The sequence below is a fragment of the Haliotis cracherodii genome, unplaced genomic scaffold (genome assembly GCF_022045235.1).
Source record: "Haliotis cracherodii isolate W230 unplaced genomic scaffold, xgHalCrac1.p SCAF_9, whole genome shotgun sequence".
In the NCBI taxonomy this organism is placed as follows: domain Eukaryota; kingdom Metazoa; phylum Mollusca; class Gastropoda; order Lepetellida; family Haliotidae; genus Haliotis; species Haliotis cracherodii.
The window spans coordinates 27,628,066-27,700,154 of record NW_027266343.1 but is presented as its reverse complement, the minus strand read 5'-3'; the positions used below and the strand labels follow the sequence as shown (position 1 = coordinate 27,700,154).

The window sequence follows — 72,089 nt, the reverse complement described above, 5'->3', positions numbered from 1 at the left end:
GTTGTAGATGAGGTTGTAGTTGTGTTTGTAGATATGGTTGTGTGTATACTTGTGGTTGTGGTTGTAGATGGGGCTGCAGTTGTATTTGTATTTCTGTTTGTGTTTTAATTGTAGTTGTGTTTGTGTTGTTTGTGTTTGTGCTTGTGCTTGTGTTCGTATTCGTGTTTGTGTTTGTGCTTGTAGTTGTGTTTGTAGTGGTGCTTGTATTTATGGTTGTAGTTGTGTTTGTATTTGTGTTTGTAGTTGTGTTTGTGTTTATATTTATGGTTGTAGATGAGGTTGTAGTTGTGTTTGTAGATGTGGTTGTGTGTATACTTGTGGTTGTGGTTGTAGATATGGCTGGAGTTGTATTTGTATTTCTGTTTGTGTTTTAATTGTGGTTGTGTTTGTAGTTGTGTTTGCAGGTGTGGTTGTGGTTGTGGTTGTGTTTGTATTTGTATTTGTGGTTGTATTTGTATTCGTGGTTGTATTTGTGTTTGTGTTTGTATTTGTTTTTTTTTGTGGTTTTGTTTGTATTTGTATTTGTATTTGTGTTTGTGTTTGTATTTGTATTTGTATTTGTATCTGTATCTGTATCTGTATCTGTATCTGTTTTTGTTTTTGTTTTTGTTTTTGTGTTTGTGTTTGTGTTTGTGGTTCTGTTTGTATTTGTGGTTGTAGTTGTGCTTGTTTTTGTGTTTGTAGTTTGTAGATGTGGCTGCAGTTGTATTTGTATTTCTGTTTGTATTTTAATTGTGTTTGTGTTTGTAGTTGTGTTTGCAGGTGTGGTTGTGCTTGTGTTTGTATATGTGTTTGTGTCTGTAGTTGTGGTTGTGCTTGTATTTGTGCTTGTATTTGTATTCGTGGTTGTATTTGTGGTTGTGGTTGTGGTTGTGGTTGTATTTGTGCTTGTGTGTGTTTGTGTTTGTGTTCGTGTTTATGTTTGTATTTGTGGTTGTGCTTGTATTTGTGGTTGTTTTTGTGGTTTTGTTTGTATTTGTGTTTGTGTTTGTGTTTGTAGTTGTGGTTGTGGTTGTGGTTGTAGTTGTAGTTGTAGTTGTATTTGTATTTGTGGCTGTATTTGTGTTTGTGTTTGTAGTTGTGGTTATGGTTGTATTTGTGGTTGTGGTTGTGGTTGTAGTTGTGTTTGTGTTTGTATTAGTGGTTGTGGTTGTGGTTGTGTTTGTATTTGTATTTGTGGTTGTAGTTGTCTTTGAATTGGTAGTTGTGGTTTTAGTTGTGTTTGTATTTGTGGTTGTCTTTGTAGATATGTTTGTAATTGTGGTTGTATTTGTGTTCGTGAGTATGGTTTTAGTTACAGCTGTGGTTGTGGTTGTAGTTGAAGCTGTGGTTGTGGTTGTAGTTGTAGTTGTGGTTGTGGTTGTGGTTGTGGTTGTAGATATGGTAATGGTTGTGGTTGTGGTTGTAGTTGTAGCACCAGACACACTTGATATTCTGAGAGGGCCTGGCTTTTGTCTATATGTGTGGAATACATTAAAGTGTCCTGTTTACAAAAATAGTTACTGGGCATGCTGGGCGTCGGAGGTGTTGTGTCGCCTGATTCCTGCTTTCAAAGAACAAATGTATGTCTTTAAGCGCGGACTAACTACATATTATGTCGCAACCACAAACCCCCCGAGTCCTGGTTGAGTCCCAGAGACGACAAGAGTATTAAAGGTGGTTTATCACCTCGCTTGTCCAACTCGTGAGTTTCACCAAAAGGGTAAAGAAATAAAACCTGCTTCACTTCCGGCATTCATCTCACGCAGTGTGATAAGTGTGGCTCACTCACTCAACCTAACACACTCACTCACACTGCACCAAGCAGACGTAACTGCATGATAGTGTCAGAACAAAACAAACATCACACATTGTGGCCTCCGATCCTCAATTAGGTCTACAATGTGTTCAATCAATCATTCAGTCCAAATAAGCAATGGCCCCTAACAAGAGGCATTGTAAGAGGTGACTTGCTTGATTCCACGTCACCGTATCCAAATGGCATGGGACGTTGCTGATAATATCAATCACCGGATTATCTGGACAGACTGGTTGTTTACCGGTCGCCACGTGCATGAAGCTGGAATATTGCCGGGTGCAGCGTTAGACAACATACACATATCAATCCATAACCCAACCAACCAACCAATCCGTCGATCTGCCAAACGCAGTCAGCAGTCTTTTGTTTTAGAACCTTCGAGGCCACAAACCATGTGTACAAAATAGTACCGGGGGACTATTGTTTACACGGGGCACACACGTTGTTTAAACTGGGATCGTTGAAGAAGGAGGTGGGGCTCAGCTGAAGTTATAAGCACTGCGTTGGCTTTGCGTTAATGTTCATCTCTTAATTGCCCGGAGCGTCTGTTGACGACACAACCACTCTCCAAGATGTAGTTACTATTAATAGCAAACACGAACTACTAATCAAACACTTCAGCTTAAGTTGTTAACTTGTTATTAACTGTGAATAAGACTTTCGTATGGCAATATCTGTATGCCACCCAATACTAAACGGACAGACCTCCCGCACAAATGGCAACACGCCGTGAAGATCACGTTACAAGCATCATCCGAGGGTAGTCGGACATCAACATTTCTCCTTCATCAACGGTGATTAATATAATTTCCAGAGTATCCCACAAAAAGCGTGCTTTGATTCAGCACCGTTCAATTAAACCTATTATTTTTATAAAATAGATTTCCCTAGGAGAGCAATGTTTTTTGTAGAACGTGTCAATGAAGGGCTCTGTTCCAAGGGTGAGAATAACAGGGCTATCCGGTCTAAGTACCGACACATTAATTAATTCAAAATTTGATGATAATCGCGCAGCAATCTTGAGCCCGTTCGCATTCTAAGGATTTCAATTTCCTTAAGGATCGCGGCCATCCAGCTGTTATTGTTCGAGGCAATTGATGACGTTCCTTATCGCTAGTTTCTAAGACATTACATACAGCGAGCCTGTGGACCTCATGTCCCCAAACCCCCTCTTTATAATGCCAAGCCTTGTCAGCTGGGCGATAACCTCGAAAGACACCTCCCAATATTTAATTTCCGCGCGCCACTGATAGATACTCCTCCGCCCCAGGTTAAGTCATTCCGTTCCTCCAAATTGCAACAAAATTCGCTCAATAAGCGCCGCTCGCTCTTTACTAAACTGCTATTGAAATGAACCGAATATCGATAAAGACACCGCGCTATCTGCTATTCTGTGCGTGCGCGTTATCTGATAAAAGTGGCAGTTTGCGCATCGTACTGTTCGCGACTAGCTGCGATTGCCACTCGAGGTTAAAAAATCCCCTTTTAGCTTCTCGTTGAAAATTATCAGTTTCTGAGACAACGGTTATTATTCGACCTAAGTGTTAATCCCGAGAGAGCAAATACCCCACGACAAACAATTCCGAATTTTCAGTGATCATTCTTTGTGGTCAAATAATTGAAAGCCGGTCAGTTGGATAAACCCGCCGTAAAATGCCAATCGCTAGCACGTGCATCACGATCGAACGGGGTCATTTTTCACTGTTTCATTTCGATTTATTTTCTCTTCGATTGTACATAAGCGTTTAACACTCGGCCTTTCTCCTTAATCTCCAAGGAAAGGGTGATTAATGATCCTACTCGGGTAGGTGATGTCAAATATCATGAATATTTATTCATAGAAAGCGCCGCCCCGCGCCGGACGTGAGTGTGTCAATGGCGTTTGCGGAGTAAACTCAAGTCGTTTCTGACATGACTACGAACGCACGGAAGCATAATAAAATTAAATGTTTATTATGTTAAACTAAAAAAAAGACGTCGACGGAGTATATGGTTTCACAAAAACGTTAATTCGTCAAAGCCTTTGGGTCACAGATGGCGGGATATACCAGCGCGTTTTAGAAAATAAATATCAATTTAATTTGATTTGATTACAAGTAATAAAACAGTAGTTTTGTATACAGTCGATTTCTTAATTTGATAGTTGAATTGATATCAATGGCACGAGAGGAATTCAGTAACACGCTGACCATATGCACGATCTGCAGGAAGCAAAGTGACAACAGAAAAAGTGAACTAATTAATGACAAGTGTCAGGATAAATGGCGTTTTGTGTGAGACATAGGAAGTGGGCCTGATTTATATCAGTGACACGTACTGAGTGTCACCAGGTATCGCATGTGATGTTTGGGTTGAGCGACTCGAATGTTGAACCCGTCGACCAACGGCTGCTACTGAGTGAGTATTGTTTTACGCCTATTTTAGCAATATTCCAACAATATCACGGCGGGGGACACCAGAAATGGGCTTCACACATTGTACTCATGTCGGGAATCGAACACGGGTCTTCCAGTCATTGACATCAGGAGCATCGATCCACGCAATTGGAATACGGTGACATTCATTAACCAAGTCAGCGAGCCTGACCACCTTTTCCAGTAGTCTACTGGTTAAAGCGTTCAGTCGTCACGTCGTTGGTCCAGGTTCTTTTCCCCACATGGGCACATTAAGTATACACTGCTGCACAAAACAATGGATTTCTCCATAATAAAAATAATTATTGCGCATTTTTCCACACCACACAGGGGCGTGCTCAAAGAGCTATTTTTACCCCTGTCACTGGATCAGTGTGCACTCAAGAACCATTCTCAGCTCCCTGGGGCGTATATAACCCACGCTGCCCGTGAGGCGCTAGAAGGTTAACAGCCACATTACCATCTTATCCTACCGGGTACCCACTCATTGCTGGGCGAACAGTGGCACATTTCGAACAAAGTCACTTGCCCAAGGAGACGCCACATGTATTGTGTTCCTTATAATAAAGAAGTTGACATCCATATATTCTCTAATTTCTAGTGTTTTTGCTCCAAAGGGCGGTCGGGTAGCCTAGTGATTAAAGCGTTCGCTCGTCACGCCGAAGACCCGGGTTCGATTCCCCACATGGGTCACTGTGTGACGCCTATTTCTGATGTACACCTCGGATTGCATTGCTTGAACAAACTGTAGACTCTCATAGAGTTTTAAAGACGTGTTTTTCTGTGCTTAACAGAAATTAGATATACACTTTGATTTGGGACAGAAGCAAGTGGAAACCAATTCGAGTTGACACGAATTTCAACTTCTTTATTCCATGCGACATTTCGGGACAGATGCATAGTGGTATAATTACAAATATGGCAACTAATTTAAACAAGTATACACGGTTCACGACTGCCGCCAGGTTGTGTTGTCTGGTAATAGTCACGTTCACGAAACTAGTTCCAGTGTGGATTCCTGCTAGTGATGGTGCTTTGAATTTTTGGACTGAGACGAGCCGAGTATCATTTTCAATATCGCCGGAAGTTGTCAAAACCGTTTTGGGGCTCTAAAACGAACTATGATTGATCCTACGATTCAAAGTAAATATCAACACAGTGGTGTAGAGAGGGCCAGGTCGGCGCTCTTTGAGATTGTGCTTTGAAGACGTTTTGGTTGACTTACACTCATCACCATCACAGGGAGATTTACTGGAGGAACAACCCGCGTGCAACCTGTGTTTGGACTCGAACTCAGGACACGTGAACTTATAAATCATTTCTCTCCAAGCAGTAAATATTACTACATATCTGATGCACATCATGAAACATACAGCCTGATCAATGGAAAGGAGTTAGACAATGACATGTGACATATCGACGACACGCAAGGGACCGACCATGTCCTATGCTCGGAGAGAGGGGGGAGCTGGAACTTCGTATTGAGAAGCTGAGGCTGCATAACCAGATAGTTTTGAAATCACAGCTGTAGGCCTGAATACTTTCTTTAAAAAACAACACATTTCAACAATACAACCTTTGTGAAAGTCTTTATTATCTTTTTCAAAAACATTTCTGGCACAAATGTATTTTGTTCGAAATCCCAGAGATGTTTACTTTGTTCTTTACCCGCCTTCATGATTTTGTCAAAATAGAATAAAGAGAGGGAAAAGGTTAACAAAGAGTAGTTTTTCTTACATTTTATTATGGCTGCACTTCTTCATGTACACGTGTGAAGGCCATTTCTGGTGTCCCCCGCCGTGATATTGCTGGAATATTGCTAAAAGCGGCGTAAAATCAAACTCACTCACTCATCATGTAAATAAACTTTTAAGTCAAAGAAGTAAATAAACGGGTAAATGTCAGTCATATGGGTATGTCCGACTAGTTTCATATCAATAGATGCATGTGTAAAATAACCAACCTTTATCGTAACAAAAGTGTTTAAGAGAAATACCTTTACCACTTTAAAAATAATTCTCAAAGATCAATCTACTCAAAAGTGTCGAGAAAGTAATTTATCAAGTTCCAAAGGTTTATGTTGCTAACACCTTAAAGTTCTACCCAAATTTGAAAATGTCCTGTTATTTCAAATATATATTTATATTTAGCGATTTTAAAATTTCGCTAGATGTGAAGCTCTTCTCGAACAACGACTTCTTTATTTCGCAAAATATTTTTAAATATGTCCAAATAGGAGTTAATTACGAAAAATACCACCGTTGGTGAAAACACAGAGAGTGAACTTTTACAATTCACACATTAAAATATATTTGGCCTGCGTGGCCAACTTGTAGCATATATCCCAGTACAATGAAAAGTCCCCCATTAACAGGGGATGAAAGTGTTCTGACGGGATACAACTCATGTAGGTTGCAGAGTGCACCAATAAAAACTCCCGTTAACACAATCAGCAAACAATATATAAAAAGTCCCATGAACAGCTTCCTTGAAGATACGCTGCAGCTGATGGTGGTTGTATTCTGGAACCCCCTGACGTATCCCATAACGAATACAGATTTGAAAACCAATTGCTGTAGCTATGTTGTTTCCTGAAATTTATTTGAATTTCTCGGCAAACCTTTATCAGGCCATCACGTTGATTTACTACAATAATAACATAACTTTCAACGCTATGAAATATCCAAAAGGTTAGAATATCAGCTGGTGATGGGTTTAGAGGAAACGCGGAAGAGACAAAACCATTCTTCTTTATTGTGGCGCCCGTCTCGGAAAGCAACTCGTTTCATTTACATCGTACACTGGAACAAATTAACGATAATGAGGCAGTAAATGTTGTATTCTGCCAATTAGGCATGGATTGCTGACATTATTCTTCTAATACACTGCTAAGAGACATACTTTTCTTACGGTTTGAAAAAACTGGAACCTATATTTAGCCGTGGACAGTTCAACAGCGCTCCGAAGTAATTTTTTACTCAAAACGAGGCAGATTGAAATTCATAAGCAACAACCACGCGTGGCACGTGACAGTAAGCACGTGCAAAGACTGCTTTGCCCGTCATCCCCTCATATGCTATGTTAACAGCCCCCCAAACAACGAAAGGTATAAGGTGAGAAGATTAGTCTTATCTTAGTTCATTTTCTCCTCGTTGAAAAGCAATTATTTGTGAGACCATGGCAGCACACGCTCCCCTATTCTTCGCCCGTGTCAAGATGGTCGGCGGCCGTCACGCAGACTGTGTCGCATATGGCACAAGCGAGTTTGTCAAGCTAATTGTTTGTAATCCTAATGGTTTTTTTTACAAAGTATATGATCTTGAAGATAGTCTCCTGAAGCTCTATGCCCATTCGTCACACGGTTAGTACTCCTGCAAACTCAGAACAAACGTAGAGATGTGAAGTTTTACGCCGATTTTAGCAATATTTCCGCAATATCATGACGGGGGACACCAGAAATGGGCTTCACACACTGTACTCATGTCGGGAATCGAACCCGGGTCTTCGGCGTGACGAGCGAACGCTTGAACCATTAGGCTACCCGACCGCCCCGTGCAGCATAGGGACAGTACATATAATGTGTCGCTCTGCTCTGAAGCTGACGCACTTGCTGCAATGTGTGGATGTCAACTTCTTTATTATGATGAACACAACGTTTTGCAGTATATGTTTACTCCTTCATCAAGTGAATGAATTCTAGGTTGCAGAGAGCATATATATGTACATGTAAGAACAATAAATGGAAAATTATCAAGGAACGCCTACAGTTAACTAGCATTGATTGGTACAAATAGAAGTGTTTTGATAAGAATATATTTTTACAATTGTTTTATTGTAATTTCCAATAAAATTGCACTTAAAACGGTAAATAGAATTGGAAATAATGACAATTATTAATTTCTCCACAAAAATGTATTGTGCAAAGAATAAGGGATGTTCCATTTATAGCCAAATAGAATTAACGAATCTTCCATTTCAACAATTATATGACGAGAAGAACGAGCCAGCGTATGTTGGTAATGGAACCTATCCTTTACTCATGTACAAGTACTCGCAACATCTACAGTCGACATGTTGATGCAGTTAGCAAGTGAGATTAAATTCTCTAATCTCACATTAAACATAGTCCTTTAGAGAAGTATAGGCGCAATTCACGTGAAGGAAGTATCGTTTGCTAACTAAGTCACCGAAATTCAATAACGTAAAGCTGGAAGAAGCATCTCAAGTTTAACAAAACGTTCATGATATTGTCATCTGCATCAGTAGGAAACCATGTAAGCACTGTCCTGGGTCTAGTACGACAGCGTTGGTGTTACATACTCACTGTAGGATGCTACAAAAGAGATTCATAACGTCAGTGAAAGGATTTCTGGGTTTACAAGGATCATTCCTTAGAAACGCAAATCGGATATATTTTTGGCCATAAAAGCAAAATTAACGGACCAAGAGGTGCAAAATTCCCTTGCAGCAGCACTGTGAACGGTATTAAAGTAAAGGGTTCTTGATTGCCTGGCATCTGCGTCAATCGAACAGTGACAGTTCAACAACATGCCACGATTTACAGAGGTGCAAAGAAACAACGCCATAAGCCGCTTGCAGGCAGGGGAATCCCGATCAGCTGTAGCCAGGGGTTTCAATGTAGCGCCCAGCACCATTACAAGGCTATTGGATAGGTTTTAACAGCATGGGTCAACACGTGATTGGTCAAGGTCGGGACCACCCCAGCCCATGATCGCTACATCCGACTGCGCCACCTATGTGAAAGGACTACCATAGCCACCTCAACCGCATCCCAAATAGCCGGACTGCGCAGAATCTCCGACCAAACCGTACGAAACAGTTTAAGAGCAGCAGGTATACGAGCAAGACGTCATGTTCGACGCGTCATATTGAGTCGACAACATGGCCAACAACGACTGCATTGGTATCGTCAACACAGGGTATGGCCTCAACTGAGATGGAGCGACGAATCAAGACTTCGAGGGGATGGAAGAGCACGGGTCTACAGACGTTGGGGAGAATGTTACGCCGGAAACTGCGTACAGGAAGTGGACAGGTTTGGTGGGGGTAGCGTTATGATGTGGGCGGTTATCTCTCATCATGGCAGGTCAGGTTTGGTCCATATCCAGGGCAATCTTACGGCTCAACGATACATCAAAGAAATCCTCCTACAACACGTCCTCCTAATTTCAGCCAACGGCAACGGTGTATTCCAGCAGGACAACGCTCCACCGCATACAGCACGGGTCAGAAGAGCCTGTCTCCACAACAACAACATTGATGTTCTCCCCTGTCCCTCCAGATTCACCGGATTTGAACCCGATAGAGCGCCTGTTGGATGAATTGGATAGACAGCTACGCCGTGGGCAGGAGATGTCAGGCCACTGTCGATTCCAACGGGGCACATACGCATTATTGATGATAGCTGACCTTCACCTTGGACTTCCCTATGTACCGATAACTGAGATGACTACAATCACCAAGTGTTCTCTCCACAAAAAGTTTGGCTCAATACCTTGTACGGTTCCTCCTACAAATGTATTTTCCTACCTCACACACATTTGGCTTTGCGTTTCTCTTTTTGAAGAGTATAAGTCACCTGGACCATAAAATAGACGAGAACGTCTGAATGTCAAATTAGTCTTATAGACAAAAGAAAAGAATAAGCAAGGAGATACTTAAATTCCCAAAAAGCTAGACAATCACCAGAAAAAACAGAGTATTGAAAAAGCTTGTTTAACTCAATACAACCAGAGTAAGTCAGTACTAGATCAAAAGTCCTCTGTAATCACTTACTAACGAAACCTGTAGCACGTCGACCTGTAAACGATTTAATGAGGCATGGGGTAAATACACAAGATCCTGACAAAGGTATATATACTCGCGCGCGGTCATCAGAGAGGAGAATCACTCCTGGTCCTGGGGAATACATTTGTCTCGAGCATTTAGCCAAAATATTTTTCTTAACTTGGGGAAAACATTAATAGGAAACTAACAACTATATCCAAACGGCAGGTGTAAGTTTCAAAATAAAGAGCTGAACATAAGCTATCCAACGGTATCACTAAAGATTTACAACAAGCTATGTACAATTATTGAGGAGGCAAAAAGGATAATAAATACATAAAAGTATCAAAACTAACATATATATATATATACAACGTACATTTGGAGATTACAACAAATTCGAGATCCATATGTACGTTGTATAGATGTAAGCAAACACATTGATGAATGCGGGAGTGATCATTTTACTGTCTTTCCGTTTTATAAATTGTTTAACAATGACAAACATTTACAAATGGAAAAAGAACAGATGTTTATAAGGCTTTTGAAACCTAAACTTAATTCAAAAATATAATTTTCAAAAATTTCCCATGTAGCTCAATGTGTATCTGTGCACTCACACCATAATGTTTTCATGCCCCCCACTATTATCACTAACTATGACGTCATATGCTTTATGACGTCAAAAGAATAACGTTGGCTGTCGCCTGGGACTGCGTTTTACTTCTCCCTCTATTGTCACTATTGGCTTTATGACGCCAGAAATACTACTGTTGTGCGTCGCCGAGGATTACAATGTAAGTTTAAGTTTTCATTACTCCCGAGTCCATGCATTGTCCAATCAATATAGCGTAATGAACTAGACATCCGGTTCGTAGACAACATTGATTTCAACGTGCAGATTTCGGTCGACTGCAGGATTTACAAAGCATGTGTACCGCCAAATGGGCTTTGACAGATATTTTGCAAATCTTTTTACATGTTTTTAATCAAGTAACTCAAGTGATGTGATGTACTTCGCGGTGTAAGATCATTTCGCTTTGACGGGGCCACGCCATGTTTTTTTAAAGAAAATGCAAGTGACATGAGTGATGGAATCTGACTGGTCAATAGAAGAGACTTAGAAGGGACATAACTTGTGATAACCACTGGTGGCGCTATATGGACTTTTATTGTCAGTTAACGCCCTTGCCTCGGGAAGATGGTTCCACCGGTGTCCCACACCCATATTTGACATGGATGTTATCAATTAGGAAGTCTAACATTCCACATATTATTTTTTCAATAAACACCAGAAGACATTTGCTTTCATTTGGGACGAATTGTCCTGAACCCCTGAAGATGGATATGTAACTATATGTATGGTCACTACTTTTAGTAACGAAAGCCCCATGGATCAAGGAAGTTCCTTGGAGTTCCACATGATAGTAATTCTACTTTCTGTGAATATAAGAAATTCCTTCCTTGACATTATTAAGGGTCATTGTTAGTCCTTGAGACAGTCACATTTGCTGGGCACAGCAATATATCCCTCTTTGTATCGATTTTTATGGAGCTTTAGAATCCAGTAAAATAGAGGGTAATGCATTATATGATGTCGTGTTTCACTTTATTATGACATGTTTTACTGTCGCGTATTGTAAGGTATTTTATTGTAATGTGTTATAAGGTATCTTTTTTCACAACATTTTATAATATCTTCTACCATATCGTATCATTAGATAGTTTATTGTATTGTTTTACTATACAGTATCATAAGATTATACCTTATCATATATAGTATTTTGATTTCACGACATGACAGTATGTTTTACTATATATATAGTATTTTGTAATGTGTTGTAAGGTATTTGATTTCCCTACATGTTTTACTATACCTTATTATATATAGCACTTTGTAATGCGCTGTGAGATGTCTAATTTCACTACATGACAGCATGGTTTATATTTCACTACATGATAGCATGGTTTACTATAGTATTATAAGATAGGTTATTGTACTGCCTTATTACATGTCTTATTTCACTCGTTAATAACAAGTTTTACTATGAGGTATTATATGATTGTATATTGTAATGCGTTATAAAATGTCTTTTCGACTACATTATGAGATGTTTTACTGTACAGTATCTTGAGATATTTTATTTATACCGCGTAATAAGGAGTGTATATGTACAGTGTCTCAGTGTATTCACAGTCTGTTTAGCATTCCTCACGGCGAGGAGTTTATGACGTCACAGCATGCGGTGCCGCCTAAATGGAAGCGCCTCATAAAACCATTCCTTTATTACGAACCACCGAATGACATGCCGGGTTCATGTAGATGTAAGACTTAATTAAGCACGGCAGATTTAGATAGGAAACCAAGCGATCTGCTATGCCCAGGGTTACACGATAGTAAAATAACGCCGACGAGTCCCCTCTCTGTATCCACGATACAAGAATCAGAAACCAATATGTTCTTATCCTCAGCTTATCCTAACATGATAGACAGCGCAAATGGAACTTTTTCGTAGTGAGGTAGTTTTTGTCAGCGAACGGAGCTCTCTAGCGCCGCGGAGTCTGAGAGGGCGGGGACCAGGCCAGTAGGAGAACTATATGTTATCTCCATGACCGCTGATAGATGGAAGAGGAAATAATTTGTAATTATTTGTTAATTGTTGCCTCCTTATCCTGCGTATTAACAACGTTATATAGTCCCATATGTTGATTATTTTGTAACTTGTGGCTGTGAAGTTGATGTATTTTTGGAATTGGGAAACGTTTAGACTTTCTAGCGCAGTGGAAGACCTGACCACAGAGCGAACTTAGAAGATGCTATTTATTTGCTCCACAGGGGGGCTGAAGTAAGTGCTCATGAAAATGGTATTAGAGTGATTTGTTGTAATTGCCAAGCAGTTTTAAACTACATCTTGTACCCAAATCGCACACGTGATTTTATCTCGGGTCTATTAAAGTCAGGTTGGTCGGAGGCGCCTGAAATGGGGATGAATTTCAGAGATAAAACCAGTTTTAATATCTTCGTAGACTGTGCAATTTCAACGACCGACCTCTTATACACAAATATGTTTTCATAATGTTGCAACACTTTAATAATCATGGCTGTAATGACGACAAACTGTGCCGCACCCTGGTGCTTTAATCGTTCGTGATTTGTTTTAAGATGTTTGGAAGCCGTGATTTAGGACACACGGGGATCAACGGTGCTCGTAACAAAATCTGGATTTGATGACTCGGACACATTTTAGTAAGAACTCGTCAAAAACATATAAAAGAAAACTCATAATTAAGAAAAAATAAAATGAGCTTACCAAATACATTCCAACGAGATGTGTTAATTAGAATGCCATTTACATATAGCACCAAATATTGTATTATATAGGGAGCGAATGTCAAAACGCAGACACATACTTTTACTGAGGAATGTTTTTTCAGACGCATAATGTGCACGTTTCTTACAATACATTTAAATAAGGCGTCTTCAATTCTACCAAGATTTTGGAAAATACTCGATTGTGAATGATCAGTCAGAGGTGCCAATCATAATTATATCTGTTACCAAAACCGCTGGTTTGACGGCCTCATCACCGCGGAAGCAAATGTTTATAGGAAAGTACTTTTAGCTCAGGCATTGTCGGTACATGGGTAGACATTTTGAAATGATAAACTTAACAAATGTTAGGAATACAAACCACAGATATGAAGTTTATGTAAGATTTAAAACATCTGTTGCAGGACACTACGATAGATATCGACTAAGAGAGTGTGTAACACACAATTGCAGCGACAACAACAATCTTGATATTTTTCTTTTATGTCAAACCATTTGCGTCACAATAAACATTGTGGCGTCAAGGTAGTGGTTTGCGGTGAATAACTAAACCTCGCTTCACTTCATGCTTGTTTGAGAAATAGCTGTGGTACGCACTTTCAGTGACTTTCTAAGAGCGTGAAGTATATTAATAAAAAACAAAATTTAGTATTTTAAACAAAATACTTTGTTAAAAGGCAATTATCGTCGTTTCCTCAATTTAAATGAGCGATCTACTCAACCTGTGCCGCTTTGTTCACATTTAATTTTGTCATGATAGAAAGGAGATAAAAATACACGTGGTGTGTTTTCAATGTGGAGCTATTCAATATTACTTGTTCGGTTTCAAATTAAGTTTAGCTTGCACCAAAACTACAGGTAACATAGCTCTTCATTATCTCCTAAATAAAAGCAAAACAACGCAATTTATTAGAGTCACTAATGACTACAGGTCCGGAATGCTTGATCTGCGTGACGAGTAAAATTTCTGCGTGAGAACCTGTGAGTGACAAGTAAAAGTATTGACAACATGTGTGTGACGTGTACAGGCACTGTTCAATTCTGCGTGGTGAGTAGAGGCACTGTCCAATTCTGCCTGACGAGTAAAAGACACTGTTACAATATTGAAAACAACGATGACCATCTGTGAGTGACTAGTAAAGGTATATGGAGATAATAAATAAATAATATATTCTTACCGAGAGTTAAGTAGAAAACATGTATTCCTTTTTTATGATATGTCAACGTGACCACTGTTTCTATAATGTAATATTTTGTGTTTTATTTTCATATTGCATTCAAAATAAAAAATAAACTTGACAAAACGAACGTGTGTCGCTTATTAAAATCTACTTCAAATATGTGTGTATATATACTTTAGTCCCATGTCTTTTGGGGATTCTTAGACACAAAATCGTTGCTGTGTTCTGAGGCATCACCGTATACAAATCTCAGAGCATATCTGAAAAACCTGGTGTGTGTAAAATATGGACATCCTTTATAATAGGGCAACTCCACAGTAACACGAAGACAGCGAGCAACAAGACAGACGAGTCTCTGTTTTTTATAAAGGGAGCGCTCTTACCCACAGGCAGCTCGCATTGAGACGTTCAAGCACACGTGGGTGATGAAAGTGTGCACGTGCCACATTTCATCTTGTACATTATAGAACCGGAAGTCACCCGAGGACAGGATCCATGCTTAATTTGCCGTCATGTGTTGACCACTGGGTGAGGAGTGTTTTCTGTGCACACTTCCTGCCACAACAATAATCAACACTGTTTTATACATTGAAATATCCTTTACGAAATGGAAAATTAACTTTTCCGTTTTTGATCAACGTATTATCAACTCTACAGTGAACATATTACTGACGAAAATATAATTTAAGAAGAATTTTAAAATGCAAAATAAAAATGTTCGGTAATAATCAACACGAAGATCTATTAAATATCCTAGCCAACGCGCTTCTGGCAGAACACAGCACCATACCACGAGATCTTGTCTACAATTGTATTTTGTTTCATTTTTATATAAACATTTCAGGTGTATATTATGTCTATATACATTACTATTCCGACTAACACGTACCAAATAAATATTATCCGAATATAATACGAGTATTATATATAAGTAACAATATTTGGAAAATACGTTTGCGACAGTGTCAAGAACAGGACGTATATTCTATCAAATAATTCACTGATAAAGTTTGTTTGTAGAAAGCAGTGGTTACATATGGTAGAGTCATTAGTGACGTCACGTTGACCCTTGACCTGACTACGCGTGTAAGGGCCGTGTTCGTAGAGCTGTGTGACACAACATTTCACGGCTGATGAAGAGATCGCGTGCAGATGCTGCCGAAGTGTGTTTTCGCGCAGTAAATAATGACACATATATCCTGACCAATTTTTCGCCTAGTTAACTTTGTGAGGTCTTACCCTCTTCTTCAGTAACACACGCGGCTGCAGAAAATGACGATGTGACTGGTATACAAATCCGGAAATAACCTTTAACCCGGAAATGTAATCGTATCCTCGGCATGTCTTTGCGCATCATACATTGTTACTGGTGTGTATAAACATGCAGTTGTTTTCATGGAGATAGTACGTTTTTTTTGTCACTGCTTTCATGTGTTTCCTCTGCAAAGATGAGCCAAGTATTATCATCATCATTATCATCATCATCATCATCATCATCATCAACAACAACAACAACAACAACACCAACAACAAAATCTCAGCTTCTCGTGAATATATATGGCGGGTTTCTCAGATCTACAAAAGCATTTACAGGCCCTCGAAAGTGAAATATTAATAATTTTATTTTTCCACCGTTCATACACGTTTGAAGTAGACAACATATGTAGGAGGCTAAACGTTTAATGAACCTGACATTAACGATATTTATAGAATTAATCCAGAATTAACATAAAACACATACACAAATGTATATGTGTATATGTTGTTGACAAATGACAGTATGGTGTTCATGTTCAACCGAAAACGTGAATGATTGTCGTAAAGGTAAAGGTAACGATATTTCAGTATGAGTACGATATCATTTTGATAATGTCTCTTGTAGTTCTGAATTTCATCATTATGACACAATGAACAAACCTTTGTACATAACTATGTTTTGAATATTTCATTTAAAAAAAAAAATGTGTACCAAGCTGAATAACGAGAGCTAATTTGACTTTTTGACCTTTCGTGCTTGTCGTCTTTAATAATATATATGCAAAGATGAATTGTCAAACGATACGCAGACTGTTAACACATGTGTCGTCTTTGAAAAATAACTAATTAACGTTCACCGTGGAACCTCATTACATACCATTGAAATGAAATAAGCGTACAATATACTTCATAATGTAAGTTGAAGGAGATCTTGCAGCTCATCTTGTTAACTCATCTCATGACGATCTAAAATGCACTCAGTATTGGGAAGGTCGTTTATGACGTTATAATCCAAGTTAAGTGCAAAAATAATCTCGATCACATTTAGGGTTATCTGACAAATGAGTTTTTTTTTTTATAAATAGCTAAAAAAGAAACTGTGTTCCGTAGAAAGTATTGCCAAATATCTATGAAAGTTAAACAAGCTGCGTATGGTAAGAGGCCATGGTTAGATTTATATGTTCAGTATACAATTCTTTTCATGATAGTCACTTATGTTTTGAAACAATAGTCGTGCCACAAAAATTACATTGTTTCATTGTGTTTTCCTATAAACAAAATTCAGGCTCATATTTTAAAACATAAAACAATACATGCATCAGATTTACAGCTGAAGCTGAAAAAATCTAATCTCGATACAAAATCCCAGGCCCCCACAGAATATTAAGTGGTCGTCCCAAACGACATGCCAAAACACCGCATCTGTAACAAGGTAATATAGGATAATACAACACACGTGTGTATACACTATTACGACCATATACATGTATACATACGTATAAAGATTGTACGGACATGCTCATGTATACAGCTATTACGAACATATATGCGTACAGGTACACGGACATACACGCAAATACACACATGCACACTTGCATTATAATATGTAAAAGGCATGAGAACATGCACGTGAAAGGTAAATTTCCTCTCAGGTATATATCTGTGACAAATTCCGACAACTTTGAAATATACTAATGTCCATGTTAGAAAAACAACTAAAACCACTTTCATGTTCAAGAAAAAGCTAAACCTCCAGCCAACCATACGCCGCCAAGCTATTTATTAGGCTGACACATGACTCGTGTTAACAGAATTATGAAATTAGCAACGTTGTTCAAGAAGCCATTATCTAAGCAAGGGTCAGCCATGTCACCTCCTGGCTGGGCTTTGTTGTATATCATATAATTGTTTCCGTTAAGTGGATGCTTAAACTAATAAGTATAATATGTAACAGATACAGTAGGGAGGGCCATTAGAGCCGGCTGAAATTAGACAAATGATTCTCGACGGGCTAAGAGCAGATCCCTCCTGATCCACCTGATAATGGACTACTAAAGAGGTCATTGGCGGATCTACTGTGGTATGTGAACGAGGTGTTCGGCAGGGAAGACGTTTTGGGCCTGTCCTGTTTATATTGAATGGAACATTTCTTCTTTAAAGAAAAGTAAGCCTTGTATAAATGTGTATACCAGTATCAAGTATGCGAATGAAAAATATATTTAGAATACGACATTTAAGAGGATAGGTCTTTATCGGTTTCTTTTGTCAATAAGTAGAGATTCTTTCATTGGGATACAAGGACGCAGTAAGTTGCTGTTCTTTACAAAATTAGTTCCATTTCGCATGGTTCATTTTATTTCTGGCGACATGTTTGTTCGGTTTGGGAGAATAATCGGGATGAAACCAAAACACGCGAAAAAATCAATCTTCCATTGAATAGAATTCAAGGCGCTTAATATTCTATTGTATACGCGTGTATAGAGATGCCGTGTATACACACCATTTCTCACACTATTTGGGAACAGTCAACCTTTATAAATATCAGACTTTTAGAGATTTTCCCAGCGCATAATTCGGCAATAAACTGCCAGAATTAATGTTCATACAGTTAGTTCTCTCCGCGAATGCTCAGCCTATAAAATCACTCTTAAATATACCTATCAGTGAGTCACCATAATGGAAAATTAACCGCTTGTCAATTTATGAGAGACACGTAAATACTGGATTCATTAAACACAAAGCACGCTACGAGTAGCATCGTGATCAGTGCCTTCCAAATAAATGTAGTCATTAAGTCAGTGATCGGAACGATACTTGAACCCCATCCTCTAAATAGCGGATCCATTCTAACACTTGACTAGTCGCAAACCCTATAGATTAACCTTAACTTCCTTTAAAGACGATCTTTACCTCAGTCAGTCAATGAACCATGGCCGTTTAGCGCTATAGATAAGTGTAAATTGAAAATAATGGACTAAAATATGAAGCAAGGGGGCGCCTTAGATGCTACGGTGTTGAGGTATATCATATCGCGTCTAAAATAATAAATTAGAATGGCTACGACCATTTACCGACAACCCGTGGTCTCCTCGCCAAGGGGTCCTAGCTAAAGGCGACGGTAAGAGGCTGCGACTGTGCGTTTCAAGGCAATTCCAATGCCTCTGTATTACTTATCTAACGACCTTAACCTTCTGTAGCTGGTGTGAAACCTAGGCCAGCTGTCCATATCCAGTAGCACTGCGGGGATACAGTTTATACTTCCATCGCAACAAATACCCTTGTTTTTCTCTTGAATCGGCGCTTTGAAGCCGCCATGGTTCCGTGCTGTGACCATCATCATTTCTTCAATACAGCAATCCAAGTAATCTTGCTTCCCGACTACTCCTGGAGCACTTTAATTCGATGAATCAACCCTTAATACGAATTTATGAGCCCCATAATGCGACCTGCATTTTCGCAGGGGGCTAGCCCACTTGGTTTTGTGTGTGCGTCATATTTGGAGGAACGACTACTGGGTTTAGGACCCAGTGTTCTCATAAACCGGCAATCAGAAATTCAATGACTATTAGCCCTAGAACAGCAAGCCATCATCTTCACCATATGAAAGTCACTTTAAGACCCACATTAGATTTGGAGCTTGTAGCAGACAATGCCAACATTGTCTGTGGCAAGCAGACTTTATAACGTTGCGAGAAACGTTTCTCTCAGAAACATTGGCACTCTGTTAAACATAAATAGATGAGTCGTCACATTAACCCTACATTCTGAGAGTTCAGTCTACATTGCTTCCGCCATGTAGTGTAATCGCGCGTGTGTACCTTCTTCCATGTCGTGTTTACCTGTTTACCTTCTTCCATGTCGTGTTTACCTGTTTACCTTCTTCCATGTCGTGTTTACCTTCTTCCATGTCGTGTTTACCTTCTTCCATGTCGTGTTTACCTTCTTCCATGTCGTGTGTACCTTCTTCAATGTCATGTTTACCTTCTTCCATGTCGTGTTACCTTCTTCCATGTCGGGTTTACCTTCTTCCATGTCGTGTTTACCTGTTTACCTTCTTCCATGTCGTGTCTACCTGTTTACCTTCTTCCATGTCGTGTTTACCTGTTTACCTTCTTCCATGTCGTGTTTACCTTCTTCCATGTCGTGTTTACCTTCTTCCATGTCGTGTTTACCTTCTTCCATGTCGTGTGTACCTTCTTCAATGTCATGTTTACCTTCTTCCATGTCGTGTGTACCTTCTTCAATGTCATGTTTACCTTCTTCCATGTCGTGTTTACCTTCTTCTATGTCGTGTGTACCTTCTTCCATGTCGTGTTTACCTGTTTACCTTCTTCCATGTCGTGTTTACTTTCTTCCATGTCGTGTTTACCTTCTTCCATGTCGTGTTTACCTTCTTACATGTTGTGTTTACCTTCTTCCATGTCGTGTTTACCTTCTTCCATGTCGTGTTACCTTCTTCCATATCGTGTGTACCTTCTTTCCTGTCGTGTTTACCTTCTTCCCTGTCGTGTTTACCTTCTCCCATATCGTATGTACCTTCTTACATATCGTGTGCACCTTTTTCCATGTCGTGTGTAACGTCTTCCATGTCGTTTGTACCTTCTTCCATGCCACGTGTACCTTCTTCCATGCCACGTGTACCTTCTTCCCTGTCGTGTTTTCTCTTCTTCCATGTCGCGTTTACCTTCTAACCCTGTCGTGTTTACCTTCTTCCATGTCGTGTGTACCTTCTTCCATGTCGTGTTTACCTTCTTCCATGTCGTGTTACCTTCTTCCATGCCGTATGTACCTTCTTACATATCGTGTTTACCTTCTTCCATGTCGTGTGTAGCGTCTTCCATGTCGTGTGTACCTTCTTACATGCCGTATTTACCTTCTTCGATGTCGTGTTTACCTTCTTCCCTGTCGTGTTTACCTTCTTCCATGTCGTGTTTACCTTCTTCCATGTCGTGTGTACCTTCTTTCCTGTCGTGTTTACCTTCTTCCATGTCGTGTTTACCTTCTTCCATATTGTATGTACCTTTTTACATGTCGTGTTTACCTTCTTCAATATCTTTTGTACCTTCTTACATGTCGTGTTTACCTTCTTCCATATCGTGTTACCTTCTTCCATGCCGTATGTACCTTCTTCCATGTCGTGCTTACCTTCTTCCATGTCGCATTTACCTTCTAACCCTGTCGTGTTTACCTTCTTCCATGTCGTGTGTACCTTCTTACATATCGTGTTTACCTTCTTCCATGTCGTGTGTACCTTCTTACATATCGTGTTTACCTTCGCACATGTCGTGTTTACCTTCGCACATGTCGTGTTTACCTTCTTCCATGTCGTGTGTACCTTCTTTCCTGTCGTGTTTACCTTCTTCCATGTCGTGTTTACCTTCTTTCATATTGTATGTACCTTCTTACATGTCATGTTTACCTTCTTTCATGTCGTATTTACCTTCTTCAATATCGTGCGTACCTTCTTTCCTGTCGTGTGTACCTTCTTACATGTCGTGTTTACCTTCTTACATGTCGTGTTTACCTTCTTCCATATTGTGTGTTCCTTCTTTCCTGTCGTGTTTACCTTCTTACATGTCGTGTTTACCTTCTTACATGTCGTGTTTGCCTTCTTCCATATCGTATGTACCTTCTTACATGTTATGTTTACCTTCTTCCATGTCGTGTGTAACGTCTTCCATGTCGTTTGTACCTTCTTCAATGTCGTTTGTACCTTCTTCCCTGTCGTGTTTACCTTCTTCTATGCCACGTGTACCTTCTTCCATGCCACGTGTACCTTCTATCATGCCGTGTTTACCTTCTTCCATGTCGTGTCTACCTTCTTCCATGTCGTGTGTAACTTCTTCCCTGTCGTGTTTACCTTCTTCCATGCCACATGTACCTTCTTTCATGCCACGTGTACCTTCTTCCATGCCACGTGTACCTTCTTCCATGCCGTGTTTACCTTCTTCCATGTCGTGTGTACCTTCTTCCATGTCGTGTTTACCTTCTTCCAAGTCTCAACAACCAATTACATCCTCATTGTACCAATTTCCAAGTGCTTTTTATCAAATCAAAATACACATTCTCACTCTATCCCTATTCGATATAAACAAATGTATCATTGTGTATCTTAATGCAAGTTGTTGTGTTGAACAGCAACACAATAATTAGCAGAAGCTTCACAGTATTTTATATAACTGTGACGACACCGCCTCCGTGGTCTAGTGGTAGAGCGTCCGCCCGGAAAGCGGAAGGTCGGAGGTTCGATCCCCATCCGCGTCATACCAAGATACGTTAAAAGATTGTATTTGTGATTATCCTGTATGGCGCTCGGTATTTAGGGGCTAAAACAAGGACTGGTTGGAGTCGGTGTTCTGTGTCTTAGTGGGGTATTCATGTTAACTGTGGCATGGTATTTCAGTGGGCTTGCACTACAAAATCGGCATTAGTCCGGACTAGTGCAAGCAGACACGCACGCACGCACCAATCTTGAACGCGACGTTTAACCCCATTTCACCTCACCTATAACAATAAGGATCAGGGTGTTAGAATTGGTCTTCAGCAGACCATGCTCGTCTTAAGAGGCGAGTAGGGGGATCGAGTGGTCAGTCTCGCTGACTTGGTTAATGCATTTCATCGTATCCAAATTGCGTAAATCGATGCTCATGATGTCAGTCACTGGATTGTCTGGTCCACTATTTACAGACCGCCGTCATGTAGCTGAAATATTGCCGAGTGCGGCTTTAATTCACATTGTTTGGGGGATCTACGGTAGTGGATAGTCATGGGGGTAACTGTGTCCGGAGAGGCCGCTTGCGAGACGATAGCTTGCAAAGGGTGACAAAAAAGTTTTGTTCATGTAACACGTTTTCGTTATCCATTGACAAACATCTCTTTGTTATCCGAATTGTGTTTTAAAATGCAACTTGATGCGATATGTACAACCAACTCTTAGTACTTGCGTTTTGTCATATCAAAATGTTGTTATCTAACACGTTTTGAGATGACAAATACTGACTTAGTTGAGTACAAATAAGCAATGCAAATCTCAAGTCATTACTGTCTACCGTCATCACCATCGTCAATGAAATCAGTTCTCACTGTCGCTATTGACATCACGCCATCTCCATTGTATCATGGCCACTTAATAATCGCAGTAATAAGCATCATATCCTATCATCATATGATCATCATCATCACCATCATCATAAATATCACCCTCGCCTTCACTCTCACCATCGTCGCCTTCTTCTTCAGCAACATTTCTCTCCTACGTACTCGTGATCGTAAACTGTACCTTAAATGACTTAATCGAAATTGCAATAAAACAATCTCCATAGCTATGCTAATCAACTGCCCTCACCTTTGAAGAACGCCTGCATAAATTACTTACATATCTAAATTATCTCACAATATTAACAACAAGCGCCCTGCTTTCCAGCTGTTGCCGTCGTCCATGCACAACCCAACCCAACACACACACATAGAGCAGCTGGAACACCGTGCCTCATTATAATAAAACGAAATATATACATACAGTGTTGATCTCATCTAAATGTCATTGGTTGCAACCTAAACGTCAAAATTAAGGACAATAAAACTCAATAAACGATAACCTTCAATAACTCTCTTTTCCTCTCTACGGCGTACACCCTGCCGAGGTCGCCAGGGGTCAGGCCCACTTAACGACTTATTCTGTCTCAAGTATAATGACCACCGGTCAAGCTTAGCAGGACGCATGCGTAATGGTCGTATATGACGTCACATTCAAGTAATTGCCCAAACAAACATGATCACGAAAAGTGCCGAACAGCTGTCGCGGGTTGGATCATAATGCGTTTAATGACGCTTGACCAATGACCAAATCTTGACAAGTGTTTACTGTGGCGTGGTCGGGTCATTTGTACGGAGTGTGAAATGAATCCTGAAAGAAGCCTTACTATTGTTGATTCTCGGCCACTTGACTTTGAAGTGATTGATGTCTGAGAACTGTTGTTCATTTCAAGACCAGGGATTGTGTTCAAATCATCTCTTACGTAATTTACAATACATGGACAATACCAGCCCTTATAATCGGTCATCTGAGGCGCACATCCTTGTCCCAAACTGTGCTTTCCAATACCTGCATGTCCTTACAGGAATATATTTTGTGTCTACGGGTGCAAACATTCCTTATATTGTCATGATTATGAACCAGATGATATATAATTGTGTATACATTTGCAGAAATCAAATATTTTATCTGAAAAGAACACATTCCTAATAATGTCCATAAGAGAAATAATAATAGAACGATTTAAATTCACTTGCACACCATGTCCTCAATAGACAAACCCGAGACGTCTTTAGATAATATTTGCCGTCAATGCAAAATACAGCTTATGATAAAACGTCAAAGATGGACAATTATGTTTTCCAAGTATGCTTTTACGGAATTTTGGGAAACATTGTTCGATAGGTATCAGCACATTTGTCAAATGTGATATCGCGGTCGGCAGAAAATGAAACAAACTGTCCGTTAAAGGCAGATTTAAAATTCCAAGGCGCAGTTCGGTGTCTCTAAATCTCTCATTTGTCATAACAATTCACCTTGTAACATTCAAACATTAACAAAACATGCCATTTGTCGTGTTCAATATTAAGAATCAACCTGAAAAGCTCTTTCGGATACCCCTTCACAAGATAACGAGCACCAAATTTGACACCAAACCACTCGGCAATTTCTCATCAAGACGTACTATCTTCTTGAAAACTGCCTATCAGTCTGGGAGACATAATTACCCCTAAACATCAGACGATTTAAAATTAATAGGTGTGCTCACAAGCTAATTAAACACCGGCGAACAACTCGGAGGAGGTATCGAAATGCTTGGTCCCCTGAGTTAAGGGAGGTGGATGTGGCTTTGCAGGAAACGCGAGATACTGCAGATAACGTATAGCCTTGATCAAGTTTTAAAGCCGATAATTTTCCTGTGTGGTAAATTTTTGTGATCAGTATTTTGATAAATGCTCTCTACTCATATAAAGACTGAAGCCATAAAACGAGATTATCTCCTGGCGGCTCGAGATTTCACGTGGGTTACAGATATCTTTGATTCGAGGCCTTCCTCTTCATTGAATGAGCCAGATTGAACAACAGATATTTCATTGATGTTAATTAGAAACAATTCAGTACATAGATATCCTTGGCAGCGACTGACCTCCGTTGTACGTGAGGTCTGCAGGTCCTAACAGAGAGTTATAGTCGAGCATTATTGCTGTTAGCCAGTTGTACTCCACATCATCAGCATCAAGGAATTAGTTTCCAGAGGAGAGATGTATTATGTAATAAAAGATTTCATACCACAACACGTTAAATTGGTGAATAGAAACTTATAACATGTACTCAACAATAGCAGTTCTTAGACAAAGCGACTCATCAAGCGTCTATTGTTGTGTGAGTTCGTTGTAGATACATTGTGTGTGCGTATTTTAGATGCAGTGTGTTTGTAAATACAGTATGTGTGTCTGTGGTACATACAGTGTGTGGATGTGGTAGATATAGTGTGATATTATGCTAAATACATTATATTGTGAGTGTTTGTGGTACATACAGTGTGTGGTTGTGGTAGATATAGTGTGATATTATGCTAAATACAGTATATTGTGAGTGTTTGTGGTAAATACATTGTGTGTTTTGTGGTAAATACAGTGATTGTTTGATTATGATATATACAGTGTGCGTTTGTGGAGCATGCAGTGTCTGTGGTATATACAGCGTGAGTTTATGGTAAATATAGTGTGAGTGTCTGTGGTAAATACAGTGTGTGTTTTTGGTAAATACATTGTGTGTGCCTGGGGTACAAACAATGTGTACTTTTGGTATATACATTGTGAGAGTTTGTTGTAGATACAGTGTGAGTGTTTGTGGGAAAAACAGTGAGTGTTTGTGGTAAATACAGTGAGTGTTTGTGGTAAATACAGTGAGTGTTTGTGGTAAATACAGTGTGTGTTTGTGGTAAATACAGTGAGTGTTTGTGGTAAATACAGTGTCACTGAGTGTTTGTGGTAAATACAGTGATTGTTTGTAGTGAATACAGTGTGTGTGCTTAGGGCACAAACAATGTGTGTTTGCGGTAGATGCATTGTGAGTATTTGTTGTAGATACAGTGTGAGTGTTTGTGGTAAATACAGTGTGCGTTTGTTGTACATGCAGTGTGTGTTTGTTGTAGATACAGTGTGTGTTTGTTGTAGATACAGAGTAAATAGTTGTGGTAAATACAGTGTGTGATTGTGGTAACTACAGTGCGTATTTGCTGGATACACAGTGTTTGTTGTAGATACAGTTTGGATATTTGTTGTAAATACAGTGTACGTTTGTGGTACATGCAGTGAGTGTTTGTGGTAAATACAGTGTGTGTTTGTGGTATATACAGTGTGCTTGTTGTAGATACAGAGTGAATATTTGTGGTACATACAGTGAGTGTTAGTGGTAAATACATTATGGGTGTTTGTGATATATACAGTGTGTGTTTGTGGTATATACATTTAGTGTTCGTGGTAATTACACTGTGTGTTTGTTGTAAATACAGCGTGAATATTTGTGATAAATACAGTGATTGTTTGTGGTGAATACAGTGTGTGTTTGTGGCATATGCAGTGATTGTTTGTGATAAATACAGCGTGTGTTTGTGGTAAATACAGTGTGTGTTTGTGGTAAATGCAGTGTGTGTGCTTGTGATACATAGAGTTTGTGTTTGTGGTAAATACAGCGTGTGTTTGTGATAAATACAGTGTGGGTGTTTGTGATAAATACATTGTGTGTGCTTGTGGTACATACAATGTGTGTTTGTGGTAAATACAGTGTGTGTGGGAGATATTTTGTGTGTTTTATCTTCGCATTGTGTGTCTACGACCTGTCCGTGTGGCAAGTACGTGCACTCCACCCACACTGAGATGACACGCCTTGAGATGACTGACATAATGCGCAAACATTCACTGGCTCATTTGGTTGTTTATATACTATGCAAGCAAAGTAGGGGATATTTTGTTTTGAGGTGAAGCTACAGAAAAATGCATCAATGTCTGGCACTGAAAGTAAGTGATTTATGTGGCGAGAACATTTCCGAGGAACTCCAAAACACAACAATGTGACAGGCATGAAGCACGTGACCTCGGACAGCACGTGCAAGGGATGGTATTCCAGATTCACCATTGTCACCCAGATTCGGTTGTGAGCCGACGGTTGTTTTTGTCTTGGAACCAATTTCAAAGACACTTTATTAAACACGTTTAATAATGAAGGAAACAACATCATTGATCGTGCGGCCGTTGCAGCGTGCTGAACGTGTACGTGTCGTACATGTTGCAGGTTGCACACGCCAGAATATCGTTGCTCAAACGCTGCATGTTTCTCATTCTCTCATCAACCGATTGTGGTCTTGAATGCATTAAACACATAACGTCGATTATAAACGTCGCTCGGGACGCACAAGAGCAACAACACCAGCCCAGGACATATTAGTCAGAACAATGGCATTAATAAATCGGTTGCAAACTGCCACTCAGATCAGGGACCGTTTGTAACAAGCAACTGGTGTAAGAGTACATGCCCAGGTTAGAAGTAGTCTGCACAGATAGCATTTGTGTGCATGATGTCCACGTGTCATCCGACAACTTAATGCACATAATTTGAATCAGAGGAGTCAGTGCTGTAGGGAACGTCAGCACTGGGATAATCGACGCTGGCTATAACTCGACTTCCGTGACCGAAGGAATCGAGTTTTGAGACGTCTTGGTCTTATGGACGTTAACGTCGTAGAAGATGATCGTTTTGAGGGTGGGTCTATGTGATATAGGGTGGCATCACAATGGCTGACCGAACTACGCTCCATATTGTCCATGGCAGGGTCACAGGTCAATACTATCGGTCCAACATAATTGCACCACTCGTGGTGCCATTTGTACAACGTGTTGGGCAACATTTCGCTACCCATCACTCTCAATGATCTCGGTGTTGCTCTCACTGATGAGTAGAACAACATGAGTCAAGCTGACAATGGTAGACTCATCAGAGGCACGCCTCGAAGAATCCGTATATGTCTGGCCAACAGGGGTGGTTGTACCCGGCATTAGTGACGCTGGCTGCAAAATGCAAATTTCCCCCTACCTCTTTAACGACCTAGTGCGCCACCATCTCATCTCACCAACCATCAGAACCCATTAGATCTGCGCGCCTACTCCAAAGTAGATATGAATATATCATTTCCATTTGCCAATACCATATAGATCAGAAGATCTGTCTTGATGATTCCCACCATCCCCTACCTTTTTGGCACAGTATATGGTTTAAATATGTATGGTGTATGTATAGTAGTTATTATCAGGATGTTCACAGTTACGGGATGTAGACTGACAGCACATCTGGAGCGATGTAACCCCCTGATGATTAATAATTGCACATTACTTGTTGGTTAGATAGGTACACCTCCCGTTGTTTATGTGTAATTGAATTAACTGGTCGGAGTCGGGAAATCGCGATAGAGGTTGGGATTCCGGGTTCCAATATCACAGCGTGGACAAAAATCATTAAAAGACTATAATATTTTATACCTCTTCCTGAAATATCTGCCCCATCTATATCCGACATTACGACACCAGCAGAGATACATCGACGCGGGGTAAACAGGGGAGCAGGGGAGGGGGTGGGGGGTGGGGTGGGGTGGGGTGGGGTGGGGTGGGGTGTTGGTGGTGGTGCTATGACTGTACCATGTGTGGCAGAACGAAGCCACAGTGGACTACATGAGGCACGGGACAAGGCACTGACACTGTACCCATACATTGGAGATGGTTGCTGGTTGCAGGGGAGGGTACAGGGGTTTTAGGGTGGGGGGTGGGTGGTGTATTGGAGGCGTGGAAATAGATGTGACATACTGGGAAGTGAATGGGATTAGAGTAATGGGGAAGGGTTGACCGGAAGAGATTATGGGGTGTTGATGGGTATAGGTTAAGGGGTGGATGACATGACACGTGATGTGGATAGAGAGGAAATTCGATGAAGGGGATGTTATAGGTAACTGGGTGAGGTTACGAGACAATGAGAGTAGTGGTGATCAGATGCGATTAAACGGATGTTGGAGCAACTGGCATGGGTATATATGCACTTGTGCGTGTTTTATATTCATTGTATTAATCTATATTTACTTTCGTTCATCGGGAGTCATGCACATACTATGTAAGTCAATCTACTTGCGATATGAAAGCCGAGAATCAAAGATATATGTAATGTGTGTAGGGAAAGTGAGAAAGAATGAGATTCACGGATTGAGATCGATATTGAGAATGAAATGAACAGAGTGGTTTTGAGTGAGTGAGTTGTGTTTAACGCCGCTTTTAACAGTATTCCAGTTACATCGCGGCGTGTCAGCTTAATGTGGGAGGAAAGCCCGAAGTGATGCAGGTCTCAGACGTTTACCACTTCGGTGAAACCCACGAGCACGGGTATGGTGCTGACAAACCTAGAAACATAATCGGGGCGAACCGGGATTCGAACCCACAATCATAGGTTTCTGGCGTGCCCAAGGGACGCAACTCTGCACAGCGAATCGCGGCGCCTTAGACGACTGGGCCACCCGTGCTCCCAGAGAGTGGTTTTGAGATCGAGAATGAAATGAACAGAGTGATATTGAGATCGAGAATGATATCAACAGATTGATATCGAGAATTAAATGAACAGAGCGGTATTGAGATCGAGAATGAAATGAACAGAGTGGTATTGAGATCGAGAATGAAATGAACAGATCGAGATCGAGAATGAAATGAACAGAGCGGTATTGAGATCGAGAATGTAATCAATGGAGTGGTATTGAGATCGAGAATGAAATGAACAGAGTGGTTTTGAGATCGAGAATGAAATGAACAGAGTGGTATTGAGATCGAGAATGTAATCAACGGAGTGGTATTGAGATCGAGAATGAAATGAACGGAGTGGTATTGAGATCGAGAATGATATTAACAGAGCGGTATTGAGATCGAGAATGAAATGAACAGAGTGGTATTGAGATCGAGAATGATATCAACAGATTGAGATCGAGAATAAAATGAACAGAGCGGTATTGAGATCGAGAATGAAATGAACAGAGCAGTATTGAGAACGAGAATGAAATGAACGGAGTGGTATTGAGATCGAGAATGATATCAACAGATTGAGATCGACAATGAAATGAACAGAGCGGTATTGAGATCGAGAATGAAATGAACAGATTGAGATCGAGTATGAAATGAACAGAGCGGTATTGAGATCGAGAACGAAGTGAACGGAATGAGATCGATGGTGAAGTAAAGGGATTGAGATCGAGACTCAGATGGATTGACATCGAGATTAAAATCGAGAATCGTAAGAACGAATTGATCTCGAATGAAATGAACGCATTGAGATCGAGAAATGAAGTGAACGGAATGAGAACGAGAGTGTGATGAAGGGATTCAGATAGAGATCGAGATCGAGGTTGAGATGGAAAGTGAAATAAAGGGGCTGAGATCGTGACTCAGGGGAACAGATTGATATGGAGATGGAGAATGGGGTGAAAGGACTGAGATGGAGAGAGAGATGAAGGGACAAATGGAGAGTCAGGGGAAAAGGTTGAGACAGGGATGGAGGTGGGAAGGAGGCAATGAAGTCACAGTACGTGCAAATGTCAATGACAGGTACTGTAGAAGCTCCACACAAGCTTGTAACGATCGCAAAACACGCAAAATGTATTATCAGTTATTTGTTAAAGGTTTTGAACATGATACCCAATAGAAGCTTGACTCTATGATATATGAGAACATGATAACAAATCAGTCTACAAACCATTCTCATATCCTTAACAAATTCCGTCTAAAAAAACCCGGAGAAGGTGTAAATTCTATAGAATCCCCACAAGTATGTAAATGATAAGAAAATAATCTTCGAGCTATCTTTACTTGGATCTGTTAGTGAATATCTGGTTAGAATTACCATCAGTGTTTCATTTTAAACGAAATAAACGACTCACAAGCCATCCAGGGTCTCGTTTATGCCAGGCGCTATACATCAGGATACGGCTGCTTTGATAACGTTTCCGAGATTCTATTTTGTGAGAAATTTGTGCATTTTATTGGCAACATGACCCTCGCCACAATTGGAAGGGCTTTCTTCTCTAACTTTACCCATAATAACATTTTGTTAGACACTAACCCGGTTGTAAGCTCGTAAATCGTTAAATATATACTACCTTCTTTTTAATGAGGCAACCGAAACCCGGACTAATTGCGGACGACTCCGCGATTATTTTTAACTATGGCGTTAAATTTCTGAGTCTCCGAAAGGTTCTTCGGGGCGAGAAAGGTAAAAAAGGTCAAATTTTGGCAGTTTGAGAGATAAGCGCAATTTATTTGGATCAGCGGTGAGTTTATAGTCGACAAATATAAAGGTATGTTCTTGACGAGGAGCTGAGAGAATCGAACTCGTCGCTTCTTGCTTCCTGGGGAATCCGATACACTTGAAGCCAGCGCTTCTGGCGCCAGGCTGCCCGGCTTTTATTGTGGCTTAAGAACCCCACGACACCCGATGGGGACAGGGTGGGCGAAACTTGTCACCCCCGGAACAGACGATCGCTGTCCACAGATAGACTTACCCGCCGTATCGTCACAGATGTGTAAGGAGCTTGGGTAGGGTGCCAAAATTTGAGGTGGTGTTTGGAGTTGGAACATGAGACAATGTATCGTCTGGTTTGAAGCGAGTCCTTCCATGATGTTGGGAGTTTAAGGACGAATTTCAAGGGTAATTAATTTCGGCAAAGAAGGTTATGGCAAACATTTTGCAGCATTATGGGAATAAACTTACTCTAATATGCCTGGTTTTCTCACATAGAACTAGATAGCCTACGTGTCGGGTATCATGGCACGTCTAAGGACGTCGGTCATGTGTTGGTCAGTTTGTCGACTGGCCGGGGTGACACCCCTTGTGTGGATAGATGTTTATTTTGATGCTTTTCGAACTTAAAGACAAATAAAACCATATGATAGCACATATCCATGAAGCAAGTCAGTGCATTCAAGACAGAGCAAATACTGATGATGATGTTGATCATGATGATGATGATGATGATGATGATGGTGTCAAAAGTGATTCAGTATATGTACCCGCTGTGTATGTTTATTGGTACAGTTCAATTGAGAGTATTGCAATTGAGAATTCATCAGCAAATGAAAAGTATCTCGAAAATAATAATAAATACAAACATTCACCTGATGAAGGAGCAACGTTTTGTTTTACGATAAGCAACTCCCAAGCATCGTTTATTTCTTAAATCAAAGACTTTAATAACAAATAGTATCAATTGCCTGGCATGATCACTGACAGTTGTTCTTATGCAGTGTGCTTCCTGTGTTTCCGCCGTCGGCAAACACAGATATCTACACCTGGTATCTTGTACCGTGGCATGTTTGATACGTACGCTCGCTGAACCATTTAATTGTACATGGGTAGAGCTATTAGTCAGCCTGTCTTCGGGCGATGTCACGTAATGAGTATATCTAATGATTAACAGTTGGAGATAATATCGCCCCAGTGCTGATTCCCAATAAGGCATATTGTCTTTTCCTGCTTGGGAAATCGATTTTCGAAAGTTCCCATCATAAAATTGGGTTTTATCTTGTAACAGGATGTCTTAACGTTCACATATGATTCCTTGGAGCAGTCATTTCAATAAGTTTATTGCAGCTCCCGACTTAAGGAGATCCCGTATATGCTAATCAGTCTCCATGTCACGTTGAAATCTCGAGGCATATCCCATAATCCCTCACGGCGGTCCGTTATTTCGTTACAAGGATGCCTAAACGGGAAACGCCGTTGAAAACATTAGTAAACAGCGATACTGAGTGTGATATCGTGTGATAATAAGTTTTTCACAGCCTTCCTATCTTTATTCGAGGCTTTTCTTAAGCAGGAACATGTAAGCCAAAATTGAACGCTCTTTGTTCCTTGTAGCACCAATTGAACTCCCCTTCTTCCTGATCTGTTTCTCTATACACTTGAATCGGAATGTCTGCTGGCATTGGCGAAATTAATACAATGGAATTTGGCGAAGAAGTTTAACTTGACCTTCAGGTAAATCGGTCAATAATGATCAAATAGCCAATCCACTTCCACTGATTTACCCACTTAAACTAGAAATAAAAGAGACCATTGAGGCCGCCTCGTCTGTTTTTATTTAGATCTATGCATAAAGATTCAGAGTGACAATAAACTCTCCAAAAGATTGTATGACAAGAGGGATGACGTCAACTTTCGAAAAGTCAACTAACTTTCCTTGTATGTCGAGCAATATCCCAGCAGCTCCAATGTTTGAGCCACTGTCGAGCATGATCTTTTTACGAAGAATTCAAAGAGCGTGATATGTCTCCTCGTTGTTGGAGCAGGGTTACAACATTCAAGGCATCAGCAAATCTTTCAAAAAGTTTTATGGTAGACAGGTAGAGGACGTTTTCTAATGTGACGCATCAGTGACAAAAATGATGTCCGAGGCGATTCCATATTTTGCCTTGCGCCATATGTTAAGGGGCTTCTTTCAGGTGAACAATTGACTTGCCTTTGCGTGTTTTTGTGACGGGCGACACCGGTTGGGCAGGATACGCTCATCTTTTTGCTAACACCTGGTATGACCACTATACAATAGTAATTCATAAACATATGTTTTTGAAATAGTGAGGATCGTACAATGGACTCTGCTTTTTGCAGACATTTCTTATGATAATGGAAATAGTATTGTATTGAATGATGCAGTTCCTGAACTAGATGAATTTACAAGGGGGAATGTTTTCATTCTTACCCATTTATTTCTTCTGTTTGTTTAGTACCAATTATGATACGACTACAACTCAAAATGGTGCTACTACTACTGATGCAACAACGACGGCATCTAGTCGCTCTGGGTGAAGTTTCCCTACAATTGTAAACTGACACACAGTGATAACACTAAAAACTGCACCAAGCTGTGATAAACCACATGTTTTTTTTATAATTGTGGGAATGTTTTATTTATGATGATGATGATGAAAATGATCCATGAAGAGGCTAAAACTTACCACTGTAACCTCTCAATGTGTTGGATAGACTACAGAAAAGTTTATGATTCTGTACCTCACGAATGGATTTTGATGTCACTGGAATGTATTGACTTACTTCCCCGAGCGACTACTTGTTTTACTCAAGTTCTTAATGAATTGCTGGTCAACTCAACTTGAGATGTATTCGCAGGGGCAGGTGGTGACATCGGAACCCATTTCTATCAGAAGAGGAATATTTCAGGGCTATTCTTTTAGCCCTTTGCTTTTCTGTGTGTCAATAAATCCTTTAAGCTACATATCCCCAACACCCCTTACTCACCTCCTTTACTTGGATGACCTTGAAGTTATTGCCAATGGAGGACACTGAAAAACAGATTCTGCTTGTCGAGTCCTTTTCTAATGATATTGGCATGTCCTTTGGACTCGACAAATGCAACATTCTTCATTTGAAACGTGGCAAAGTAGAAGAGGGAGGATCAGTCAGTTTACTTGGAGGAGGAGTTATTGACCATCTTGTGGAAGGTCAGGCCTATACGTAGTTGGGATGCAGATTAGGGACAAACTCCAGAATGCCCATATCAAGGGAACACTTCGGGCAGAGTACAAATGTAGACTAAAGAAAATCTGGAGTTCAGAGCTGAACGCTCGCAATAAAGTCAAAGCCACAAATATTTATGCCGTGCCCGTCCTTTCGTATTCTTTTGGTGTTGTTGATTGGACAAAACAAGAAATTCAGGGTATTGACACAGTCACATGAAGAATCATGTCACACAACAGATCCCACCACCCTCGCTCTTCCCTCAGTCGCTTATACTTACCAGTTATGATGGGAGGGCGTTGTTTGAATATTGTGGAGGCTCTTCATGATAGAATTGTTTCGTGCACTTTAGCACACATTTATTTGTCTGATGATCCTCTTATGAAGCATGCCCAGACTCATGATGAAAACAAGGCATTCCCCAGTTATCTAAAACGAGCCAAGGATGTGGGACGTAATCTCAATGTCGGTGTTTATTGTGTTGATGGTTCTGTACTGCTGGACGGTACAGAAATGAGTGTCAACCGAACGAAGTGCCATATCAAATCGGCCCAGATTCAAGGAGAGGCTTTCTGAACGACCACTGCATCGAGTTTATGTGCAGTGTGTTGAGAAGATCATATATCCTGCAGAGTTCTTCACTTGGATGAAGTCGTCTGGCCTGAAAAGTGAAACAGAAGGCTTTCTATTCGCTGCTCTGGACCAGTCACTTCCAACTCGAAACCGTCAATGTGTGATTTTGCATCAAAATGTGAATATGAAATGTAGATGAAATTTAATGAGACTGTCCAACACATTGTGAGTGGATGCTCAGCTTTGGCACAGACACAGTATCGATAGGGTGGCTCGATCATTGTATTACCGTCTTCGACATGCTTGTGGTTTTGACACACGAAAAATCGTGTCAGACAGGACGGGGACAGCACAAGCATCTGCGGCCCTAACTTCACGGCGAGCGTAGGTTATGAATTCCAGATGTTCTTAAGTCTACATGTGTACTCTGTTCGAAGTTTGTCCTTGATGTAGCCATTCTGGAGTGTGTCCCCAGCTCGCATCCCCAAGTATAGGCCTGATCCTGCTCGAGATGGCAACTGACTACCACGGCACGTTTCAGACGAAGAATGTTGCACCTGTCCAGTCTAAGGGACATGTCGATATCATTAGAAAAGGACTCGACAATGAGAATCTGTTTCTTTTACTTTTACTGTGGATCCTCCATTGGCAATGGAGTTCAAGGTCATCCATGTAAATTATTATTATTATTATTATTATTATTATTATTATTAATCTGTTATAGGGTACAGACTCCAAAAAGGATACACAGTTAATAACCTTATATCGAAAAGTGATCCTGATGCGACATGTAGGTCAATTTATGTCACGGCATCATAACCATTCCCCGTTACATGGGAAATAACGAAAGGCGCCATACATTCAAATGTAAACTGTACTCGGAGCAATGGCGAATTAGCGAATGGTCAACAAGTTCTACCAAATCTAAATCATCCTGAATTTAGTATTCTGAGAGTAAGCTTGTAAGTTTTCAAGATACCCATTTGGCCTGAATAATGTTTGGCTATAGTAACTAGTTTTATTGATATTATCTAGAATTAGCAATGTCTCTAATATTTTCAACAAATCGTTTCTATATAAATGGCTGATGTACTAATAAAATGTCCATGACTAAGATCCAACTCAGTAAAAAGGCAAAACAACAGTTCCCCGATGGTAGTCCGTGTCTACCACGTTCCCGCGAACGACGTTCGATGTCGTATCTACGCCACTTCAAACCAGACACTCTTAGGCTGAAAATTGCCATAAACGAGGCAGTTTGATAAATAGCTCATTGTAAATATTATCGGCAGTAAGTGAGCGGCAGGGTATAGGGGTGGTTTGTGAGTGCACCTGTCGGTGAAATAGACAAGCTATCAATCAGTGTTAATTTCATACCAGCGAGCAAGTAGGTGATAACATTACTTATTAAATTTGATGAAGAGCGAGCGTAATTAGCAATGTATCTCCACCTCAGTGTGACAAGTAACGCTTGTTAATGACAGGTAATACACTAAATTGCTTGGGGGATCTGCCGGCTAACGCCCTCTCCCATTCAAGATAGACCCACACCCCTTATTTCCCCACCTGTAGGGGCTATTTACGTGTACGTCGAGAAGCCCCTCACTTGCTTTATCAGTTGACGTTAACGATTACTTTTTAACGTCATTACGTCATCACTAACGCTGAAACAGTATCAGTTGTGCTAATACTGTATCGCTGATTGGGTAATGGACTTATAATTCTACAGTCTTTGAATCAGAAATGTGACAGTTGATCGTTCCTGAAATAGACATGAGCTTAGCACCTGAGATGAAAGGTGCCTAAAGAGAAAACCAAGTTTCTTATGTAAGTAATTCTTTCTGTATTACATGGCATTGCACATATAAATATATCGATTGATTTTATGTCTTGGTTGAAATTGGATTACATATTTTTCGTTAGCAGTGAAAATTTCCTTTACCTGAAATTTTATGTCGCTGAACAATTATTAATAATATTTAGCTATTAAAAATTCCACAGTGTTCTCAATATTTTAAGAAATATTCCTGCTGTACAAAAACATCATAACATCGCTTTAATATACAGCACATTGAAAGTTTTACTAGTTTTACTAGAAACTTAAGCCTCCCTAAGTATCCTCGACATTTTCAATGATGTACCCCTATCTCAAAGCACCGAGTCAGCGCAGGTCACACATTGAAGAGGGACATTCTGTCACTTAAATGCATGCTTAACAAGCACGTTATTGTCGTGCTTTTTCCACAGTAAACTCATCTACCGTACAACCAAAGCACTAGTTCCATTAACTTTCATTTCAATAAGTTGATACTACTAATATTTCAGGTTATTTTTTGAAGACGTTGGAAGAAGTCCAAAAGATTGCACACCCGCCTTAATAAGGTAATTGACGGATTTTTTCTGTCCCCGGACAAACGGGAACTTTATCCTGATGCGAATGAACCCATCAGTGCGTAATAGAGTAATTTGCCCTAAAGTATTCATCCGCCAACAAAATGTAAACAAATTTAACTTTGTAGGCAAATATGACCCTTCTCCAAGGATTTATGACTCTGGGGCGGGGGAGAACGTTGAATTTCCGCTAGCAAGGGGCCAATTGTTACAAAACATTTTTTTCAAAGCTTGCCCACACTTTTATAACCCTCCTAAGCGAGAAAGATAAAGAATAAACCATTTTTCCGGATGATTATCCTTGTATGAAAGACCGTTTTGTAATTTTATGTCCCATTAAGAGACTTTCGTCAGGACAAGGGGCTATTTAAAAGGCGGGGATACCTACACCCTGTCTACAGTCTGCGCTATGGCTTTGGGCTTAATAATTTTAGTTAATATAGTTTCGAATGACTTTGCAGGAATAGTCTGTTGAAAAAAATATCAAATTACATCGTAATTAATCTTATAGTTAATGTGTCAGTTATCATGTTTGTGATAGATGCGTTTTAAACGGATAAAATATTTCTAAGGTTAAAATAACATTTTAGGATATTAAAATGTGTGGACTTTATAAGTATGCTTTTATGAATGTATTAAGGGCTTTTTAAGCGTAACTTTGAAAGTCATATTTTTAAAATGTAATATATCAGTTACACACAGTGATCCAATATTGCTAACATGTGCCCCTGTGTGGTACAGCATGCAAGTACTTCCTGAAAGAGGCGACTAGAACGGGGATTGCTTGGCCAGACTCAGTCGAATATATATAAAGGTATATATATATACCTTTAGCTAGGTTATAGTGTTTGAAACTTACACGCAGCCTGAGGACTAGGTGCATATTTACCGAGTTGTGTAACTGGCCTATGTTTCATTTAACCGTTTTCTACTCAAGGTGACATGTCAAGCTAAAATTAACAAAGACTGGCAGTGAAAGGTATGGTTTATTAATAATCATGAAGGGTCATATATATATATAGTCCTCAGGCTGCATGTAAGTTTCAAACACTATAACCTAGCTAAAGGTAGATGCACACTTATTCACACCTAGGTTTAATTGGTTACCATGCGACATTTTCAAATACATTTAGCTGGAGTCTGGCCTGCCGTAGTTGCAATACACAACATATACAGTGAAAGTGACATGATATTTACATATTTTTTACACACATGATATCTTGTTAATTCAGCTGTCGCGTGTGCACCACAGGTTAACCAGTTGATTGACAGTCTGTGATAAATTCACGTTATCAATAATGTTTTCCAACATAAAACATCCAATGAGCTTCTCATGTGTCATTTTAGCCATGTATCGTGCTGAATGTTTATCCCATTTAAATTATTTGGTTATCGTATTTGACAGATCGAAATGACAGTAGAAAAAGATTGATATATTTTTCAATATCAGGATCAATACAATTTTGTCGGACATCAAACGGATATGATATTCAATTCTGGTTTCAACACTTTTTTAATACCATGACAGATGAATTGTATCAAGATAAATATCTATATAAATATATATTGCTTTTTCAGGCGTGCTAATCACGTGGTGACGATGACTGCTATTGTGTAATCATAATAATACCTATTTATTATGATGTTTTTTTTATTAAAAATATATTCCTTTGTATGTTGATGTAACAATTGTTTATATTGATCCACACAATGAAACATATTCGAATGGTTCCAGAAACAAGGATAAAACAATAACCCTTTATTAAAAACAGGAATCGTATAGTTAACATTGATAATAGTTAGGCATTTCAATCAGATTATTAATTGCTTTTGTGTCAAAAAGGTTTGAACAAATGGGGTTAATATCGCATAATGGTCTTTTAAAGATTTGCTATTTTATGTTTTTGCATGGTTTTTTTTATTTCGGAAAATGAAACCTATTGTTTACGCTTTAAACCTGTAAATATATCTGTATTGTACGTCCACAATGAAAGTATGATAGTCACATTGAGAACGTGCACTGTACAGTGTAATGTATGCACCTAGACATATGTTCTGACATTCCAAAAAGATTGATTGATTTCAAAGAGGAAAGTTGAATTGGAAATGTACCTCAACAGTCAGACAACCCTTCATTTCAGGAAACAATGTTATCACTTGTATGCCAGTATTCGTTTCAAATCCTGTTTAAAAATCGCTAACACATGAAAGGCTGATTTATATTTTTAATAAGTATTTTTCGACTTAGCAGACTCCGTTTACCTGGGCCGCATCTCTGCAGCATTCAGTTATTTCAATTTATGTTGTTTTTTGTCAGATTCGACATTTCATCGTTTGAAGTAAGTGCCCATAAATTATATACGTTATACTTTATTTCATAATGATACATATTCATTTATCGAAGTGTAAGTGTTTTTTTCGATAACATAAAATAACCCTCATCTCATGTTTCTTGTCTATGTCAACTTTCCAAGCGCAAATTTCATGCTATTTTATCTAATTTTAACTTCTTTTTAAAACGAAAACCGGATCAGATGGTCTCAGACCGGGGTATCGCCAAATGTCACATTAAAGAGATCGGGCGATATAAACCGGACAAAAAATGGTCGTCACCGGACTTGACTTCTATACGGCATCGTTTTACTACCGACAACGGTGGGTATGTTTACAATTTAAATTGCAAATAATTTGGGAATGTTTAGAGGTATCGAAATTGCCTGCTATTGCTGACGAGTGTTAAGCTATACACTGTGATGTTATCATACGCGTTTATGTAGAAGAGAGTGGGCTCGCTCATCCGGGTATTGTGTTTGTCCACGCATGCGTAGTATTGTGCCCGAGGGTAAGGCTGGGGCTTGTCGTACCATCAAGATAAGAACGGTAATTTCACCTCTCGTCAGATTGGGCGTGTAGGCAGATACCCTTATCCTGACAAATAAAAAAGACTGTCGTTGACTTTTTAATAGGTAGATTGAAGGAAGCGATATAAAGCGATTTCTAAAATTATTTATGATTTGACACTGTTAACAATAAATGATGTATATGAATTTACTTACTAAGATATATAGGAAAGATATATGGTGATAGATTAAAGCAAATTATTTTGATCAAAAGAAATGAATTTTAAATTAGTATATCTTATGTGTTGGATCACTTTGAAGTTTTGCTCGGATATAAATGTACACGGGGCGATAAGTACGCTTTGAAAAATATCAATCGTTATTGTCTTTGAGTAATTGTCGTACTGATATACCTGGTGAAGAACAGCATTTGTTTTCAAAATTAATGACAAAAGAATACCCCAAATTACATGTCTTCATGAATCTGGATAAAGGAAGCATATATTGATTTATACGGGTATTCAAAGTTCATATAAATAAAATATAATTGCGTGAATTTTTAATTTATTTAAAGTAATAAATAAAATACATCCTTCTTTCAGTCCAATCTGCAAAGAGAAATTTCTTAAATTTGTTATTTCGTCCCGGTCGTGACACAAAGACGTTAAATCAGATTTAATTTTAAGCTTATTTCACCTCATTGTCAATAAACCACGCTCCGTGGAGTTGTGTGTTGCAATAGCGTTACTTTGTTGGAAAACTAAGCTAAATTAATATCGCACCAAAGCTTGTGTAATTCTTCCCCAACATGTGCATTGCTCTACACACTACGCCGCGGCCGTGCTCTAAATACTAATGCATTTTCCGCTCGACCGAGTAGGGTCTGTCAGCGCTAGCTAATATAGGAGATGCGACACAAATTGTTTACATCGCTAGGTTTTGGTGTACAAACGATCTCTTCGCTCAGAAGATAGACGCCCCGCGCAGCGCCGTCAATCATTTGTAATCATCACACCGAGCGACCAATCACCTTGCACCGTCTCATGATGTCATTTCCTCCATTCGCTGGTTGGAGAACGGGGCGGGGCTTTCTGTACAGAATGCGAGGTTCCGTTTCAAGAAAAGACGAAACACGAAGTTAGAAGATTAATTTGACCTGATGTATTGAAATTGAGATTCGCTCACGAGAATCTGAGGTTAGAATGGCGTTGAAAACAAGCAGCAACTCGGCCTTTACGCCCATAGCAGCAAATGCTGTCGATAGTCAGAGCGAAGCAGACGATACCGCTAGAGCGCAGACGACACAGGTTGACGACGAGACGACCAGCAACATGCACGCTTCAGATGTGGAGGTTCGTGTGACTTCGGACCCTCTAAAGACATCGAGTCTCCCCAGTGATTCCAAAACAACAACAGACAGCAAGGAGTCGAGAAAGGACGAGCAAACATGTGTTCCGGTCAAACCATCCCGATGTTCATTCTCTGTTGACGATATTCTCGCTAAACCCGAGCGGCGACCGACAAGCCCAGAGCAAAGCAATTCCACCCTAGGTACCCGATCTCCCCCTTCCAGTCCTCCAGACTCACCCTCAGCCACGGGGGTAGAGGGCAGGTGGCCACCCGTTAGTCCTGTTACATCATCGTTCCCATCTTGGTACTATGCTTCAAGATTTCAACATGCCAACGGTACGTACACTAAAGTTTTGAATGATAAATTACATTCAGACTTTTTTCTTTATCTCGGTTGTACCTTTTACACTTTCTTTAAAAAAAATTAGAAAAATCGACCGATACGTTAATAGTGTACTGTTTTTTTCTAAATAACCTATATGAGCATCTCAGTTGAATTATATTTCAACAGTATAACGATTGCTAGACAAAATTCAAGTCATACGGTTTGCGAACACAAACATCGATGAAGAAAAAATGTATGTTAATAACGGCAATTCCAGTTGTCTGCTACATTGATGCTGACATGTTAAGCCACCGCTGTAGTTACCACTATCACACCTCCGGGACACACTATTGTGACAACATGTTTAATTATTAACTATTGCTTTCCAAAGTGGTTTAGCTTTTCACAGACATGGTTAGATAATCAAGAGAATTTGAGTACACGAACTGACGCTAGCTATAAAATAACAGCAAGCTTTAGATGAACCAAGTCATCGGTATAAAAAAAGATCATTGATGAATTTGTAAATTGCTATTCACATGAATTGTGAATGGACTGGTATATTTTTGTGAACTAATTGCGCTGTGATGTTAGTTAAGTATTGTGAGTATGATTTTATGTATTTTAAGCAATTAGTACCGATATTTAAATATCCAGTTCATATATGCAATTTACAACATAACGCAAACTGACAATCTTTCTTATTATTATTTGACTACTATGAATGTTGTTTGACTTCATTGTTGGTTTATCCCTTCAATGGAACAACGACATTCTTACAATTCAAATATTCTTTATTTGTTTTTAAATACCCAGTTTTCCCTTCGAGTTTTAACTGCGGGTCATAGCGCACAGCCACCCCATAAAAAGTAACAATTCTGCTAAATATTTAAACGAATGAATGGGAATATATATAACGTAGTATGTATGTTTGAATGTGTAGGATTTTCCAAGTATTTTTTATAGAAAAAAAGGACAAACTTTTATAACAATATGGTGGTATGCGAAATCGTAAATATGAAACTTTTAATTTGCTAGTTTATTGAATATTTAGCTGTACAAATGAGTGGTATGTGAATGCAGATACAAATTTCAACATAACTTGAGCAACATAAGCCTAACCAAAACGTGGAATTTGAAATGTGTTCTTGATCGCATACATGATAGTCAATCAAGTTGTGCCGAATGGAAATCGTACACAACACGCCCTGTATTCTATGAAAACTGTAATTGCTAACATGAAATTTCTGAACCCCGTAAATTGTAATGACATAACATGAACATGAAATGAAATGAAATTCAGTTTATCTGTTTCATCGGCGTTACAATGAGAACATGTAGTCAGTTATGAATTATATCAAATTGCTGTCTCATTTACATTGAATGTATTTCGACACATAGTTATATAAAAACAACACGCTATGTGTTTCGAGACTTTTATGACAATCATCAAAACATGGCAAATATTGTTTACGGTGACTATGAACAAAATTTCTGCTTTTGTATTAACCTATGATTTATTTTTATCAAAATGGTACATACATGTAAGTAATTAAATGAATGACTCTAAACGCGGTTTTCTTTCAGGCTTTACATGAAACAAGAATCAATTTCCACCATAACATCATGACATATGCATAATATTGACATGGTACTATTACAATCATGTATTCATTCCACATTCGCTTTTATCAATAGTAGTCAATTTCGGTAGGATATGTGGCCTCGTACCTTTATGTGCCTCCTCGTATTACCTACAGCACAGTCATCATGTATATGCCATGCACATATCAGCTCAAGCATGTACATATCACAGTCTCGCACCTATTTCTCGCGTAGCCTCAGGCGAGTCGGCGAACTATCTATACAACATTATGTTGTCAATTCCACCGATATAACCAGCATGTAGATAGCTCATCGATTGTATCAAGCAATATGTTAATGGGCTATTCATGAGAGAGTGGTCATCACTGCCCAGTGGCTAAGTGGCCCTAGGTTTACACTAATAGTGTCAATTGCTACTATAAGTGGGTTTATTGCATCTCCTGAACGAAGAACGGTATCTATACAACATATGATAATTGAACGCGTGGTGGTTGTAAAAATCGTTCGCTCGGTCCGGATATTTCACGCATTTAAAGGGCGTTTATTTCATGTCTGATTGCACAGTGTCACCAATTGGCAGTACGATCTGTGACGCTTGATAAATCTGAAGTTAGATTCAATTACATGTACATCGATGGTTTACATGAATTAGATATTTCAACGGTGTATTTATTTCATCGTCCCGAGTTACCGGGGCTGACATTGATAGGCAAAATACACAGAGAGTAAATTATACTTATATCATTATATATATTGATCACAGTCTTTTTGTGTCTAATGTTTAATTTCACGCACGGATAAGACAGAATACAAGACAACATTAAACTTAGATACCAAATATAAATTAATAAACCTATTTCTTTATTACAAAGTTCCATGAATAAAGCTAGCGAACGCACGTACGGGTTTAATGGGTGCTGTAAACCCTGTAAGGCTACTCGCCAGCAGTTGTGTGTTTAGTTTGGGAAACAGTAAAAATGTTTCAAATGAAGAAAATTCCACAACTATTTCCAAAGAGGTGACAAAGGAACTTGTAAAATGATAAAGATTAAGGGATAGTTTGGTAATATATACTGTATATGTATTTATTATATGATATTTAACTTTAAAATTTCTTGGAACTATTCTGTTCGAGATTTATGAAAGGATTAATATATTGTGTCTCATTCAACAAAACGACCGTAGGGTGACATAAGGATGTTGTTTGGGGTTTTATTTCTTGACGTTTGGTTTTAAATTTGTTAATTGAAAACGATTTAATTTATGTCGCCCAATAACGTTAATGAGTGGTGAGATATATAGCTGTGAAATTATACATAGCACATACGTGATAATATTGTTTTTCAGTATAAGAAATATCAATTTGTAATTTTAATAGCACTATGTGAAAAGACATCATATTTAATATAATGTCACCTTTCCATAATGTTATCCTGTGGTCCAGTAATAAATCGATAAATTTGATTTAATGAAACTAATAATTAAAATTCTGACCTTATTTTCTTTGATAAACCTACCGAACTGAATGTGAAGTAGTGTCGGAAGTTATATTTCTTGCCTGGTCGACTGAGAATTTGTTTTAAAATAGGTGATAATGCCATAAACACATTGAGGATAATACCAAGTCATTGTTGTAACCCAGATCAGCGGGCGGAACGAAGGAGATGCACCACAGTTTAACAGTGTAATATATACTATGCTTGGTTGTTGCTTTGAGATTTCTTGTCTCCAGACATACATCCACGAAGACCAATTAACTCCTCATTATAATAGGCCAACGGATACATAATTTATGAAACACTACACGGCAGCTTCATGCTTCAAGGAATTCTGTGTATTAAACGATAGGACAATGTTGTAATACGTAGCTCCTTGGGTTCAACTTCGATCATATCGATTCTACTTGTAACGTTACAAATTGAACCGGGTTGTTTCTATGAAGATGGTTGTAGACTTGGTGAGAAGCTGTTTGTAATTCTTTATAGTGATTATTGGGTTAGACTAAGGAAAAAAGACTTATGTAATTTTTTAAAATATCTTAATCTTTCTATGATATGTTGCTGCTGATCTGACACATAAAATCAGTGATGATACATAATTGACGTTTAGAGTCTTGCTCTATTGGTACCATTTTTCGTTATTTCTTAAGCAACACCTAGCAAAACGTCACTTCCATATCAATTATAGTTTTGCTTAAAATTATAAATACCCATATGATCGTATCTACATTATTGATGATTGATTTTATATTCCTAGTTCATCACAGGTATATGCGCTGTAGACAATCTTTGTGATATAATTGTTATGGATATTAGATTGCAATCTCACCACGTGTATATCGTATCATTGCTGTATATATCTGTCGCGTCCTATCATTAGGCAACGTGTTAACATTCATTACACGTGCATGCACTAGCCTTCATTGCGACTGAAACTTTTATCATCTTCTAAGCGCTGATGGTGGACCACCTGTAGCAGGATGATCACACTGATGTCGATATTCGTCTCCGTGTCACATGAGTCTTTTGATTTCACAAACGTTGAAATCTGCATGAAAACAACGACTGCAAGTGAACTGTGTTGCACCGTCCGAATCATTTCGTTTGTTAGTCACATTTCATTTCTGATGTCACGCGCGATCAACTTGTCACTTTCACTGCACCTGAACAAAGACTCTCTGGTACCATTGTCAAAACGTTTGAAATGTACACTAATGTATTTCACAGAATATATGACAGCTCTCTGTAAATAGCAGCAGCTGGGAGGTATTCATCAGGTGATAACTTCAAATACGCATGAGTTAATCGTATACCATCCATGCGTTGAAAGCAATTTCAATAATCAGTTTAAAGAGTGAAGCATTTAACAAACCACATGGATTTCAAAAGACAAGGCCTTTAAAGTGTTAATGATTACTTGACAAAGCATTCTGGTGTGGCACAAAGGTTAACAGTATGAAAGTTTAAATGCCCATAGCACGAATACATGCTCGCAGGACATTCAGAGTAAAGAGAATACATTAAAAAAATAAAGCCCAAAACAGTCTTCTATCTAAATCACAGTTCCTTAGCATCGGATAATACCTCATGATTGAAGATTTAGTCACTCATTTAACGAGGAACGTGTTGTAAAGAGGTCGTTGAACACTAATACCACAATTGAAACCTTTCATCCATACTAACATAAATGCGACTACAGTCAGTCACAATATATTACAATATAAACGGGGGCAAAATGTTAGCGTGTTTATACAAGCAATATGCAAGGCGTCTAGGTGTCTATATTGAAATTAATATATATGCCAAACAACCCTTTTATGTAGAACGTATCGATAAAACATGATATTAAATAGGTGGAAATAATCAAACGTGAAAGAGAAGGCATTATATTTATATCAAGGTCATAAAAGATGTTCATAAAGAATTTTCAGAGACGTAAACAGGTGGCATTTTAATATTCAGATCTAATATTTCACACGTTGAGGAAAACGCAATGTGTGATATAAAACCTGCACGAGACCTGATTAAAGCCTCTAATTGGAAGTTTTATTTCTAGTCTATCACATTTTCAACATGTACTGCTGGGCTATTTTATACACCAGTAAACCTACACAATAGCGGTGTTATAACATGCACTTTGCATAATCCGTAAGTAGACATGCTGAAATCCAACAGTTGACCTTCAAGATTTTGAATGAAATGGTCCTTTGATCATCTCACCTATATAGTTCATATATTTTTATGTTTGTGCTAAGAGATGTTGTGTTGGTTGTTATATAGTCTTGTTTATGAATGACAATAAACATTCAAGGTGTGGAAGTTATGTCAACAAAGTCGTAAGAAGTCGGGAAAAGCTGAATTTATTAATACGGAAATGGTAAACAATGGTTTGTCGATAGCATATCCTACAATACGTTTTCAACCGAAATCGCGACAAAAATCGATTTTAATATTTTCATCTCATCGTACGTATCCATTAATATGTGAATCATTACTTCTATATTGATTTGACGTATTTCTCTTCGTTTCAGGTATGGGGGAACGACAGCCAATAAGTCCTAAAACATGCCTCAGGAAGCACAAACCAAACAGAAAACCAAGAACACCTTTTACGACCACGCAACTGATGTCACTTGAACGGAAGTTCCGGGAAAAGCAGTATCTGTCCATAGCAGAAAGGGCTGAGTTTTCAGCGTCCCTCAATCTAACAGAAACACAAGTGAAAATCTGGTTCCAAAATCGTCGTGCAAAAGCAAAGCGACTTCAAGAAGCCGAATTAGAAAAGCTTCGAATGGCATCAAGACCAATGCTTCCGCCATTGTTTGGTGTGTCGCTTCCGTCGGCAGCTGCGGCTGCGCTTTACAATAGTCACGTGTCACGCGCACCTCTATTTTCCTCTTCCATGATGTCGCCGTTAGCTGTATACACGAGTCTACAGTCAGGGGTGCCTCACTTACACTGACAATAGTCAACAGTAACGGCAGTTACTGTTGTGCAATATTGAACTTGGTGATGCATAAACTGTGATATCGTGACTCGAAGCTGTATTCTCAAACCTAAGGGCAAAATATTATGATGATTAAAATGAACTCCCCTAAGACCTCCGTCGCAGGCCTACTTGCAATCTGAAAATGATGGCAATGGAACGATGATTCGTCGTCAAGTCATGACTTCAAAGACTGCAAATGAATAAAAACTTTAGTTTGAGCCAATACATTTCCGTCTTGATAATGGCCGAAAAATAAGGTTCAGTTAGCTACCTATAAAAACTGACAGCTCGATTTGTGGTCATCATGCATGATTACGTCATCAAAGAAGCACGTTTCTCCCGAGGGGCCACTGTCCATTCGCCGCAGACGACAAGCTAATGATCTGACGTCACACTGAGCAGACGATGATCTAACGTCATGGCCGCCATTGTTCAAAATCCAAGATGGCGGAATTGTTAAACGACCCGTGAAAATACAATGCCCTTGCAGGTATAAATCACTTCTTTTTCAATTCGATGCATACCAAACGCTCCATGCGCTCGCAACCAAACATACCAACCTTTGTTGCACGATTAAATGCCATATTCGTTGTAAACTTGTGAACTATTCTAAAAGTTCGCATCGCTCTTTGTAAACATATCTACGCCAAAGAAAGTGGTGCACCGAACTACCCGGTTAGGATCTATTACCCTGCGGGGGGTGCCTGTAATGAAGCGACGACCATATCTTAACTAATGAACAAGCTGTTGTCAATTTCACCGACTGATTTGACGGGCAATATCACTTCAAAGCGCTGGATAAATGATGAAAATTGTCTTTTAAGCGGTCGCAGGTCTTCAAAGCATTCGCTAAGTATAGAATAATAAGTAAACGATATGTTGAAAGAGTTTTCAAGTGATAAGAGTGATTCTCTGGCTATAAGTTTCAGCTATTCACCTACAATTTCTGAAGCAGCCTCTTTTCTGAAATAATCTTTTCACGCAGTCATATTAACGCGCTTTTTCTTGAATCTTAAATGGGGCATTACCTGCTTGGCATTGGCGCTTGTATGTAGAAACGAGATCACAGTTTGTTTGTCCAATATAAACTGGTATTGCTTTGATATCAGAAAATTTATATGGGGTTTTATCAAAGTACTGACCACACGTTTTATGGCATATTAATTTGTTCACAAACGCTGTGAATAGATTAGGCATTGTCACACACACCGTAGACATACATGTATGCTTGACAAATGTTGTTCTAAAGCCAACACAGACGTCAGAATATCACTTGTACAAGCCGTGCACTCTTTTCGGCAATGTTTGGTTGATACGTATATCTTTTTAATACAATCGAAATATCAAAAGGTAAATAACAATCAACACACATAATCTGTTTTAGCGTGTGCTCTTATAATGAAAATAACACATTTCTTTCATCAAATCTAAGTTTTTTTCTGACATTCCTTGTCAATAAAACAAATTGCATTAAAAAATGAAAATCGGCGAAATAAAGCCATCATCAGATAATATTAAAACAGACGCAAGAGGTCACTGAACCGAATGTTTCTGTAAAATACAGCTTAGCACTGCAATACTGACTACTGTAATTATCTCTGTTGAGAAATATTTATCTGGTATATATCAACACGCTCGATGGGAAGTTGTAAATAATACATTTCCATGCATATGTATGAATCAATCATAAAGTCTATTGTTCCTCCGTGATATGTGCAGCTTGATGTTAAGCTTTATGACAGGTGGTGTTAATTGCCGTTGTCTATTGGACTGGGTATAAGGATGAAATGACAGGAGATGTGTGCGTCGGATGATCTATCACAACCTGCGTATTGTCATGCAAATTAAATCTACATCTCCCTGAACCTGAGTGTGTTGTGAAACTGACAATATTGTTACGTACATCTTTTAACTGACGTTGATTGACAAGACCTCTGAATCCCGTCCTATTACTTCCATCGCTCTTGTATTAATTGGTTATCTGATAGGTCGAGTTTTGACATGCATATAATTAAATTCTAATCAGATGAAATCGATAGCATTGTCATTACATAGCCTGTCTAAGATTAGCCAGTGAAACGGTGTAATATATAACACTTACAGGTGCTATTGGCATGGTGAAATTGACAATATTTGATAAACATAGTTAGTTGCATTTAATATCCTACATTGAAATTTGAATTACATCGTAATTTGTAATGATAGGTCGTGAACTAATTTATGGAATGTATTTAATCTAAATTATTTATGGGGCTTATCTACTTTATGTTTACGATCTATTATTATATATATATCCATTTGATATACCATTATCACAAGTAGATAGATCAAATAAATTTAACTTAGTTGACATGTAATGCTGCAAAGAATATTAATATGTAACCCGTGAAGTAAAGTTGGAGGCAAACAGTATATATTTCTTTATCGAACATATAATGGCAAAAATAGTTTAATATGTCATATTTTCATTTTACATAATCACCTCACAAATAGAAACATTAGGGCTATTTAATTGTTTTAGTCATAGTTAGTGAATCTATAGTGAATAATATTTCAGAGAAATCAAGTTTGCGAAAAATGAAACCCTTACATGCAATTAAAATGGTTTTAATTCCCTTTTCTCCTGTCCTCCATCCTGGTAATACTTTCCGTACCATGAATTAAAGCTCCATGTTTCATTTACAATTCCTTGTGAGTGATTTAGTTTCATTTTTGGTTTGTTATTATTGTTGCAGATTCCCCGAAGACAGTCGATGAGATGCACAGCGACACTTCTTTATCAAGTTGATGCAGATTCTGGGTCTCTGCAGCCAACAACATGACAGTTGTATAATATATTCTGAATAAAAAATATTTATTTTTCTTACACGCCTATCTCTTGTCTTGTTTAAAAAATACAACATAAAAGCATTATGATGAAGAAATATCTTTAGATTGTTCATATTATTTTATGCTTTGACTGTTACATGGATTCTAAACCATGGTTTATCTGGGTTGGTTACTAAGCACATATTTAATACACAAGATAATGTGCAATTATCATAAAGGAAACTCACAAGATATGTATTCTATTAATGAAGCACACACGTTAATGCATTCTATCAATGTGCAAAGCTCAAGATGATGTAGTCTGTAAATGAAACATACTGTATTCTTGGAAAGAAAAAAATACAAAAGATAACGTGTAATTTCATAAAGGAAACCCATAAGATAGTATTCTATCATTAAGCACACACGATGATGTATTCTATCAATGAAGCACACAGAATAATGTATACTATCAAGGAAACACACAAGATAATGTATTCTCTAATGAAGTGTATTATGTGATTACTAAACTACAATGAGATAGAGACAGCAGACCACAATCTGGGGCTGCAGGGAAGTTAATCTGATCTGGACACATCTGGAACACTGGTTATACACCGATGCTGAAATAAGAGTATATAATCAACTATCATCATGTTAAGCTTTGATATTTAATATAGAAATAACAACCCCTTAAAGATCATAATTATTATTTACAAACCCATTATATTCACAGGTGAGATAATAGGCATATTCCGCTGTACCAGATATTCCAGACAGAACGTTTTGCGCAACAAAATATTCATCTCTGAAAGCAATTTCCTTTCTTTTCTGGTCACCGTATCATAACCAATTTCAATGAATGTAAATTAATAACCTAATGCTTGTGCATAATAATTGCATGGAAGTTATTTTTCCATATCTGCAACGTAAATGTTTGTTTCTTTGTTTATTGCCTAACGCCGCATTCGGCAACTGTCGACGCCGTCGGGGTACGACTCCATGTCAACAACCATGTACCCGAGCCCGACCACCCGATCCATTAAAGTGACAGTGAATAGGGAGGTGTGAAAACTCCATGTTAGGTCAAAGTATGGGATAGCTTCGCGCATCATGTTGAAGCGACGCGTCATATTTACTAAATGTCTCTGAATGGCTACCCTAAAAAATCTGGAATGACTTAACCTGGTCTTTGAAGGAGTAACTTTGATTAAATAGCTTATAATTGTAAATGTTTCCTATCCCATGAAATTTGAACAAAATGTACATGCGCTAAAGCACTTCAGCAACAGACAGATGTAGACACCATAGGCTGGAGCAGATGGGGTAGTGCTTGTAATGTAGCTGAAATTTGTGATTGGAAAATATATGAAACAAGAAAATATAATACAAATGTCCTGGAATACTTAATACTTTAGATCATGTATTTGCAAAATGAACATATTCTAGATAAAGAGATTCTTACATAAAACACACAAGAGAACACATTCAATAAATGTTATATCAAGCAATATATTCTAAATGTTTGGCTCTAGATAATGTATTATTTATGTGACACTCTAGACAATGTATTCTGCACATGAGCCTCTAGGTAAATGTATGACTTTGTGTATATGAGCCACTTGAAAAATGTAGATTATATGTGAGACACCTGATGATATATTGTGTATGTTAGATACTATAAACTAGTAATTTAATCAATTAATTTATTCCATAATTGAAAAAATATATAATTTGTTTCCGCAAGTAAAACACTAGATAATGTATGCTGCAAGTAAATAGAAAAGGTAATATTTTATATAAGTGATACAAAACAGACAATATATTCTATGAACGAATAATAACACATTTAGAGTATTCTATAAACGAAACAAATCAGAAATTTTAAGTTACAAAAATCACACTAGGCAATGTATTCTCGAGATGAAACTCGCCAGAAAATGTATAAAAGAGTACATTTGTGCAATGAGGTAACATATTTTATAAATGAATATTTTTGGTAATCGTTTTCAGGTAGTGCCACACTCTGCATAATACATTCTATGCCAGTATGCCTTTTTCATCCCACCAACACACTGCCACGCCTCTATCTCGTACAAAATAAACAACACAGACAATTTAATTTAATTCTATCATATCATTCATTCCACCTTGCGTCAGCTTGAGATTTACACAATGGTCGGTAGTTTAATAATCACAGAAAAAAATATCCCCCAAACGCTCAATTGTAAATCATCAGGCAGGCGAGTCTCTCTATCTAATACACATGGATGCGGCTGAGAAATCAAACCTTTCTCTTTAAATGTTTTTAACTGCATTTTATTGTGCTTGCCATGAAACTGATTCTGATAAGGTACTATTGTGCGAATGATAAGTCTATAGTACATTGTGTAGGCTTCTATGTATTTCTTTAGAAAAATCAAATATTTATACATAAATATTTTCTATTTTTTTGGGGCGGAGGATATTTAATCTCATCACCAGTTTAATATTGCAACTGTCCAATTTCGCTTAACGGTCGGTCTAATTACTCGATTTCAGTTCATATACATTCAATTTATTAAACCAGACAGCGACAAATTATGAATATACGACAAATAAAACTACTGCATTTTCAATAACCTCCGTTAAATTATGTTTTTGTTAGCCGAATACACATTTCATAGTTTTGTACCAAGAAATATATATCGTCCGATTCAGTCAGGCTAATATTTGAGCTATTGTGTCTCCATATAGAAGTATTATAATTATTATCATTGGGCGTTTCTCTACGTCTGAATAAGCAATATTGTGTATACTATTTCAATATTTCTTTTCATTAGGATAGGGTATTTTCAGAAATAGGCACTTCATATATACACTTCAGACTGCTTTTTGAGCATAGGAACGCCACGTCAGAGAACTGACTATTTATAAATTGTACTTTAATTAGTGCTTCCATGGGACCTGACATCATGGTTTACAAAATGTGATCAGGTGGATCAGCATGAACATTATTCGCCTCCGATTTTGATACTTCTTGTTTTGGTATATACTTACAGGTTCATGGATATGAAATTTATAGGAAACCAGCATATGCTTTTAAGTTTACATACATACATATAACAGTACATTTACAGGGATTGTTGATTATGATTGTCAGATACAGTTACACTCCCTTTGTGTTAGACTAACATCTAGACTCAGAAATGAACATATTTTACAGAAAAAACGGTTGTTAACTTATAGTTATAAATTATATAAAAAGAAGCCAAGAGGCTTTCTTCATTTTCAGATGCTGCAGTAATCTAGACTTGCCAAATATTATAGATTTGCTTAGGCTGTATTGGATATGTATGACAGACTACCTTTGTATTTGAACCATGTATAAAGTCCAGCGTTATATATGATCGGAATATGATCGGTCCTCATGATAAGCACTGCCCTAACACACAATACCCATCAAATTACAAAACATGATGTTCATAAAGTCAGTACATTACGATAAAGAACGTTCATATAGCCAGTAGATCACAATGCATAATGTACAACATTAGATGTTCCTATAGTCAGTAGCTTACAATATTGGATGTTACTATAGGCAGTAGATTACAATATTGGACGTCCTGCGGACAGTAGATTACAATGGATAATATTCCTATAGTCAGTAGATTACAATGTTGGATGTTCCTATAGTCCGTAGATACACTATTGGATGTTCCTATAGTCAGTAGAATACACTATTGGATGTTCCTATAGTCAGTAGATTACAATATTGGATGTTCCTGTGGACAGTAGTTTACATTGGATAATGTTCAGATAGCCAGCATATTACAATAGTGGATGTTCATATAGCAAGTATATTACAATAGTGGATGTTCATATAGCCAGTAGATTACAATAGTGGATGTTCATATAGCAAGTATATTACAACAGTGGATGTTCAGATAGCCAGCATATTACAATAGTGGATGTTCAGATAGCCAGTATATTACAATAGTGGATGTTCATGTAGCCAGTAGATTACAATAGTGGATGTTCATATAGCCAGTAGATTACAATAGTGGATGTTCATACAGCCAGTAGATTCCAATAGTGGATGTTCATATAGCCAGTAGATTACAATATTGGATGTTCATATAGCCAGTAGATTACAATAGTGGATGTTCATATAGCCAGTAGATTACAATATTGGATGTTCGTATAGCCAGTAGATTACAATAGTGACTGTTCATATAGCCAGTAGATTACAATAGTGGATGTTCATATAGCCAGTAGATTACAACAGTGGATGATCATACAGCCAGTAGATTCCAATAGTGGATGTTCATATAGCCAGTAGATTACAATAGTGGATGTTCATATAGCCAGTAGATTACAACAGTGGATGATCATATAGCCAGTAGATTACAATATTGGATGTTCGTAAAGGCAGTAGAGTACATCACGGGGAAGTCTCTTGAAGAACACCTCGAAACTCTAAGGGGTTATCTCCTGGAGAACAACTCGAAATGCAACGAGGATATCTCTTGTTGAACAACACGAATCACTGCGAGGACATATTTTGAGGAACAACACGAAAATCTATTTCTTGAAGAAAACTAACTACACGATGAGGAGACCAAGCCATAACTCTATGGTTACATCTGTTGGGGAACAACTCGAAATACTACGAGGACATCTGTTTGAGGCCAACTCGAAATACTACGAGGACATCTGGCAACTCGAATCACTATGAGGATTTCTCTTGACGAAGTGATAGTAACATTACAACGCCAGTGCACAGACGGGAAATGCCTACATGCAGCACAGTGAACAGACGTGAGATGCCTACATGCAGGACAGTGCACAGACGTGAAATGTCTACATGCAGGACAGTGCACAGACGGGAAATGTCTACATGCAGGACAGTGAAATGGTGGAAAATGCCTACATGCAAGAGAGTGTACAGACGGGAAATGCCTACACGCAGGAGAGTGTACAGACGGGAAATGCCTACATGCAGGACAGTATACAGACGTGAAATGCCTACACGCAAGACAATGTACAGACGGGAAATGTCTACATACAGGAGAGTGTACAGACGGGATATGCTTAGATGTAGGACGGTGTACAGACGGGAAATGTCAACATGCAGGAGAGTGTGTTGATGCCCCAGTGAACAGACAGAAAATGACTATATACAAAAGAGTGTACAGACGGGAATTGCTCAGATGCAGGAGAGTATACAGACGGGAAATGCCTACATGCAGCAGAGTATACAGACGGGAAATGCCTACATGCAGGAGAGCATACAGACGGGAAATGCCTACACGCAAGGCAATGTACAGACGGGAAATGCCTACATACAGGAGAGTGAACAGACGGGAAATGCCTACATGCAGGACAGTATACAGACGTCAAATGCCTACACGCAAGGCAATGTACAGGCGGGAAATGTCTACATGCAGGAGAGTGTACAGACGGTAATTGTTCAGATGCAGGAGAATATACAGACGGGAAATGTCTACACGCAGGTCAGTGAAATGGCGGAAAATACCTACATGCAGGTCAGTGCACAGATGGGAAATGTCTACATGCAGGACAGTGAAAAGACGGGAAATGCCTACATGCAGGAGAGTGTACAGACGGGAAATGCCTACATGCAGGAGAGTGTACAGACGGGAAATGCCTACACGCAAGGCAATGTACAGGCGGGAAATGCCTACATGCAGGAGAGTGTACAGACGGGAAATGTCTACATGCAGGACAGTATACAGACGTGAAATGCCTACACGCAAGGCAATGTACAGGCGGGAAATGTCTACATACTGGAGAGTGTACAGACGGGAATTGCTGAGATGCAGGAGAGTATACGGATGGGAAATGTCTACATGCAGGAGAGTATACAGACGTGAAATGTCTACATACAGGAGAGTGTACAGACGGGAAATGCCTACATGCAGGAGAGTGTACAGACGGGAAATGTCTACATGCAGGAGAGTGTACAGACGGGAAATGCCTACATGCAGGAGAGTGTACAGACGGGAAATGCCTACATGCAGGAGAGTGTACAGACGGGAAATGCCTACACGCAAGGCAATGTACAGACGGGAAATGCCTACATGCAGGAGAGTGTACAGACGGGAAATGTCTACATGCAGGACAGTATACAGACGTGAAATGCCTACACGCAAGGCAATGTACAGGCGGGAAATGTCTACATACTGGAGAGTGTACAGACGGGAATTGCTGAGATGCAGGAGAGTATACGGATGGGAAATGTCTACATGCAGGAGAGTATACAGACGTGAAATGTCTACATACAGGAGAGTGTACAGACGGGATATGCTTAGATGTAGGACGATGTACAGACGGGAAATGTCAACATGCAGGACAGTGAACAGAGGGGAAATGTCTACATGCAGGACAGTGAAAAGACGGGAAATGCAAACATGCAGGAAAGTGAACAGACGGGAAATGTCTACATGCTGGAGAGTGAACAGATGGGAAATTCCTACATGCAGGACAGTGAACAGAGGGGAAATGCAAACATGCAGGACAGTGCACAGATGGGAAATGTCTACATGCAGGACAGTGCACAGATGGGAAATGTCTACATGCAGGACAGTGAACAGATGGGAAATGTCTACATGCAGGACAGTAAACAGATGGGAAATGTCTACATGCAGGACAGTAAACAGATGGGAAATGTCTACATGCAGGACAGTGAACAGATGGGAAATGTCTACATGCAGTACAGTGAACAGATGGAAAATTCCTACATGCAGGAGAGTGCACAGATGGGAAATGCCTACATGCAGGACAGTGCACAGACGGGAAATGCCTACATGCAGGACAGTGCACAGACGGGAAATGTCTACATGCAGGACAGTGAACAGATGGGACATGCCTACATGCAGGAGAGTGAACAGATGGGACATGCCTACATACAGGAGAGTGTACAGACAGGATATGCTTAGATGTAGGACGATGTACAGACGGGAAATGTCAACATGCAGGAGAACAGATGGGACATGCCTACATGCAGGACAGTGAACAGACGGGAAATGCAAACATGCAGGAAAGTGAACAGACGGGAAATGTCTACATGCAGGACAGTGAACAGATGGGAAATGTCTACATGCAGGACAGTAAACAGATGGGAAATGTCTACATGCAGGACAGTGAACAGATGGGAAATGCCTATATGCAGGACAGTGAACAGATGGGAAATGTCTACATGCAGGACAGTAAACAGATGGGAAATGTCTACATGCAGGACAGTGAACAGATGGGAAATGTCTACATGCAGTACAGTGAACAGATGGAAAATTCCTACATGCAGGACAGTGCACAGATGGGAAATGCCTACATGCAGGACAGTGCACAGATGGGAAATGTCTACATGCAGGACAGTGAACAGATGGGAAATTCCTACATGGAGGAGAGTGAACAGACGGGACATGCCTACATGCAGGACAGTGTACTGAAGGGAAATGTCTACATGCAGGACAGTGAACAGACGGGACATGCCTACATGCAGGACAGTGTACTGAAGGGAAATTCCTACATGGAGGTGAGTGAACAGACGGGAAATGCCTATATGCAGGACAGTGTACTGACGTGAAATGCCTACATGCAGGACAGTGAACAGACGGGACATGCCTACATACAGGAGAGTGTACAGACGGGTAATGCCTACATGCAGGAAAGTGAACAGACGGGAAATGCCTACATGCAGGACAGTGAACAGACGGGACATGCCTACATGCAGGACAGTGAACAGACGGGACATGCCTACATGCAGGACAGTGCACAGACGGGACATGCCAACATGCAGGACAGTGCACAGACGGGACATGCCAACATGCAGGACAGTGAACAGACGGGAAATGCCTACATGCAGGACAGTGCACAGACGGGAAATGCCTACATGCAGGACAGTGCACAGATGAGAAATGCCTACATGAAGGACAGCGAAGAGAAGGGAAATGCCTACATGCAGGACAGTGCACAGATGGGAAATGTCTACATGCAGGACAGTGAACAGATGGGAAATGCCTACATGCAGGACAGTGTACTGACGGGAAATGCCTACATGCAGGACAGTGAACAGATGGGAAATGCCTACATGCAGGACAGTGCACAGACGGGAAATGCCTACATGCAGGACAGTGCACAGATGAGAAATGCCTACATGAAGGACAGCGAAGAGAAGGGAAATGCCTACATGCAGGACAGTGCACAGATGGGAAATGTCTACATGCAGGACAGTGAACAGATGGGAAATGCCTACATGCAGGACAGTGTACTGACGGGAAATGCCTACATGCAGGACAGTGAACAGATGGGAAATGTCTACATGCAGGACAGTGAACAGATGGGAAATGCCTACATGCAGGACAGTGTACTGACGGGAAATGCCTACATGCAGGACAGTGAACAGATGGGAAATGCCTACATGCAGGACAGTGAACAGATGGGAAATGCCTACATGAAGGACAGCGAAGAGAAGGGAAATGCCTACATGCAGGAGAGTGTATAGATGGGAAATGCCTACATGCAGGACATTGTTCAGAAGGCAATTGCTTAAATGCAGGACAGTGAACAGACGGTAAATGCCTACATGCAGGACAGCGAAGAGAAGGGAAATGCCTACATGCAGGACAGTGAACAGACGGGAAATGTCTACATGCAGGGGAGTGTATAGACGGGAAATGTCTACATGCAGGACAGTGTACAGACGGGAAATACTTAAAAGGAGGACAGTGTACTGACGGGAAATGCCTACATGCAGGACAGTGAACAGACGGGAAATGTCTACATGCAGGGGAGTGTATAGACGGGAAATGTCTACATGCAGGACAGTGTACAGACGGGAAATACTTAAAAGGAGGACAGTGTACTGACGGGAAATGCCTACATGCAGGACAGTGAACAGACGGGAAATGTCTACATGCAGGACATTGTTCAGAAGGCAATTGCTTAAATGCAGGACAGTGAACAGACGGTAAATGCCTACATGCAGGACATTGTTCAGAAGGCAATTGCTTAAATGCAGGACAGTGAACAGACGGTAAATGCCTACATGCAGGACATTGTTCAGAAGGCAATTGCTTAAATGCAGGACAGTGTACTGACGGGAAATGCCTACATGCAGGACAGCGAAGAGAAGGGAAATGCCTACATGCAGGACAGTGAACAGATGGGAAAGGCCAACATGCAGGACAGTGAACAGATGGGAAATGCCAACATGCAGGACAGTGTACACGTAACCGTATTTCTTTACATCAGTATATTTGTTTCGAAAATTAAGAAAGGGACGGTACAGCACCCGTCCACCGCCACATGTACATATATCTTTCCCAACAGACAACAATATACCTTTCCTTTCAGACAACTATATACCTTTCCCAACAGACAACCATATACCTTTCCTTTCAGACAACCATATACCTTTCCCAACAGACAACCATATACCTTTCCTTTCAGACAACCATATACCTTTCCCAACAGACAACCCTATACCTTTCCTACAGACAACCATATACCTTTCCTTTCAGACAACCATATACCTTTCCCAACAGACTACCATAAACCTTACCGTACAGACAACCATATATCTTTCCGTACAGACAACCATATACCTTTCCTTACGGACAACCATATACCTTTCCTTTCAGACAACCATATACCTTTCCGTACAGACAACCATATACCTTTTCCTGCAGACAACCGTATACCTTTCCTTACAGACAACCATATACCGTTCCTTACGGACAACCAGATACTTTTTCTTACAGAGAACATTATACCTTTACTTTCAGACAACCATATACCTTTCCGTACAGACAACCATAAACCTTTCCTTACAGACAACCATATACCATTTCCTACAGACAACCATATACCTTTCGTACAGACAACCATGTACCTTTACTTACAGACAACCATATACCGTTCCTTACGGACAACCAGATACTTTTACTTACAGAGAACCTTATACCTTTACTTTCAGACAACCTTGTACCTTTCCTTTCAGACAACCATATACCTTTCCGTACAGACAACCATACACCTTTTCTTACAGACAACCATATACGTTATATTACCTACAACCATATACCTTTCCTTACAGACAACCACATACCTTTCCTTACAGACAACCACATACCTTTCCTAACAGACAACCATATACCTTTTCTTACAGACAACCACATACATTTTCTTACAGACAACCATATACTTTTTCCTACAGACAACCATATACCTTTCCTTACAGACAACCACATAGCTTTGCTTACAGACAACCACATACCTTTCCTTACAGACAACCATTTACCTTTTCTTACAGACAACCACATACCTTTCCTTACAGACAACCATATACTTTTTCTTACAGACAACCAAATACCTTCCCTTACAGACAACCATATACCTTTTCTTACAGAGAACCATATACCTTTTCTTACGGACATAGAGATTACTACACGAGTGTCTGTCAGATACCATTGATCTTACAACGAGTTGTTTCAAAATGTATCTATCGAGCGAAAGCGAGTTAGATACGCTTTGTAACAACGAGTTGTAAGATCAATGGTATCTGACAGGCACGAGTTCAGTAATCTGTTTCTTACACACCCTAAAATCGCATCTTTTTAGCATCGAACCGATGCATTTTGTCTATTCTCATGAGTGCAGTAGCGCATTAATACATAACACCGCTGTCATAAGTGACGTCATCCTATGTACTGCTTACTGCTCACAAATAATGTGACCCTACACAAAAAGGTTTCCGCCATATCTGTAGATTATCATGGTGATGGTAATGCAAACTAGACAAAAACAAAGAACACTCTGGGCGCCGAGTAAAAAGTTTACACCTCAATGAAATTACCAAATACGTACAACAATGTTTACTTCCGTATGACATCACTACCGGTTACCGACTTTTACAAAATGGCTTGATCACTGGCAACAGTATGCGGGATTTCCAGAGGAGGATTTTCGTTGATTGAGGGATCGTATATACATAAATGTGTCTCGTAAGTAATCAGAAACATTCTGACAATCTGCGTACTGTTATTTGTTTACCATGTTTTCCAATGTGACAATGGGAATTAGTCAGAAATTCAGATAACTAGTACCGTCGTCGTTGTTCGTGCTTTAGCCTCACAGGACGGAAAGCTTTACGGCTTCTGTTGAATTTACCACATCGTTGTAATGTATAATGTAATGTGTAATTCCATAATTAGTGCAACAATACTCTTCCCATGAATATTCTCAAACGCGTTATGTATGCAACAATTAGACGAAAGTACCTCTAACAATTAATGCTACACAGTGTAAAATCTGAATTTTGCTTTGTTTACATTTCAGCAACAACAGTTTTCGTTTCCATACCTAATTTACTTTGCATGATTTCATCTAGATCATTTGCATTGGTGACAAAGACCATTTGTAATTTGTTTCTAAAATGTATGAGGAATTCAGGGATGCATGTATAGCAACTGCGTTTGAAATATACCTGATCGAATAGGCGTCTCATATCCGGCATTTTGTAAACACAATCCAATATTTGGGAACGTACACTTCGGCGTTCGTGTATGCGTATTTTCCAAAACATTCCAAACGATTCTAGACTTATCAGCGACGTTGCAGAATTGTCATTAGATTTGATACCCGTGATCACTAATATGCTATTTTTCTACTTTAATTATTCGAGTAAATATCCGATATTTAGATATTTAAACACACAGTAAATAACGCCGTTATTAGTGATTTGGCGAGATTATCAATGTACCCAATTTTCAGAAGTCACTTTCAGTAATTTTGCCTTGCCTAAAATGACAATAAATGATAAACAGAAGAGTTGATTCAAAACTGTGAAGTGTATTAGTTTGCGTGATGTTTTATGGAATTTTATGCGACTTCCTAGTAAGGATTGAAGAGGAGGGTCATATGTGTCGCTGTGGCATCAAGGGGGTTTACACTCTGAAAAACGATAACGTTGACGTAACACAGATGATGCAACTGATTATAATTACAAACAAACTCGCAGACGAGGACGAGTTTGTTTATTTTTATTATTAATTAGATCTACACGGTCCTGTTGTTCAATCCAGACGTTGGTGAACATTCGACTGAAGCACGAGCAATTTATGAATGACTTTCACTAAGGAAAGTAGTCCGTCATCATCTGACCTCATGTCATCACCACGGAGAAGCCAATAACGGGCCTGGAATTCGATCTCACACATATGTTTGATACCAGTGATCTCAAATGGGTTTCTCACCCACAGGTGTGTAAGAAAACCAGATACCTTTCATTACCTACAACCATATACCTTTCCTACAGACAACCATATACCTTTCATTACCTACAACCATGTACCTTTCCTACAGACAGACAGATACCTTTCATTACCTACAACCATGTACCTTTCCTACAGACAACAATATACCTTTCATTACCTACAACCATATACCTTTCATTACCTACACCCATATACCTTTCATTACCTACAACCATATACCTTTCATTACCTACAACCATATACCTTTCATTACCTACAACCATGTACCTTTCATTACCTACAACCATATACCTTTCCTACAGACAACCATATGCCTTTCATTACCTACAACCATATACCTTTCATTACCTACAACCATATACCTTTCATTACCTACACCCATATACCTTTCATTACCTACAACCATATACCTTTCATTACCTACAACCATATACCTTTCATTACCTACAACCATATACCTTTCATTACCTAAAACCATATACCTTTCATTACCTACAACCATATACCTTTCATTACCTACACCCATATACCTGTCATTACCTACAACCATATACCTTTCATTACCTACAACCATATACCTTTCATTACCTACAACCATATACCTTTCATTACCTACAACCATATACCTTTCATTACCTACAACCATATGCCTTTTCTTTGAGACAACCATATACCTTTCCCTTCAGACAACCATATACCTTTCCTTCTAGACAGACGTAACGCAGCCATTTACTAAGAAGTTAAAAGAGACATTGACTTTTGATAAATACAAGAAGTATCCCCATTAGTAACTGTAAGTTTCCAGAGGCAGACGGAAACGTCCACCACAGACCAAGTCCGACACTCAGATGTGAGACGTCAGGCCAAAAGATAGGGTTAATTTCTTGGATAATTGCATATCACGAGAACAGTTTCAGCTCATATCAAACACATACGGTCTATGATCGCACGATAAATAAATCATCAATCTACACTTCAAACACTCGCCGCCATATCTGGTACCTGGCGATACGCTGACAGAATGGGTGTCATTTGCATACATAGATTCTTGTCAGTGCGCATGTCTGAAAAAAGATAGGTGTCTGAAATATAAAAGAACGTAGCTACTTGAATTAACGAGTGATTCACGTCAGTGAGCCTGTCTATTATGTGAGGCGGTGGCGAATAACCTGACTTCTATCACGAGAAGTATAATGTTCCCCTATCCTAAATTAGCCAATTCATCAAGTTGGATTTTGTATTGTAATGTATTCCCCCGTGTTGGCTGGAAGGAAAGGTAGATAGGGTAATTACGGAGAAACGGGTGTATTTGTAAAATTTCGGCTCCGATACAATCAAAACACTTTGGACGAGGGCGAGGGCTGCCAAACAATTCACCACATGGAGTTATCTCCCTTTGATAAATGATTTTCCGTTTGGCGCTTTGAATTCAAAGTCGAAATTTCAATTTTATATAATAAAATGTGTTTTAACACTTATCGATATATAAATAATCACAGTATTTGAAATGATGCATAAACTGAACTGCTACTTATCACAAATGTTTAGAGTATCGTGGATTACACGGGTTGGACATACGGATATGGATCAATGAGCATGCATGGAACCTTTCTGAGGTCAATACTGGGTGTCACTGTATTAAAATAGACCCTTTTACGAACAATGGAAAACCCTGCACACGGCATATCATTAGGCTAGTACAAATGGGTGCGAACTACTTGCTAATTAATCTTGAAGAAACCTCTTTCAAGAGCACGCAACCGTTTAAGATAAATTATTCCCCGTCGTCAAAGTGGCTCCGTATCGAAACAGTTAAAGAGGGTAGGTGAGCTTTATTCTCCATTAAAGCTTTAGCCCTATTGCTCCCTTGCATATGGTGTTCATAGGCGGGTATGTATGGGTGCCTATATACTTGCTAATATGTGTCGGCAATTTAATTGCTAGGATTTTCTCTATTCAGTTTGTATTACAAAAGTAACAAAAGTGAGAAATTAAACGCAACACGCTCGATAAAAATCTCAAGTTGTTGAATCCTCAGCGTCTCTCTGGGCCATAGGTGTCGGCGTCCCTCACTATCGTCTTCATTGTACTCAAATTCCGCCACATAAACGTTAAACATTAGCGTTCATAAGTGGCATTGCCATAAAGGACACATACAACACTTAATGAAACTTATATATGTATTCAACTGTTTGGAGTCTGTTCACGTTTATAAGTCCCGGGATTCCTCATGACTTGAGTTTCGAGGATTAACACTTCTGTAAACTGTGGGGATTGCAGACAAATGCTGTCTGTTTGTTAAAGTATTCATTGTTAGGTGGCGTCCTGGATTCAATGAAGCGCTGACTTGTCGTGACAATCAGTTCGTCTCTGAGATATTATAATGTTTGTATTTCATGTTTTTTCAATGTTAAATCATTGAGTGTTCTCGTCTCTGTGTATTTCAGTATCGACCTCGGGATGGGAACATTATGACGGAATAAATTGTACCGCGTAAAAGTTGATTGATTTTTTTTCAGGGGGATGAAGTGTATGCAGTGCGAAGTGGGGTCAATTTAGGGATACGAAGATTGGTAGGGGTTATCTTGAGAGTGGAAAACGTTACCACTGACAGTGAAACAGAGACCACTGCCAACGACTTGGTGTCCAGCTTCAGTCCAGTCTACGCGTTATGTTTGAAACTGGGCATTGTCTCCTTAAAATAGGGACGGTGTGGTCGCCTAGTGATTAAAGCGTTCGCTCGTTACGCCGAAGACCCTTGTTCTATTCCCCACATGTGTACAATGTGTGAAGCCCATGTCTTGTGTTCCCCGTCATGGTATTGCTGGAATATAGCTAAATGTATCCTAAAACCATACTCACTCACCCACACTCTTTGAAAAAAGGCTAATCATTACCCTGCCAATTCACATAGGTGAAACATTACACTCACGCGTTTAATTTAGGACAGTGTTATGTAATTTTATGTAATTTAAACATCATAAGCACAACAACTGTCTCAACACAACTTCAAGGCATGTGTTGTGCTTGCTCGGACCACCTGCTACCAGTCCATCAGTTACACAATCGTCGACATTCCTGAGTGAGTGAGTGAGTGGAGTTTAACGCCCCTTTGAACATTGCAACTGTTCCTCTTTAGATGGTCATCCTTCAAGAATCTTTCAACACTTTCATAAATATGAATTGTCTCTCATGCCCCCGCGCTGGAGTGTCGACTCTACCTGTGACAAAGGTACTTTTTTAATTTGTTTTAAGGACGTGAACGTAATTATCAGTTTATTATAAAATGTGGGTATGTGACGTGATACACCTTGTTGTTTAGTAGGTTAATCGGGGATTCCAGCTTTCATTCAAGGAAAGCATCTTGGTCAGAGATGTTCTTTCATGTCGAGCCCATGGGTGAATAGTCCTGCACCATGACTGTGGGATATATGTAGAATGTGTAGATTATAAAAAAAGTCATGTATTCCACATGTAACACCAGCATTAGAAGTATGATCGTTTTTAAGAGAAATGCGTACGAAACAATTTTAAAAGACTGAATGTTGGCCTGATGTCCAAATAGATACAACTAGATACGGTTACGACATGGTCTGATGTCCAATTTAATACAGTGAGATACGGTTACGACATGGCCTGATGTCTCAATTAATACAGCGAGATACGTTTACGACATGGCCTGATGTTCAACTTAATACAGCGAGATAAGCTTACGACATGGCCTGATGTCCAACTTAATACAGCGAGATACAATTACGACATGGCCTGATATCCAATTTGATACAGTAAGATACGGTTAAGACATGGCCTGATGTCTCACTTAATACGGGGCACGGGTGGCCCAGTCGTCTAAGGCGCCGCGATTCGCTGTGCAGAGTTGCGTCCCTTGGGCACGCCAGAAACCTATGATTGTGGGTTCGAATCCCGGTTCGCCTCGATTATGTTTCTAGGTTTGTCAGCACCATACCCGTGCCCGTGGGTTTCACCGAAGTGGTAAACGTCTGAGACCTGCATCACTTCGGGCTTTCCTCCCACATTAAGCTGACACGCCGCGATATAACTTGAATACTGTTAAAAGCGGCGTTAAACCAAACTCACTCACTCACTCACTCACTCACTTAATACAGCGCGATATAGCGTTATGACATGGCCTGATGTCCAACTAAATACTGCGAGATATGGTTACGACATGGTCTGATGTCTCACTACATACAGCGAGATACGTTTACGACATGGCCTGATGTCTAACTAAATACAGCGAGATACGGTTACGACATGGTCTGATGTCTCACTACATACAGCGAGATACGTTTACGACATGGCCTGATGTCCAACAAAATACAGCGAGATACGGTTACGACATGGTCTGATGTCTCACTACATACAGCGAGATACGTTTACGACGTGGCCTGATGTCCGACTTAATACAGCGAGTTACGGTTATGACTTGGCTTGATGTACAACTACATACAGTGAGATACGGTTACGACATGGTCTGATGTCCAATCTAATACAGCGAGATATGGTTACGACATGGCATGATGTCCAACTAAGTACGGCGAGATACGTTTACGACATGGCCTGATGTCTCACTACATACAGCGAGATAGACTTTACGACATGGCCTGATGTCCAATTACATACAGCGAAATACGTTTACGACAAGGTCTGATGTCCAATTCAATACAGCGAGATACAATTACGACATGGCCTGATGTCTAACTAAATACAGTGAGATACGGTTACGACATGGTCTGATGTCCAATTTAATACAGCGAGATACGTTTACGACATGGCCTGATGTCCAACTTAATACAGCGAGATACAATTACGACATGGCCTGATGTCCAACTTAATACAGCGAGATACAATTACGACATGGCCTGATATCCAACTAAATACAGTGAGATACGGTTACGACATGGTCTTATGTCCAATTTAATACAGCGAGATACGTTTACGACATGGCCTGATGTCCAACTGAATACAGCGAGATACAATCACGACATGGCCTGATATCCAACTAAATACAGTGAGATGCCGTTACGACATGGTCCTATGTCCAATTTAATACAGCGAGATACAATTACGACATGGCCTGATGCCCAACTTAATACAGCGAGATACAATCACGACATGGCCTGATGTCCAACTTAATACAGTGAGATACAATCACGACATGGTCTGATGTCCAATTTAATACAGCGAGATACAATCACGACATGGCCTGATGTCTAACTAAATACAGTGAGATACGGTTACGACATGGTCTTATGTCTCACTACATACAGCAAGATACGTTTACGACATGGCCGGATGGCCGACTTAATACAGCGAGTTACGGTTACGACATTTGCTGATGTCCAACTAAATACAGCGAGATACGGCTATGACATGGCATGATGTCTAACTACATACAGCGAGATACGGTTACGACATGGTCTGATGTCCAATCTAATACAGCGAGATATGGTTACGACATGGCCTGATGTCCAACTAAGTACGGCGAGATACGTTAACGACATGGCCTGATGTCCAACTAAATACAGCGAGATACGGTTACGACATGGCCTGATGTCTAACTACATACAGCGAGATAGAGTTTACGAAATGGCCTTATGCCTAACTACTTACAGCGAGATACTTTTACGACATGGCATGATGTCCAGTTACATACAGTGAAATACGTTTACGACAAGGTGTGATGTCCAATTCAATACAGCGAGATACGGTTTTGACATGGCCTGATGTCGAACTAAATACAGCGAAATACGTTTACGACATGGCCTGATGTCCGACTTAATACAGCGAGATATGGTAACGACGTGGCCTGATGTCCAATTTAATACAGCGAGATACAATTACGACATGGCCTGATTTCTAACTAAATACAGTGAGATACAATCACGACATGGTCTGATGTCCAATTTAATACATCGAGATACGTTTACGACATGGCCTGATGTCCAACTTAATACGGCGAGATACAATTACGACATGGTCTGATATCCAACTAAATACAGTGAGATACGGTTACGACATGGCCTGATGTCTAACTAAATACAGCGAAATACGTTTACGACATGGCCTGATGTCCAACTTAATACAGCGAGATACAATTACGACATGGCCTGATGTCTAACTAAATACAGTGAGATACGGTTACGACATGGTCTTATGTCTCACTACATACAGCGAGATACGTTTACGACATGGCCTGATGTCCGACTTAATACAGCGAGATACAATTACGACATGGCCTGATGTCTAACTAAATACAGTGAGATACGGTTACGACATGGTCTTATGTCTCACTACATACAGCAAGATATGTTTACGACATGGCCTGATGTCCGACTTAATACAGCGACTTACGGTTATGACATGAACTGAGGTCCAACTAAATACAGCGAGATACGGTTATGACATGGTCTCATGTTCAACTAAATACAGCGAGATACGGTTACGACTCAATTCATGGGTTATGTCGACGTTCCAAAAAGTGACGAGATCAGGTGACGGGATCTCCGGGCAAACAGTGTTCGGACTAAGGAGGTTTCACTATTGATCAATCCCTTTTCTGCGGTCACACAATTATTGCCTCTGGTTTTATAAGAGCTTATAGAGGAGCTTCCAGGAGAAATGTTTTGAGCGAAAGAATAATGTTATAATTATTGTTTTACGTGATACACATATCGTTGCGGACTTCACTGATACACATATTGTTGCGGACTTCACTGATACACATATTGTTGCAGGGTTCACTGATGATATATTGTTGCGGACTTCACTGATACATATATTGTTGCGGGCTTCACTGATGATATATTGTTGCGGGCTTCACTGATACATATATTGTTGCGGGCTTCACTGATGGTCATATTGTTGTGGGGTTCACTGATACACATATTGTTGTGGGGTTCACTGATGATGTATTGTTGCGGACTTCACTGATACATATATTGTTGCGGGCTTCACTGATGATATATTGTTGCGGGCTTCACTGATACATATATTGTTGCGGGCTTCACTGATGGTCATATTGTTGTGGGGTTCACTGATACACATATTGTTGTGGGCTTCAGTGATACACATATTGTTGTGGGCTTCAGTGATACACATATTGTTGCGGGCTTCAGTGATACACATATTGTTGTGGGCTTCAGTGATACACATATTGTTGCGGGCTTCAGTGATACACATATTGTTGCGGACTTCACTGATACATATATTGTTGCGGGCTTCACTGATGATATATTGTTACGGGCTTCACTGATACATATATTGTTGCGGGCTTCACTGATGGTCATATTGTTGTGGGGTTCACTGATACACATATTGTTGTGGGCTTCAGTGATACACATATTGTTGTGGGGTTCACTGATACACATATTGTTGTGGGCTTCAGTGATACACATATTGTTGCGGGCTTCAGTGATACACATATTGTTGCGGACTTCACTGATACACATATTGTTGCGGGGTTCACTGATGATATATTGTTGCGGACTTCACTGATACATATATTGTTGCGGGCTTCACTGATGATATATTGTTGCGGGCTTCACTGATACATATATTGTTGCGGGCTTCATTGATGGTCATATTGTTGTGGGGTTCACTGATACACATATTGTTGTGGGCTTCAGTGATACACATATTGTTGTGGGCTTCACTGATACACATATTGTTGCGGGCTTCAGTGATACACATATTGTTGCGGGCTTCAGTGATACACATATTGTTGTGGGCTTCAGTGATACACATATTGTTGCGGGCTTCAGTGATACACATATTGTTGTGGGCTTCAGTGATACACATATTGTTGCGGGCTTCAGTGATACACATATTGTTGTGGGCTTCAGTGATACATATATTGTTGTGGGCTTCAGTGATACACATATTGTTGCGGGCTTCAGTGATACACATATTGTTGCGGGCTTCAGTGATACACATATTGTTGCGGGCTTCAGTGATACACATATTGTTGCGGGCTTCAGTGATACACATATTGTTGTGGGCTTCAGTGATACACATATTGTTGCGGACTTCACTGATACACATATTGTTGCGGACTTCACTGATACACATATTGTTGCGGGGTTCACTGATGATATATTGTTGCGGACTTCACTGATACATATATTGTTGCGGGCTTCACTGATGATATATTGTTGCGGGCTTCACTGATACATATATTGTTGTGCGGTTCACTGATGGTCATATTGTTGTGGGGTTCACTGATACATATATTGTTGCGGGCTTCACTGATGATATATTGTTGCGGGCTTCACTGATACATATATTGTTGCGGGCTTCACTGATGGTCATATTGTTGTGGGGTTCACTGATACACATATTGTTGTGGGCTTCAGTGATACACATATTGTTGTGGGCTTCAGTGATACACATATTGTTGCGGGCTTCAGTGATACACATATTGTTGTGGGCTTCAGTGATACACATATTGTTGCGGGCTTCACTTCATTCAGTACTTGTAGACCACGGGCCTTTTTGTACAGACGAAATACAATTGAGGTGCAAACAGTATAAGATATTGCATATTTTCCATGTTGGATTATTTGTGTTCTTACAGCATTGGCATGAAACAAGTACCTTGCCGTATTCATATTGATAAGAGGGTCTTGCGATGACAGTGGTATATTAAACTTCAGAATATTTGGAAAGATGTACGATTTAGATTCTATGTAATTTTGCCTAAGATGGCTATAGGCTGGACAAATTAAGTGATATTCATTTACGATATGGTTTAAGTTACAAACTAACTTTACATTTTCTAAATTCAGGAGGAATATTATAATGTCATCCATGTTCAATTTCTAAATTGTGAGAATTGAGCCGAAAACGAGTCAGTTTGGTTCTGAATTTAGACCTATAATTATCAGGAACAGAGGCGTTCCCTTTCTTATGTAATGGGATAATTATCCCAATAGCCCAACATTCAGGAAAGACACCGTTTTGATAAATGCTGTTAAATATGATTCCTAAATAAGGTATTATAACAGCGGACGAATATTTCAGATATTCACTCAGAATGTCGTCAAGACCAG

The 72,089-nt window shown here is 39.4% G+C and overlaps 3 protein-coding genes across 3 annotated transcripts; all 3 read left to right on the top strand.

Annotated features, from left to right (window-relative positions):
- The first annotated feature begins 41,318 nt into the window (after nucleotides 1-41,318).
- LOC139452862 (homeobox protein MSX-1-like) lies at nucleotides 41,319-50,710 on the top strand. The gene is made up of 3 exons (XM_071234500.1): nucleotides 41,319-41,850; nucleotides 47,475-48,422; nucleotides 50,668-50,710. Exons 1-2 carry the CDS (start codon nucleotides 41,367-41,369, stop codon nucleotides 47,903-47,905), a joined length of 915 nt encoding a protein of 304 aa, XP_071090601.1. The 5' UTR covers nucleotides 41,319-41,366; the 3' UTR covers nucleotides 47,906-48,422; nucleotides 50,668-50,710.
- Nucleotides 50,711-55,586: 4,876 nt separating this feature from the next.
- LOC139451822 (protein rtoA-like) lies at nucleotides 55,587-56,880 on the top strand. The gene is made up of 3 exons (XM_071233124.1): nucleotides 55,587-55,738; nucleotides 55,878-56,439; nucleotides 56,632-56,880. The coding sequence occupies exons 1-3, from the start codon at nucleotides 55,587-55,589 to the stop codon at nucleotides 56,878-56,880; spliced, it is 963 nt and encodes a 320-aa protein (XP_071089225.1).
- Nucleotides 56,881-58,337: 1,457 nt separating this feature from the next.
- LOC139451821 (uncharacterized) lies at nucleotides 58,338-59,246 on the top strand. The gene has a single exon (XM_071233123.1). It carries the CDS (start codon nucleotides 58,338-58,340, stop codon nucleotides 59,244-59,246), a length of 909 nt encoding a protein of 302 aa, XP_071089224.1.
- The last annotated feature ends 12,843 nt before the right edge of the window (nucleotides 59,247-72,089 follow it).

Bases quoted from the DNA above. Each gene is read 5' to 3' on its own strand.
- LOC139452862 (XM_071234500.1), top strand. From the start codon at position 41,367: ATGGCGTTGAAAACAAGCAGCAACTCGGCCTTTACGCCCATAGCAGCA. The intron at 41,851-47,474 runs GTACGTACACTA...TCTTCGTTTCAG, and splicing joins AAGATTTCAACATGCCAACG to GTATGGGGGAACGACAGCCA.
- LOC139451821 (XM_071233123.1), top strand. From the start codon at position 58,338: ATGCAGGACAGTGAACAGACGGGACATGCCTACATACAGGAGAGTGTA.
- LOC139451822 (XM_071233124.1), top strand. From the start codon at position 55,587: ATGCAGGACAGTGCACAGACGGGAAATGTCTACATGCAGGACAGTGAA. The intron at 55,739-55,877 runs GTGAAATGCCTA...TTGATGCCCCAG, and splicing joins ATGCAGGACAGTATACAGAC to TGAACAGACAGAAAATGACT. The intron at 56,440-56,631 runs GTACAGACGGGA...GTCTACATACAG, and splicing joins ATGCCTACATGCAGGAGAGT to GAGAGTGTACAGACGGGAAA.